The sequence below is a fragment of the Pan troglodytes genome, chromosome 2 (assembly GCF_028858775.2).
Source record: "Pan troglodytes isolate AG18354 chromosome 2, NHGRI_mPanTro3-v2.0_pri, whole genome shotgun sequence".
NCBI classification, from domain to species: domain Eukaryota; kingdom Metazoa; phylum Chordata; class Mammalia; order Primates; family Hominidae; genus Pan; species Pan troglodytes.
Window position 1 is genome coordinate 17,921,247 of NC_086015.1, and position 72,089 is coordinate 17,993,335.

At 42.4% G+C, this 72,089-nt stretch overlaps 2 pseudogenes; both read left to right on the forward strand.

Annotated features, from left to right (window-relative positions):
- On the forward strand, positions 6,480–7,379 carry PANTROV1R-PS208 (vomeronasal 1 receptor panTroV1R-ps208 pseudogene; annotated as a pseudogene).
- LOC471078 (FYVE, RhoGEF and PH domain-containing protein 5-like) lies at positions 12,302–26,141 on the forward strand (annotated as a pseudogene).
- The last annotated feature ends 45,948 nt before the right edge of the window (positions 26,142–72,089 follow it).

Sequence of the window (72,089 nt, forward strand, 5' to 3'; positions counted from 1 at the left end):
TTACCAAAAGCTTTTCCTGTGTCTATTGAGATGATCATATGATTTTTGTTTATAATTTTGTATATGTGGTAAATCACATTTATTGATTTGCATATGTTGAACCAACCTTGCATCCCACGAATAAAGCCTACTTCATCATAGTGAATCAACTTTGTGATGTGGTCTTGGATTCAGTTTGCTAATATTTTGTTGAAGATTTTTGCATCTATGTTCATCAGGGATATTGGCCTGAAGTTTTCTTTTTTCTTTCTGTCTCTGCTAGATTTTGGTGTCAGGATGATGCTGGCTTTGTAGAATGAGTTAAGAGGTCCCTTCTCTGTGATTTTTTGGGATAGTTTTAGTAAAATTGGTTCCAGTTCTTCTGAGAGATCTTTTTAAAGACCTAAATAAATAGTGAAGTATCCCATGTTCATATATAGAAAGGTGTCATATTTCTGGAATTGCATTTCTCCCATATCAGTTTAAACATTCATTGCAAACCCAATCATAATCTCAGCAGAATTTTCTATAGAATTTGATAACCTTAATATAAAATGTATTGGAAATGCAAATGATTTCATTATACAAACAATCCTGAAGAAGAATCAATCTGGAGGACTTAAACCACCTTACTTCCAGTCTTGTTACACAGTGGCTCTAATTGCAACAGTGTGGTATTGTCAGGACAGACACATATATTAATGGAATCAAATAGATACCAAAGAAATATACCCCTGTGTGTACAGTCAATTGACTTCTGACAAAGGTACTAACGAATCCCATGAAAAGGAAAGTTTTTCAACAAATGATGTTGAAATAACAGGATCGATATGAGAAAAATGAACCTTGACTAGCACCTCACAGTATACACAAAGTTTAACTCAAGACAATTAATAAATTTAATGGCAGAAGCTAAGAATATAAAGATTTTAGCAGAAAATATAGGAGGATATCTTTACAATTTGCATAGGCAGAGATTTCTTAAGACAGTGGTACCAACATTTTTGGCACCAGGGACCAGATGCGTGGAAGAGTTTTTCCAAGAACAGTGGTATGGGGGATGCAGGGATGGTTTGGGGATGATTCAAGCGCATTACATTTATTGTGCACTTTATTTCAATTACTATTACTTACTATGATGACTAATATTGAGTGTCAACTTGATTGGATTGAAGGATGCAAACTGTTGTTCCTGGGTATGTCTGTGAGGGTGTTGCCAAAGGAGATTAACATTTAAGTCAGCGGACTGGGAGAGGCAGACCCACCCTCAATCTGGGTGAGCACCATTAATCAGCTGCCAGTGCGGCTAGGATAAAAGCAGGCAGAGGAACATGGAGGGACTAAACTGGTTAAGTCTTCTGGCCTTCATCTTTCTCCTGTGCTGGATGCTTTCTGCCCTCAAACATCAGACTCCAAATTCTTCAGCTTTTGGACTCTTGGACTTACACCAGTGGTTTGCCACAGGCTCTCGGGCCTTCAGCCACAGACCGAAGGCTGCATTATCGGCTTCCCTACTTTTGAGGTTTTGGGACTTGGACTAACTTCCTGGCTCCTCAGCTTGCACATAGCCTATTGTGGGACTTCATCTTGTGATCATGTCAGTCATTCTAATAAACTCCCCTTCATATATTCACCTATCCTATTAGTTCTGTCCTTTTAGAGAACTCTGACTAATACACATATTCACCATAATGTAGAATCATTGGGAACCCTGAGCTTGTTTTCCTGCAATGGTCCCATCTAGGGGTGATGGGAGACAATGACAGATTATCAGGCATTAGATTCTCATAAGGAGCACACAGCCTACATTCCTTTCCTGTGTAGTTCACAATAGGGTTCGCGTTCCTCTGAGAATCTAATGCCACCGCTGATCTGACAGAAGGCAGAGCTCAGCTTTGCTGGCTCACCTGCCACTCACCTCTGGCTGTGTGGCCTGGTTCCTAACAGGCCACAAACCATGACCCAGGGGTTGGGAACCCCTGTCTTAAGACACAAAAGCAATAGCCATAACAGAAAAAAAAAAAAAAGAGAAATTAGGTTTTATAAAAACCACATTTAATCATCAAAAGTCACAATTAAAAGTATTAATAAGAGGCATATGCTGAGAGAAAATATTCAGAAAGGATTCACCTGCTTTAGACTTGTATCTACATTGTAAAAAGAACCTCTTAAACTCAACTATAAAAAGATATACCCGGGCATGGTGGCTAACGCCTCTAATCCCAGCACTTTGGTAGGCTGAAGCGGGTGGATCATTTGAGGTCAGGAGTTCAAGACCAGCCTGGCCAACATGGTGAAACCCTGTCTCTACTAAAAATACAAAAATTAGCTGGGCATGGTGGCACCCCCTTATAATCCCACCTACTTGGGAGGCCGAGGCAGGGGAATTGCCTGAACCTGGGAGGAAGAGGTTGCAGTGAGCAGAGATCGCACCACTGCACTCCAGCCTGGGTGACAGAGCAAGACTCTGTCTCAGGAAAAAAAAAGAAAGAAAGAACAACATGCCCTAATTTAGACTGACACTATTGATTTTCTGATGACAAATCTGTGAAAATATGTGACTGAACCAATTATGCAATGTTATGTACCTCACATTTATAAATAAGTAGATAGCTGTATTAATCATGTGAAATATTCCACAACTAGCTCTTAACAAATTTCTTAGTAGAATTTTAACACTTGGACCCCATAACTGGGAAAATATCCTTGCTGACTTAAAGAAGACATGAAAGGTTGAACTCCTATGGAGAACCACCTTTTATGGTAGAAGTGGAGCGACGTCTTCTAATTATATCTGAAGAAAAATTATTCTAATCTATTTAAATTATGAATATATTTACCACTATTTTCATGTGCCTAAGAATGAAGAGAGAAGAAATTTTGGAATGTGGTCCTGCTAATAATTGATGACTCTACTCACTTAGACTAGGTTTTTCTGGCATGAGTTCCAACTATATAAATATCTTCAGGGATTCAGAGAAAAAGTTTTAAATTCCATCAATGTCCTAAGAACAGAGATTGTTGAAAGTCTACTATTTTGGCATTCATTTCTCATTGGTCTTTTAGGCATGAACAAATCTGAAAATTTATTAAAATAACGGCATTCTCTCAATCACATGTATGAGGAATTATATAATAATAAAAATAATGGTTGCAATTTCAGTGGAGATTATTATTTGTCAGGAACTATCTATATTTGATACGTTTACTTAATTTTTTTTGCACGCATACCATGATATGGTTTGGCTCTGTGTCCCTACCCAAATCTCAGCTTGAATTGTAGTTGCCATAATCCCCACGTGTCATGGGAGTGACCTGGTGGGAGGTAATTTAATCATGGGGGCAGTTACCTAATGCTGTTCTCAAGATAGTGAGTGAGTCATCATGAGATTTGATGGTTTTATAAGGGGCTTTTAGCCTTTTTGCTCAGCACTTCTCTTTGCTGCCACCATGTGAAGAAGGACGTGTTTACTTCCTCTTCTGCCATTATTGTTAAGTTTCCTGAGGTCTCCCCAGCCCTGTGGAACTGTGAGTCAATTAAACCTCTTTCCTTTATAAATTACCCAGTCTTGGGCAGTTCTTTATAGCAGTGTGAGAATGGACTAACACAGTAAATCTGTACCAGGTAGTGGAGTGCTGCTGTAAAGATACCCAAAAATGTAGAAGCAACTTTGGAAATGGATAACAGGCAGAGGCTGGAACAGTTTGGAGGGCTCAGAAGAAGACAGGAAGATGTGGGAAAGTTTGGAACTTCCTAGAGACTTACTGAATGGCTGTGACCAAAATGTTGATAGTGACATAGACAATGAAGTCCAGGCTGAAGTGGTCTCAGATGGAGATGAGGAACTCGTTGGGAACTGGAGTAAAGGTGACTCTTGCTACATTTTAGCAAAGAGACTGGCAGCATTTTGCCCCTGTTCTAGAGATCTGTGGAAGTTTGAATGTGAAAGAGATGATTTAGGACATCTGGTGGAAGAATTTTCAAAGCAGCAAAGTGTTTGAGAGGTGACTTGGTGCTGTTAAAAGCATTCACTTTTATGTATTCACAAAGATATGGTTTGGAATTGGAACTTATATTTAAAAGGGAAGCAGAGCATAAAAGTTTGGAAAATTTGTAGCCAGATGATACAATATAAAAGAAAAACCCATTTTCTGAGGAGAAATTCAAGCCAGCTGCAAAAATTCTCTTAAGTAATGTGGAGTGAAATGTTAATTGCCAAGACAATGGGGAAAATGCCTCCAGTGCATGTCAGAGGTCTTCACAGCAGCCCCTCCCATCACAGACCCAGAAGCCTAGCCGGAAATAATGGCTTCATGGGCCTGGCCCAGGGCTTGCTGCTTTGTGCAGTCTCAGGAGTTGGTGCCCGGCATCCCAGCCATGGCTAAAAGGGGTCAACACACAGCTCAGGCCATTGCTTCAGAGGGTGCAAGCCCCAAGCTTTGGTGGCTTACACATGGTGTTGGGACTGCACATGCACATAAGTCTAGAATTGAGGTTTCAGAACCTCCATGTAGATTTCAGGGGATGTACGGAAATGCCTGGATGTCAAGTCAGAAGTTTGCTGCAGGGGTGGAGCCCACATGGAGAACCTCTGCTAGGGCAATGGGAAAGGAAAATGTGGGGTTGGAGCCCCCAGACAGAGTCCCCACTGGGGCACTGCCTTGTGGAGCTGTGAGAAGAGGGCCACCATCCTCCAGACCCCAGAATGGTAGATCCACTAACAGCTTGTGCTATGCACCTGGAAAAGCTGCAGACACTCAACACCAGCCCGTGAAAGCAGCTGGGAGGGGAGCTTTACCCTGCAAAGCTACAGGAGTTGAGCTGCCCAAGGCCATGGGAGCCTATCTCTTACATCAGCATGCCCTGGATATGAGACATGGAGTCAAAGGAGATCATTTCAGAGCTTTAAGATTTGGCTGCCCTGCTGGATTTCAGACTTACTTGGGGCCTTGGCCCTTTGGTTTTGGCCAATGTCTCCCATTTGGAATGGGTGTATTTACCCAATTCCTGTACCTGCATTGTATCTAGAAAGTAACTAACTTGCTTTTGATTTTAAAGGCTCATAGGTGGAAGGGACTTGCCTCATCTCAGATGAGACTTTGGACTTGGACTTTTGGGTTAATGCTAGAATGAGTTAAGACTTGCTGGGACTGTTGGAAGGGCATGATTGTGTTTTGAAATGTGAGGACATGAGATTTTGGAGGGGCCAGGGGCAGAATGATATGAGTTGGCTCTGTGTCCCCACCCAAATCTCACCTTGAATTGTAGTTCCCATAATCCCCATGTGTCATGGGAGGGACCCAGTTGGAGGTAATTTAATCATGGGGGCAGTTACCCACACGCTGTTCTTGAGATAGTGAGTGAATTCTTATGAGATCTGATGGTTTTATAAGGGGCTTTTCACCCTTTTGCTCAGCACTTCTCCTTGATGCCGCTGTGTGAAAAAGGAAGTGTTTGCTTCTCTTTCTGACATGACTGTAAGTTTTCTGAGGCATCCCTAGCCCTGCAGAACTGTGAGTCAATTAAACCTCTTTCTTTTATAAATTACCCAGTCTCAGGCAGTTCTTTATAGCAGTATGAGAACAGACTAATACATAACATCTCTAGAAGTCAGTAACATGGTCCTTTGTATTTATAGGTGAGATAATCAGGGTTTAGATGTATAGGTGACAATTGTAGATCACACATTTAGTAAATGTCAGTTTGGGGTTTTAGTTCAAGGCATTTGACTTCAGAGTCCACACTTACCAACATCTAATCTCTTATGATTAAGAGTATTTAATCATACTCAGATACTCAGGAGGCTGATGTGGAATGATTACCTGAGCCCAGAAGGAGAAGGTTGCAGGTTGCGATGAGACTTGATCACATACAACACTGCACTCTAGCCTGGGCAACAGAGTTAGTGAGACCCTGTCTCAAAGAAAAAAAAAAAAAGTATTTGCCTGGCAATAAAGAAACCAAAATAAAGATAGCACTGAGATAATATAACTGTATACATGGCTATACCATTGATACTCATTGTATGAGGGGGTCTCATTTCCATGTCTGTGAAATTCTCCTGAATTGAATTCAGCAAAAATAGTAGAGCTCTTACTGTGTACTGTACCTGGAACTTTACCAGGTTTCTGCAAATACAAATGGAAACAACTCATTGCTCCTGCCTATGAAGAAGTAGAACTATGGTAAAAATAAGAAAATGGCTTCCCAATAATAGGGAGTTACACTATGGAAGTAATGTGGAAGCCCAGCAATGGGAATCATAGTCCAGCCATGATGGCATAGTCATGGGAGAAGAGACAGGGTGGGGATGGCTTCCAGGAGGGTGTGAAGAGGGGGTCCAGTACTGAAGGGGGAAAAGTTGGATCAGGATTAATTCATGTATTTTGATGATGGCAATAATGTTGGTTGAGATTGAAAGAAGTGGTAATATTTGTAATAAAGAATTTTTCTTGCTTTTCTTCTTAGACATTCACTATGTGCTTATTTTCCCCATAAGATGAATAAAAACAACAAACTTTCCAGTTTCATAGCCATAAGAAATGCTGCTTTCTCTTAAGTCGGCATTGGGATCTCTGCCAATGCCATGCTCCTTCTCTTCCACATCCTCACGTACCTTCTCAAGCACAGGACCAAGCCCGCTGACCTGATCGTTGGTCATGTGGCTCTAATCCATATCATATTGCTGCTACCCACAGAGTTCATAGCTACAGATATTTTTGGGTCTCAGGATTCAGGGGATGACATCAAACATAAGTCAGTTATCTACAGGTACAGGTTGATGAGAGGCCTCTCCATTTCCACCACCTGCCTGCTGAGTATCCTCCCGGCCATCACCTGCAGCCCCAAAAGCTCCTGTTTGGCAGTGTTCAAAGATTCTCACATCACCAACCACGTTGCTTTCTCTTCCTATGGGTCTTCCACATATCCATTAGTGACAGCTTCTTAGTCTCCACTCTTCCCATCAAAAATCTGGCCTCAAATAGCCTTACATTTGTGACTCAATCCTGCTCTGCTGGGATCCTGAGTTGCTTCCTTGAGCAGACAATTTTCACACTGATGACATTTCAGGATGTCTCCCTTGCAGGGCTCACGGCCCCCCTCCAGTGGATACATGGTGATTCTCTTGTCCAGGCATAACAGGCAGTCCCACCATTTTCACAGCACCAACCTTTCTCCAAAAGCACCCCCAGAAAAAATGGCCACGCAGACCATTCTTCTGCTCGTGAGTTGCTTTGTGATTGTGTATGTTTTGGACTGTGTTGTTGCCTCCTGCTCAGGACTGGTGTGGAACAGTGATCCAGTCCGTCATCGAGTCCAGATGCTGGTGGACAATGGCTATGCCACCATCAGTCCTTCAGTGCTAGTCAGTACTGAAAAATGAATGATCAAAGTCTGAACATCCATGTGGGAGAAGGACAATAAATCCCTAATTATTCAGTAATGCATAATGTCTCTTAAGATGAGCATATCCTTTTTAAAATGATTAATCCCATCATAGGGGATATGCTTTCTAGGTTCATTTAATCATATGGGGTTATGCTTTTTCTGTTAAGCCTATTTACTTTGAAACATGTTACTAAGAAGTATACAATAGACAATTTCACCCTATAACTACTGAGATAACACAAGGATCTAATTCAAACCATATACATAAAACTGGAGCTTTGAGTTTCAAACTCCAAATGACAAAACAGAGATGAGTGAGTGTCTGAAGATGGACCTTGGAGCCATGAAGATGCAGGGAGCTGGGATAATAAAAAGGCACAGGGAGGCTTTGGGGTGGCTGTGGTTTCTGCCTCACATGTGGTCCACATGCTGATATTTATCAATGTGTGTGCTTTTAGTATGTATACTTTAATTTTGTCACTTATAAACCAACAAAGCTGTTAATAAAATAGAAAGTCTGAATAGAAATACAACAAATAAAGAGATGCGTTTGGTAATCAAAAAACTTCCCACAAAGAAAACCCCAAATCAGAAGGATTCATCACTGATAAACTGTGTCAAATATTTAATGAAGAATTAACACCAATGCTTCACAGAGTCTCCATCCTCCTCTGCCCTCCACAACAACAAATGACTACCTCTCCCCATGACTCAGATCTCTCCAGGGTTCACAGGGCAAAGTCCCCCAGAAAAAAACACCTTTCAGAGTCCCAAGACCCTGTCACTCTGCACTAAATCCCACCAGCGCCCACGGCCAGAAGGAAAACTTTCAAAATATGAGTTAGAATATCATTAAAAAGTCAGAAAACAACAGATGCTGGGGATGATGTGGAGAAATAGGAAAGCTTTTACACTGTTAATGGGAGTGTAAACTAGTTCAACCATTGTGGAAGACAGTGTGGCAATTCCTCGAGGATCTAGAACCAGAAACACCATTTGACCCAGCAATCCCATTACTGGGTATATACCCAAAGGATTATAAATCATTCTACTATAAAGACAACGCACACATATGTTTATTTTGGCACTATTCACAATAGCAAAGACTTGGAACCAACCCAGATGCTCATCAATGATAGAATGGATAAAGAAAATGTGGCACATATGGAATACTACGCAGCCATAAAAAAGGATGAGTTCATGTCCTTTGCAGGGACACGGATAAAACTGGAAACCATCATTCTCAGCAAACTAACACAAGAGCAGAAAACCAAACACTGCAGGTTCTCGCTCATAAGTGGGAGTTAAACAATGAGAACACATGTACACAGGAAGAGGAACATCATACACCAGGGCCTGTTGTGGGGTGGGGGGGTTAGGGGAGGGAGAGCAGTAGGAGAAATACCTAATGTAGGTGACAGGTTCATGGGTGCAGCAAACCACCATGGCACGTGTGTACCTATGTAACAAACCTGCACATTCTGCACATGTACCACAGAACTTAAAAGTGTAATTTAAAAATAAATTAATTTTTTTAAAAAAGAATCTGTCCCTCACCTGCTTTACCTCCTCTACGGCTCTGCATTGTTAGGAGAATAAAATCCGAAGTCCTTGTACTGTCCGTCCCTCTGAGTTCACCTCAACGTTGCCCTTCATCCAATGTGTATAACATCTCAGCCTTGCCTTTCTCTTGGAATGGTGGTGAGACTGGGGGATGTCCTTTGGGAGATGTGACTCCCCTTGTTGCCTGTATAGTGCCACACCCAGAGGGGTTGGTGAAGAGGCTCTCAACCAGGCCTGCCCTCAGAAGGGTTAATGTGGCCTCTTCATCCCTTGGTTGCCATGGGGATAGTTCTTGTCCTTCAGGAAGCAGGGAGAGCAGTTCCCTATTTTGAAGAAGGCTTGAGGGGTTTTCCTCCAATCCACGTGCCCAGAGAGGGGCAGGAAGCCTAGGGCCAGCTGCCCCTGCTGCTGGGTGTGTGACAGAGCTGTGCCCACACCCCGCCAGCCAGGAGGGGCTGTTTTGAAATGCAGCCTTGGGAAAAAGCCAAACAAGCCAGGGCAAGGAAAAAAAATGGCTGCCTGGAAGAAGAAGGTGGCCACTTCCTCCATAGACCTTGAATCCCACCCAGTGATAAAAATCCCACCCAGTGATAAAAACTCTGAGCTGACCCTGCCCAGCCTCCATATGTCATGAGATGTATGGAAAGGGTGGAGCACAGAACAGGTGCTCCCCAGGCATCCACTGTCAGCATTTATTACTGTCATTGCTATGACTGCCTGTTATTAGTGCCACTACCTGCCTCCTCACCTGGCTGATGCACTGGATGTCCAGGTTCCTTTGATCCCAACTTCTGGGATCAAAGCTGGGCATGGGCACAGCTCTGTCACATACCCAGCAGGCTTTGTGGTGGACACCTGGCTGGTCCTTGGATGGTGATGGTCCCCTTGACCCCCAATTCCAACACTCCTGCTGGGTTTTCACCACAAGGTTGCTCGCAGCTGCTGGCCTTCTGATCATCCAAAGTAGATAGAGGGCAGGATGGAAAGAGCAAAAAGAAAGGGGGAGAGAGGGAAAGCCTGCTCAGATGTTAACACTGCTGGCATCTGCCTTAGAAGTTCCTGTCCTCCACCTTCCAGGCTCCTCCAGAAAAGTGCAGAGAGGCTCTTGCCCCCAAAAGGCAAAGCCATGGACTGCAAGCATTCACAGAATAGTAAATGGGTGAATGGGATGTGAGTCCTGGCTGGGCTATAAGGGCAAGTCACTTCCCCTCTCTAGGCCTCGGGTTTTTCCATCTGTGAAATGGGTATATAATAACTCCTTTATACAATTCTTGGGATGAATATATATGTTAAAGGCTCAAGAAAGTAGCGATGATGGTCATCACCCCCACACATCATGTCTTTTGTGGGTATTTACAGTTACTCCCCCTGAATTCAGTCAGTGGCTGTGGCTCAGTCCCATAAATACAACTATCAGTATTGGCAGTGGGTGTTTGTAAAGCCAACAGTCTCTCCCATCCATTTTCTCTTATTAGGCACAGCAAACAAAGGAATAAGCATTTCAACTTCACAGCCCATCACTCCACACTATTGTATGGCTTCAGCTACACAAGCTCAGACCTGTCATTTTCCCAGCTGGCCTTGGTGCTATGATCTTTTTAAGTAGACTTTGCTTAGCATCAAAGCCCAAATTCAACAGTAGTGGAAAGGACTTAGCAAGCCTTGTCCCTGTTGTCCTCCCTTCTCCTTTGCAAGGGCCGACAGCGAAGAGTAACACTGGTGGTGAATTGAATTATCTGAGTCTCCCTCACCTGCTCCCACCCTGGGGGCTCTAGGATATTTTGCTTTTATTGCTAATCTCAGAAACAAGCTCAAGTTTTAAAAACATGCTTTCTTTTTCCATCAAACATTGGAGCAATTTATCTACTCACTCATTTGTACCCACATTTAAACACAGATATACCTGCTCCATGACCTCCGTCACCTCCTTTGACTCCATTACCTACACTACCTCCATCAACTCAATCCTTTCCACCACCTCCCTTGACTCCATCACCTATACTACCTCCATCAACTTAATCCACTCCATCGCTTGTCCCACCTCCATCACTCGACTGCCTCTATCACCTCCACCACCTCCCTCAACTCCACCATCTCTACCACCTCCATCACCTCCCTTGGCTCTGTCATCTATACCACCTCCATCAACTCAATCCACTCCATCACCTGTTCCATGTCCACCATCTCCTTCGCCTCTTCCAGTTCCACCATGTCTACATCATCTATCAATTCTACCACTTCCAGTTCTTCCACCGAATATATTATGTCCTCCAGCTGCACCACAACTTCCACAACTACGTCAATTACCCTTTCGACCTCCACCACCACCACCTCGACCTCTCCACCACCACTAGTTTCTACTACCACCTCTGCCTCCTTCACCTCCAACACCACCTCCACCACCTGTTTCTGCTACTGCCACCTTCGCCACCTCTACCACCTCCACCATCACCTCCATCTCCATCCCTGCCACACCTCCATGCATGGACCCATAAAATATATCAAGAGCCTGTCTAAGTAACACCAAATTCAGCCACAGATTTTCTATTCGAGTCACAAGTATTTCTCCACAAAAGACTGGAGGATTAAGGGATCTGTGGTGGCTTAGAAATGGAAAGGTCTTTGAAAGGATCAAATTCAGTTCCTAATTTTACAGCTGGAGAAATCAGATCTGCCTCCAGCACCACCTCTGCCAAGCCAAAGCCCTGGACACTCCTCCAGCAGGCCAGGCCTTCTCCCACCTCGGTGAAGTCTTTGCCCCAGCAATTCCTCCTACTGGGAAGGCCTCTCCTCTGGTTGAACCCTCCGCACTGGGGTCGTCCTCTGAGCTCCCACAGGCGCCTGTGTGTTCCCATCCCAGCACGAGCCTCAGGGTAGCAGAACTATCTGCCCGTGTCTGTGTGGACAAGCAGACTGGGAACTCCTGGGAGGTGGAGGCTTGGTCTGAGTCATCTATGTCGCCGAGCACCAGGCAGGTACCTGTGAGGGGCTACGCGGTGTGTACTGAGTGGATCAGGAAAGGCTCCTCATTAACTGGGTCTCCCTTACCAATGTCACCTCCTCAGGGAGGCCTTCCTTGACCACCCATTCTCTATTCCAGTGGTTCTCAAACCTGGAGGGTTTGATAAAACATGGGGTTTCTGATTCAGGGAGGCTAGGGAGGGCCCCAAGAATGCGTGGCGCCCTCTGAGAGCCACCGCTCAGCTCCATTGCCCTGGTTTCCCTCCCTCACTTTGAAATGGTGTCTCCAGCGACTTCCTCCCGTCTAAGCTCCATGAGGGCAAGAATTTGGGGCTGTCTTGTTCTGTGCTCAGCGCAGAGGCTGGCGCGGCACTGAACGAATGTCCAGAGTTAAAAATAAAGGGATAGATGGTCCGCTGGGTGAAGGAGCCAGGAACATCCCAGAAGCCCAACTCGCTTGAGTTCTGGTCCCTCAAACCTCACGAGCCTCCTTCCGTGCCCATGGCCACGGCCCCTTTAAATGTGCGCAGGGACGCCCCGACCCTCGGCTTCCTGGATCCCTGACCCAGCAGGAAAACAAAAACAAAAACAAAATCTTTCCTCTTGTGGAGCGGAGGAAATGTCTAGGAGAGAACGGAGGTGCGGCTGCGGCGCAGGCAGAGGCGCAGGCGAAGGCGCGGCGGCCAGAGCGCAGGGTTCCGGCGCGGAGCCCTGAGTCCGGAGCGGAAGCGAAGCCGCGCGCTGCCCCGGGCGCCGCCCACGCGACTTCCGGCGGCGCCGAGGCACGCGCGCCATAAGTTGGAGCTCCCGGGGCGCCCGGGACGAGCTTCTCAGGATTCCCCGACCTTCCCGTGCTGCTCGGCCTTGGCCGAAGCATGCGCGGCTCCGGGGTCCCCTCGCCGAGAATCGGGGTCCCCCCCACCGTCCAAATCGCCCCGCCTCAGGGACCCGCCTCAGCCTTGGCGAGGCCGCGCCCTGGCCGTGTGAGCCCGTATCCCACTCTCACGGCGGTCCTCAGAGTGAGGGTCCCTTCCACAACGGAGAAAGACGTCCCTTTCGCAAAAGCGACTTGGTCGGGTCCCCAAACCCTTGCCCTCCACTCCCAGACGTCACAGACAGGCCTCGCTCCCTTCTCAGGGGCCCCACCTGACTGAGGCTTGGCTGGACACAATCCTGAAGCATGCAGATTCCAGACATGACCCCCAGCAGAAACACACATCACTGTTTCAAACCTTTGGTGTGTCATTCGTGAAGGGATGAGATGGCAGCTATTCAGTCATAGTACTCCAAGGGTCCCTGGCTCTACCCTCCAGTTATTCTAACTCAACGGTGAGTTCTCAGCAGAGGCTGTCTTCTCTTGACCCTAGGAGACCCTGCCGTCTGCAGTGCTAGGCGTGTAGCTAGTGAGTACCCAATGGAGTAGCTGTAGAAGGGGGGATGTAAGCTCCATGAGGGCAGCAGGGAGGGTGACAGCAAGTTCAGCCTTTTCCCATGGTTGCTGGGTCATAGAAAGTGTTTATCAGTAGCTGCTGGATGAATGAATGCACTGACCTGGACACTTCATTTGAGGATCACAGGATTTCATTTGGTTGATTTTCGTTAGTTGGGCTGCGTGTAGAAGAAAGGTCTGTTCACTTTGTTTACAGAATGAATCATTAGTGGAAAATCAAGGGGTTTTAAAGATTCTGGTGGAGGGCATAAGCCTAAGACAAAGCACGGGAGGTGGGCTTCACATGGACGGACGGAACCATCTGCAGCGTCCCCTGCAAGTGGTGTGTAGGAGACTCCGAATGGAAATAAAGTTAATCGTACTTTTTCTCCTTTTCTTTATTTTTGTCCTCTAGATTTGCCAAAACCACCTGTCGCTCCCAAGCCAAAGACTACCAGTCCACTGACGCCAGTGACCGCGCCCAAATTCCCTTCCTCAGCCAGGCTCGAGAGTCTTCACAGTCCAAACTCCATGTTCACGGGTCTGAAGCCCCCCCATTGCCCCCAAGCCCAGGCTGACTGCCCCAAACAAGTGGAGAGCCAGTGTGTACCTGAATGACAGCTTGAACAAATGCAGCAACGGACGGCTGCTCTGTGTAGACAGGGGGTTTGATGAGGGGCCCTGGTCCGTCCCAAAGTGCTCTGAGTCAGAGACCGACGAGGATTACATCGTGGTCCTCAGGGCTCCGCTGAGGGAGGACAAACCCAAGGACGGGGGCAGTGTGGGGAATGCAGCCCTGGTGTCTCCCGAGGCCTCTGCAGAAGAGGAAGAGGAGCGTGAGGAGGGAGGCGAGGCATGTGGCCTGGAGAGGACAGGAGCTGGTAAGGACTCGGCGGCTATTGCTGCCCCAGCTGCAGTATTGCTGAGCAGGGAGGGTGAAGAAGGCACAGACCTCACTCCTGAGGACCAAGGAGAGGGCTGCGGATGAGCCAGGGACAGAAGAGCAGGTGTCCAGAAGTGAGGAGGAAGAGAAGCTGGTGCAGCCACACAGGGACTGCAGCCTGGACAACGGCAGGCCTTGGGCTGGAGAGGTGGTCTTCCAGAGCGACCTCCTCCTGCCTCACATCCATGGAGAGGACCACAAGCTCCCCAACAACCCTGGGGAGGCAGAGGAGGATGATGAGGAAGGCTGTGCCAGGACAGACCCAGCGGGGCACATGAGGGCTCGGATCCTGACAGGCCTACTGAGGACATGGGAGAGGATGCTGAGGAAGCCAGCGAGGAGCCCCCTGAGAAGGAGGAGCTGGCTGGGGTCCAGGAGGCAGAGATGGCCATGAACAGCCCTGAGGTTCTTGAGGAGGGATGTGAAGAGGCCACAGGTGTCATAGGTGGGGAGCAGGTTGACCTTGGTGAACTACCTGACCATGAGGAGAAAAGCAACCAGAAAGTGGCAGCTGCCACCCTGGAGGACTGCACACAGGATGAGCCTGCTGAGGAGAGCTGCCAGATCGTCCTTTTCCAGAACAACTGCATGGACAACTTTGTGACTTCCCTCAGAGGAAGCCCCTATGAGTTCTTCCCAACCAAGAGCACCTCTTTTTGCAGGGAGAGCTGTTCTCCTTTTTCTGAGTCAGTGAAAAGCTTAGAATCAGAGCAGGCACCAAAGTTGGGGCTGTGTGCGGAGGAGGACCCCGTGGTTGGGGCTTTGTGTGGCCAGCATGGACCCCTGCAAGATGGAGCGGCGGAGGGTCCCACAGCCCCTGATGTGGTGGTCCTGCCGAAGGCGGAGGAGGAGGAAGTGGGGGAGGAGGAGAAGGAGGAGGTCATTGTGGATGACACACTGGCCAACCCCTATGTGATGGGAGTGGGCCTGCCAGGAAGAGGAGGGGAGGAGGAGGAGGAGGAGGTCGTGGATGACACGCTGGCCAGCCTCTATGTGATGGGAGTGGGCCTGCTGGGAGGAGGAGGAGGCTGTGGATGACACACTGGCCAACCCCTATGTGATGGGAGTGGGACTGCCAGGAGGAGGAGGAGAGGAGGAGAAGGAGGAGGAGGCCATGGATGACATGCTGGCCAGCCTCTATGTGATGGGAGTGAGCCTCCCGTGAGGAGGAGGGGGAAGAGGAGGAGGATGTTGATGACACACTGGCCAACCCCTATGTGATGGGAGTGGGCCTGCCGGTCTGGCAGCCCCTCGAGAAGGAGGGCAGGCTGCATTGGATGCCCTGGGTGGTTATGGCTCAGAAGAAGAAATGAACTGTGAAGGAGAGGGCAGCCTGGTCTCCGTGGACAGGAAGAACATCGACACAAGGGCCTGGCCCCACTCTGGGAAGGTGGCCAGAAACCGTCCCAGAAACTGCCCCCAAAGAAACCAGATCTGAGGCAGGTTCCTCAGCCCCTGGCATCGGAGGTGCCGCAGAGGAGGCAGGAAAGAGCTGTTGTCACTGAAGGGAGGCCCCTGGAAGCCAGCAGGGCCTTGCCAGCAAAGCCCAGGGCCTTCACTTTATACCCTCGGTCGTTCTCCGTGGAAGGCCAAGAGATTCCTGTTTCCATCTCTGTGTACTGGGAGCCAGAAGGGTCGGGGTTAGGTGACCACAGGATAAAGAGGAAAGAGGAACATCTCTCTGTCGTGTCTGGGAGTTTCTCCCAGAGAAACCACCTTCCATCCAGCGGCATCTCCACGCCTTCTTCCATGGTCGACATCCCACCTCCTTTCGACCTGGCCTGCATCACCAAGAAGCCCATCACAAAGAGCTCTCCCTCACTCCTGATCCACAGCGACTCCCTGGACAAGTACAAGAAGAAGAAGTCATCCTTTAAGCGGTTCCTGGCACTGACGTTTAACAAGATGGAGAGGCCAGGCGCGGTGGCTCATGCCCGTCATCCCAGCACTTTGGGAAGCTGAGGCGAGCAGATCACCGAAGGTCAGGAGTTCGAGAGCAGCCTGGTCAACATAGTGAAACCCCGTCTCTACTAAAAATACAAAAATTAGCCAGGCATGGTGCTGTGCACCTGTAATCCCAGCTACTTGGGAGGCTGAAACAGGAGAATTGCTTGAACCTGGGAGGCAGAGGTTGCAGTGAGCCGAGATTGTGCCATTGCACTCCAGCCTGGGCAACAAGAGTGAGACTCCATCTCAAAAAAAAAAAAAGAAGACGGAGAGTAAATTGCATGTGAAGCTGTCTTCCTCCAGGTCCCTCTTCAGAATCCAGCTGCCACAGGCCTTCCAGGAAAGTCAACCAGAGAAGCCTCAATAACTCCCCTCAGCTTAAGTCTCAAACTGGGAAGCTCCAGGCTTCTGAATACCCCTCATCCCACATCTTTTATAGAGATGGCAAGAGGAAAGGTGTCTCCTTCAGCAGGATGGTGTCCAGGGTGGAGTCTTTCAAAGACCGCCCCTGACCGCCCTTTCTGCCCTTGCCACTGGCCAAGCCACTATCTATCTCCTTCCCCAGCGCTGACCATTCAGACTATGAGAACATTCCAACCATGAACTCGGACTATGAGAATATCCAGATTCTGCCCTGGAGGCCTGCAGGGCTGGTGTGTTCAGGAAGCTGTTTGAAGATCAGAGCAGAGCCCTGTCCACAGCAAACTAAAATGATGGCTATGTGGACATGAGCAGCTTCAACACCTTTAAGAACAATCAGCAGAGCACAGACCAGGACGCAGAAAGGTACCTGACATTCTATTTCCTTTCTTTTTGGTAGCTGTAACTATTCAAAAGGCAGCGTGGGTGTGGGGGACAGATGGACTTGCTTTCCAGCCTCAGGCTCTGTTTCCCACTAGCTGCACTGACTTGGGGTGAGTGGCTTTACATCTCTGAGCCCTAGTTACTTCATCCATGAAATAAGACTCATGCTACCTCACAGCAGATATTTAAGAATATCAGAGTAGATATTCTATGTGAAAGCAGTGTATAAAATGCAAAATATGGTACACGTAAGAGCATTTTTTTTTTTTTTTGAGACAGAGTCTCACTCTGTCGCCCAGGCTGGAGTGCAGCGGCACCATGTCAGCTCACTGCAAACTCCGTCTCCTGGGTTCAAGCAATTCTTCTGCCTCAGCCTCCCGAGTAGCTTGGATTACAGGCACCCACCATCATGCCCAGCTAATTTTTATATTTTTAGTAGAGACGGGGTTTCACCATGTTGGCCAGGCTGGTCTCGAACTCCTGACCTCAGGTGATCCGCCCACCTCAGCCTCCTAAAGACAGCATTTTTATTTACATTATTTGGGGGACAGTTGTATCTCCTAGGTCGATGGCTTTGTGACTCCCCTCTGAGAGTGTCACCAAGAGAGAAAGTTTTGGAATCTTGCCAAACTAAATCTCTCTTTTTTTTTTTTTTTTTGAGATGGAGTCTCACTCTGATGCCCAGGCTGGAGTGCAGTGGAGTGATATTGGCTCCCTGCAACCTCTGCCACCCGGGTTCAAGTGATTCTCCTGCCTCAGCCTCCCAAGTAGTGGGGATTACAGGTGTCTGCCATCGCACCCGGCTAATTTTTGTATTTTTTTTTAGTAGAGACAGGGTTTCAACACGTTGGCCAGGCTGGTCTTGAACTCCTGACCTCATGATCTACCTGCCTCGGCCTCCCAAAGTGCTGAGATTACAGGCATAAGCCACCATGCCTGGCCCCAAACTAAATATCTTTCACCATCAGGAAAATAGCCTAAATTGAGATTGATACTTTTTATTGAGTAAATATACACTGTATTCAATAAGGAACTAGAAAAGAAATTTTATTTGAATTGTTTAAGGAGCTAATGGTGTGGCTCACACCTGAAATCCCATCACTTTGGGAGGCTGAGGCAGGTGGATCACTTGAGTTCAGGAGTTCGAGACTAGCCTGGCCAACATGGTGAAACCCTGTCTCTACTAAAAATGTAAAAATTAGCCAGGTGTGGTGGCAGGCACCTGTAATCCCAGCTACTCAGGAGGCTGAGGCATGAGAATCGCTTGAACTCTGGAGGTGGAGTTTGCAGTGAGCCGAGACTGCGCCACTGCCCTCCAGCCTGGGTGACAGAGCAAAACTCAGTTTCAAAAAAAAAAAAAAAAAGAGCTAATGGTGCTGTTACAGGAAAGGGGTCCCAATCCAGACCCCAAGAGACGGTTCTTGGATCTTAAGCAAGAAAGAATTTACGGTGAGTCTCTACAGTGCCAAGTAAAAGCAACTTTATTAAGAAACTAAAGTAGTGAAAGCACAGCTACTCCATAGAAAGAGTAGGGCATTCCTGAAAGCAGAGGAATGTGTCCACCGTAGGTACAATGCTTGTGTGTGTGTGTGTGTGTGTGTATACACAAGCATTGTATATATTTTATATATACATATAAAATATATATACATAAAAAAAATTTTATCCTATATATATGATTAAAAAGATTCTCGGGAGATGTGCTCTGCTACAAGGGTTTGTGATAAAGGATTAATTCTCTTAACTAGTATATTTTGCAAGAATTAATATTATTTTTAAAGCAAAATTAGGAATGCCTTTGTTCTCCAGATATCAGAATATCTGGACTCTCCCAAGTCTGGTCTGTTTAGTAAACGTTATTAATTTGTTCCCTTAGCTGTAAACATCTGGAGGCTAGGAATGTCTAACCTTTTGGGAACGCAGTCCAGCAAGTCTCAGCCTCATTTTCCTAGGCCTCACTCGAAATGGAGTTGCTCTGGTTTGAACGCCTCTGACATATCTCCCCCCTCCCTTTACAAAAGGACCCTTAATCCTGGGGGTTGCAGAGGGATGAAGATCTGTCTTCTGTAACTTTTTCAGGCTGAATAGGGGCGATGATATTCCTGCCTAAATTAGGGTCTCTTGCATTCAGGGTAGGGAGAAGCTCAGTTAAAGAGCGTTGGTATGGTTAATGTTGTTTGTAACTCCCGAGTTCCGACAAAAGGTGATGTCTGGAAGATTAATAAGTGTTTAAGAAAGCATTGAGTGAGCTTGTCTTGCATTTCTACACAAAGAGTACAACTGCAATATATTCCACAACAGCAAAGCAAAATAGGTAAAATTATTCCAAGTAAACTAAACAGGGGCAGGAATATCATCGCCCCTATTCAGCCTGGGTCCTGGCCCAAGAACTGGGCAGTTGTTGGAACCAAGCTGATAAAGGGTTGACTGATAGCGCATTCATGGCAGAGATATGAGTGTCTAAAGCTTTTTTTTTTTTTTTTCTTGAGATGGAGTCTCCCTCTGTCACCGAGGCTGGAGTTCAGTGGCGCGATCTCTGCTCACTACAAGCTCCGCCTCCCGGGTTCACGCCATTCTCCTGCCTCAGCCTCCCAAGTAGCTGGGACTACAGGCTCCCGCCACCATACCCGGCTAATTTTTTGTATTTTTAGTAGAGACGGGGTTTCACCGTGTTAGCCAGGATGGTCTCAATCTCCTGACCTCGTGATCCACCCGCCTCGGCCTCCCAAAGTGCTGGGATTATAGGCGTGAGCCACCGCATCCGGCCGTCTAAAGCCTTTATAGTCTGGGTAATATTATGCGAATAGTCTGGAACATACACACAACATTCGGTTTTGATTAAAGCACAAGTTCCCTCCTTGGGCTGCTGTTAAAATGTCCAAAGCCATATGGTTTTGTAAGACTACCTGCCTAATCGGAGAAGTTTCCTCAGGAGGGTAAGGGCCTGGGGTGTATTATTGAAAACTGCAGCCATGTGCTTCAGTAACAAGGCTTCAACTTGTAACTCGATACTGATTGTAGCTACCTGCGGGGAAAATACAGCCATTGAATAGAACCATTTTGTTGCCTATGGTGAGCTTTCACAATTTCCCAGTTAGATGGGAGAGAGTCCAATTTGGTGAGATTAGATCTCCGGAGGTAAGGATGACCACATGTACGTACACCTTTTATTCCAGTTACAAGGTAAGTATGGCCAGCCATGAGTTCTGCAAGCCCATTACCAACCCAAGGAGAAGGGTAGGCACTTACTTTTGGTAAGTTATCTTGCCATCCCATCCACGTTTGGTCTGTTAAAAGAAGGGTCTGATTACATTGTTGAGGTGACAGCCATCCCACATTATGGTTCCAGTTTGGTGGTGACTGTTGTGCCTTTTAAAACATAGAGGTGCTTTGCCTGATACCTGCACTCAAACAGCTGTCATTTGCCCAAGTTCATTATGTATAGCATAACCTAAAGTTGGGGTGGAGTTTAGCTGTTTTTTAATTAGATTAAAAAGGTGCTGTTTTGTTTCTTCGTAGGAGTGGAAGGGGCTAAGTCCCGTGTGGCTATGATACATGGGAAAAGAGGGGCTATGTTTATAATGTTTCGTTTTCCAATCATAATAAAATCCCCATAAACTTAGGTTGGCCAGTTGAATATGCCAGGGCCACCCGGAAGTGGAGAAAAGGAGCAATTTTCCACATACCCGACAGTTTGATTTTGTAGAGAGGCCAAAGTCTGTGCCCACTCAGTAAATAAAATACTCTCTGTGTGATTCCAACTTATACCCAAAAGTAGAATGCCAATCCATATCTTTATGTTACCCATCTCTTGTATTTTTTTTGAACAGGAGTTGGAGGTCACTGATTGGCTTACAGGAATAAACGTGATTAGTCTTTCATGTTCCGTCGGCCTGTGGGACTTTTTATAAGAGACAGGTTTAATTTGAGATAGGTGGACCCCGCTGTTTATTTTCAGAAGTTTAACTGCAGTTGGGGTACTTAGGATAACTTGATAAGGTCCCTTACATTTTGGGAAAACTTGGTCTGCTGGGGATCTTTTCTTTCATGTTTTCAATAGGACCCAATCTCCTGGCTGGTTGTAACAAAATTCTCTTTCTTAGTGAAGGAAGGGAGTCTTTGATTTCCATATTTAAGGAGTGCTTTTTGCACTTATCCTAAGTTGATTACATAATTTTGTAGCTTGAAAGTATTTATGTTTATTAGGAGGTCTGTAGTTAAGAAAGGCCTTTCATACATTATTTTAAAAGGGCTGAGCTGCAGATTTCCCTTTGGGGTCACTTGAACTCGTAATAAGGCTACAGGTAATAAATACAGCCAGGTTTCTGATGTTTCTTGTCATAGTTTAGCAAGAGTTCTTTATATTTTTACCTTTCCATAAGTTATTGGGGCACAGGTGGTATTTGATTACGTAAGTTCTTTGGTGGTGATTTGTGAGATTTTGGTGCACCCATCACCCGAGCAGTATACACTGCACCATATTTGTAATCTTTTATCCCCCGCCCCCTCCCACTCTTCCCCTCAAGTCTCCAAAGTCCATTGTATCATTCTTATGCCTTTGCATCCTCATAGCTTAGCTCCCACAAATCGGTGAGAACATATGATGTTTGGTTTTCCATTCCTGAGTTACTTCACTTAGCATAATAGTCTCTAGTCTCATCCAGGTCACTGCAAATGCTGTCAATTCATTTCTTTTTATGGCTGCATAGTATTCCATCATATGTATATAAAAAATAAACTGTGATATATATATAATAAACTGTGATATATATATATCACAGTTTGGTAATATGGTATTATTTGATATATACTATATATATAAACTGTGATATATATAATAAACTGTGATATGTATATATCATAGTTTGGTAATATGGTGTTATTTGGTATATATATTATATATAATGAACTGTGATATATATCACAGTTTGGTAATATGGTATTATTTGGTATATATTTGGTGTGTGTGTGTATATATATATATACCTACATATACACACACACACATACATATATATACCAAATATATATATATCACAGTTTCTTTATCCACTCATTGATTGATGGGCATTTGGGTTGGTTCCACAATTTTGCAATGGTAAATTATGCTGCTATAAACATGTGTCTGCAAGTATCTTTTTTGAATAATGACTTCTTTTACTCTGGGTAGATACCTAGTAGTGGGATTGTTGGATCAAATGGTAGTTCTACTTAAGGAATCTCCACACTGTTTTCCATGGCAGCTGTACTAATTTACATTCCCACCAGCAGTGTAGAAGTGTTCCCTTTTCACTGTATCCACACCAACTTCTAATTTTTTTTTTGTGGTGGGTTGTGGGGGGGTTGTTATGGCCATTCTTGCAGGAGTAAGGTGGTATCACATTGTGGTTTTGATTTGCATTTCCTTGATCATTAGTGATGTTGAACATTTCTTCATATATTTGTTGGCCATTTGTATATCTTCTTTTGAGAATTGTCTATTCATATCCTTAGCCCACTTTTTGATGGGATTGTTTGGTTTTTCTTACTGATTTGTTTGAGTTCCTTGTAGATTCCAGATATTAGTTCTTTGTTGGATGTATAGATTGTGAAGATTTTCTCCCACACCGTGGGTTGTCTGTTTACTCTGCTGACTGTTCCTTTTGCCATGCAAAAGCTGTTTAGTTTAATTAGGTCCCAGCTATTTATCTTTGTTTTTATTGCATTTGCTTTTGGGTTCTTGGTCATGAAATCCTTACCTAAGCCAATGTCCAGAAAGCTTTTTCCAATGTTATCTTCTAGAATTTTTATAGTTTCAGGTCTTAGGTTTAAGTCCTTAATTTATCTTGAGTTGATTTTTTGTATAAGGTGAGAGATGAGGATCCAGTTTTGGTCTCCTACACGTGGCTAGCCAATTATCCCAGCACCATTTGTGGAAAAGGATGCCCTTTCCCCACTTCATGATTTTGTTTGCTTTGTTGAAGATCAGTTGGCTGTAAGTATTTGGGTTTATTTCTGGGTTCTCTATTCTGTTCCATTGACCTATGTGCCTATTTTTATAACAGTACCATGCTGTTTTGGTGACTATGGCTTTGTAGTATAGCTTGAAATCAGGTAATGTGATGCCCCCAGATTTGTTCTTTTTACTTAGTCTTGCTTTGGCTATGCAGGCTCTTTTTTGGTTCCTTATGAATTTTAGAATTGTTTTTTTCTAACCCTGTGAAGAATGATGGTGGTATTTTGATGGGGATTGCGTTAAATTTGTGGATTGCTTTTGGCAGTACGGTCATTTTCTCAACATTGATTCTACCCATCCACCAGCATGGGATATGTTTCCATTTGTTTGTGTCGTCTGTGATTTCTTTCAGCAGTGTTTTGCAGTTTTCCTTATAGAGGTCTTTCGACTCCTTTGTTAGGTATATTCTGAAGTATTTTATGTATTTATTTATTTTTGCAGCTACTGTAAAAGGGATTGAGTTCTTGATTTGATTCTCCACTTGGTTGCTGTTGGTGTATAGAAGAGCTACTGATTTGTGTACATTAATCTTGTATCTGGAAACTTTGCTGGATTCTTTTATCAGTTCTAGGAGCTTTCTGGAGGAATCCTTAGGGTTTTTAAGGTAAACAATCATATCATCCATAAACAGTGACAGTTTGACTTCCTTTTTGCCTATTTGAATGCCCTTTATTTCTTTCTCTGGTCTGATTGGTCTGGCTAGGACTTCCAGTACTGTAAAGAAGAGTGGTGAGAGTGGGCATCCTTGTCTTTTCCCATTCTCAGAGGGAATGCTTTCAACTTTTCTGTGTTCAGTATTATGTTGTCTGTGGGTTTGTCATAGATGGCTTTTATTACATTAAGGTATGTCCCTTGTATGCTGATTTTGCTGAGAGTTTTAATCATAAAGGGATGCTGGATTTTGTTGAATGCTTTTTCTGTATCGATTGAGATGATCATGTGATTTTTGTTTTTAATTCTGTTCATGTGCTGTATTACATTTACTGACTTGCATATGTTAAACCATCACTGCATCCCTGGTATGAAACCCACTTGATCATGGTAAATTATCTTTTTGATATGTTGTTGGATTTAGTTAGCTAGTATTTTAGCATCGATGTTCATCAAGGATATCGGTCTGTAGTTTCCTTTCTTGGTTGTGTCCTTTCCTGGTTTTGGTATTAGGGTGATACTGGCTTCATAGAATGAATTAGGGAGGGTTCCTTCTTTCTCTATGTTGTGGAATAGTGTCAAAAAGATTGGTACCAATTCTTCTTTGAATGTCTGATAGAATTCTGCTGTGAATCCTTCTGGTCCTGGACCTTTTTTGTTGGTAATTTTTAAATTACCATTTCAATCTCACTGCTTGTTGTTGGTCTGTTCAGGGTATCTAATTCTTCCTGATTTAAGCTAGGAGGGTTGTATTTTTCCAGGAAGTTATCCATCTCTTCTAGGTTTTCTAGTTTATGTGCATAAAGGTGTTCATAGTAGCCTTGAATGATCTTTTGTATTTCAGTGGTGTCAGCTGTAATATTTCCTGTTTCATTTCTTAGGTTATTTGGATTTTATCTCTTCTTTCCTTAGTTAATCTTACTAATGGTCTATCAATTTTATTTATCTTTTCAAAGAACCAGCTTTCTGTTTCATTTATCTTTTGTACTTTTTTTGTTCCAATTTTATTTAGTTCTGCTCTGATCTTGGTTATTTCCTTTCTTCTGCTGGGTTTGGGTTTGGTTTGTTCTAGTTTCTCTATTTACTTGAGGTGTGACTTTAGATTGTCTGTGCTCTTTTAGACTTTTTGATGTAGGCATTTAGGGCTATGAACTTTCCTCTTAGCACCACCTTAGCTGTATCCCAGAGGTTTTGATAGGGTGTGTCATTATTGTCATTCAGTTTGAAGAATTTTTAAATTTCCATCTTGATTTCGTTTTTGGCCCAATGCTCATTCAGGAGCAGGTTATTTAATTTCCATATATTTGCATGGTTTTGAAGGTTCCTTTTGGAGTTGATTTCCAGGTTTTTTCCACTGTAGTCTGAGAGAGTGCTTGATACAATTTCAATTTTCTTAAATTTATTAAGGCTCATTTTATGGCCTATCACATGGTCTGTCTTGGAGAAAGTTTCGTGTGCTGTTGACTAGAATGTGTATTATGCTGTTGTTGGATGAAATGTTCTGTATATTTGTTAAGTCCATTTGTTCTAAGGTATAGTTTAAATCCATTGTTTCTTTGTTGCCTTTCTCTCTTGATGACCTGTCTAGTGCTGTCAGTGGAGTATTTTAAAGTCCCCTACTATTATTGTGTTGCTGTCTATCTAATTTCTTAGGTCTATTAGTAATTGTTTTATAAATTTGGGAGCTCCAGTGTTAGGTGCATATATGTTTATGATTGTGATATTTTCCTGTTGGACAAGGCCTTTTACCATTATCTAATGCCCCTCTTTGTCTCTTTTAACCACTGTTGCTTTACAGTTTGTTTTGTCTGATGTAAGAATAGCTACCCCTGCTCGCTTTTGGTATCCATTTGCATTAAATGCCTTTTTCCACGCTTGTACTTTAAGTTTATGTGAGTCCTTGTGTGTTGGGTGAGTCTCCTGAAGGCAGTAGATAGTTGGTTGGTGAGTTCTTATCCATTCTGTGGTTCTGTATCTTTTAAGTGGAGCATTTTGATATTTACATTCAAATGTATTGAATGAAATATTGAAATGTGAGGTACCATTGCATTCATCTTGCTCTTTGTTGCCTGTGTAATTTGTTTTTGTTGTTGTAGTTTTGTTTTGTTTTTGTTTTTTAACTTGTATTTTTGTTTTATAGGTCCTGTGTGATTTATGCTTTAAAAAGGTTCTCTTTTGATGTGTTTTCAGGATTTGTTTCAAGATTTAGAGTTCCTTTTAGCAGTTCTTGTAGTGGAGGTTTGGTAATGGCAAATTCTCTTAGCATTTGTTTGTCGGAAAGTGACTGTATTTTTCCTTCATATATGATGCTTAGTTTTGCTGGATACAAAATTCTTGGCTGGTAATTGTTTTGTTTGACGAGACTGAAGATAGGGCCCCAATCCCTTCTAGCTTGTAGGCTTTCTGCTGATAAATCTGCTGTTAACCTGATAGGTTTTCCTTTATGGGCTACCTGGTGCTTCTGTCTCACATCTCTTAAGGTTCTCTCCTTCGTCTTAACTTTGGGTAACCTGATGGCAATGTGCCTAGGTGAAGATCTTTTTGCTATGAATTTCCTGGGTTTTTTTTGTGCTTCTTATATTTGCAAGTCTAGGTCTCTAGCAAGGCCAGGGAAGTTTTCCTCGATTATTCCCCCAAATATGTTTTCCAAGCTTTTAGAATTGTCTTCTTCCTCTGGAACACCAATTATTCTTAGGTTTGGTCATTTAACATAATCACAGACTTCTTGGAGGCTTTGTTCATATTTTCTTATTCTTTTTTCTTTGTCTTTGTTGGATTGGGTTAATTTGAAGACCTTGTCTTCCAGCTGTGAATTTCTTTCTTCTACTTGTTCAATTCTATTGCTGAGACTTTCCAGAGCATTTCACATTATAAAAGTGTGTCCAAAATTTCCTTACTTTTTGATTGTTATTTCTTTAAGCTATCTATTTCCTTGAATATTTTTCCCTTCACTTCTTGTATCATTTTTAGGATTTCCTCACATTGGGCTTTGCTTTTCTCTGGTGTCTCCCTGATTAGCTTAATAACTAACCTCCTGAATTCTTTTTCAGGTAAATCAGGGATTTCCTCTCGGTTTGGGTCCATTGCTGGTGAACTAGTGTGATTTCTGGGGGGTGTTGAGCCTTATTTTGTCATATTACCAGGGTTGGTTTTCTGGTTCCTTCTCATTTGAGTAGGCTCTGTTAGAGGGAAGGTCTAGGTCTGAAGACTGTTGTTCAGACTTTTTTGTCCCATGCAGTATTCCCTTGATGTAGTAGTCTCCCCCTTTTTCTGTGGATGTGGCTTCCTGTGAGCTGAACTGCAGTGATTGTTATCTCTCTTCTGGGTCTAGCCACCCAGCAAGTCTACCCAGCTCTGGGCTGGTACTGGGGGTTGTCTACAAAGAGTCATGTGATGTGAACCATCTATGGGGCTCTCAGCCATGGATACTAGTGCCTGTTCTGGTGGAGGTTGCAGAGGATACAGTGGACTCCATGAGGGTCCTTAGCGTTGGTGGTTTAATGCTCTATTTTTGTGCTGGTTGGCCTCCTACCAGGAGGTGCTGCTTTCCTTAAATGACCTTTATCTTCTGCTACTACAGTGGATAGGGAAGGACCATCAGGTGTGGGTGGGGGTAGGAGTGTCTGAGTTCACACTGTCCTTGGGCAGGTCTTGCTATGGCTGCTGTGGGGGATGGAAGTGAGATTCCCAGGTCACTGGAGTTGTGTACCTAGGAAGATTATGGCTACCTCTGCTGAGTCATGCAGGTTGTCAGGGAAGTGGGGGAAAGCCAGCAGTGACAGGCCTCACACAGCTCCCAAGCAAACAGAAGGGCCAGTCTCACTCCCACCGTGTGTCCCCCAACAGCCCGGAGTCTGTTTCCAAGCAGAGGGCCAAACAGGCTTGAAAACTTACCAGAGGCTTTCCACCTCCCAGCTGAGAGAGAAAGGGGTTTTAGTTCTTTCCCGTGCCTGTGAAGTCTGCCAGGTTCGCACCCTCCCCCGAGTTCTTGCCAGGAGGCTTCTTGCCCCGTTCAAATTGTTACAAAGCTCAGCTAGAGAATTCCTTCTCCCTGCGGAGTTTTACCGCCTGCCCCTCTGGCTACCCTTCTGCGGGATCCCTGTGGTGTCAGGCAGGAATGGGCTGTTTGGGGACCCAGTGAGCTCCCAGGACCGTTCTGCTGCTTCCTCTACCTCTGTATTTTGCTCGGCTTTCTAACTTGACTCAGCTGCAGGTAAAGTCGGAAAGTTCTCCCACAAACAGAACTTCAGCTTCTCCAGTGGGGGCGTGTGTTTGGGAGAGGAGAGTCTCCCTTTCCCACTTCTGTAGTTGGGGCACTCACAGTATTTGGGGGGTCTCCCAGGTCCTGCAGGAGCACTGCTTCCTTCAGAGGGACTATGGGTCCTCTCAGGATTGCTGGTTTGTTCTTGCAGTGGATCTGGAGCTAAAATTCACAATGCAAGCCTGCATGCTGCTCTGTCCAGAGCTGCTATTTAGTCCTCAAGAGTTCCCTTTAGAGTTTGATTAGCTCTTTCTACTTTCCCTGAAGACTGTGGCCTCCACTCCAAGTGACGGCAGTATTGAATTTCTAAGGCTGAAAATATGTTTTGGGTAATTGTTGCTGTGAAAGATGGACCATTATCACTCTGTAAGCTCTTAGGCAGCCCAAGTCTAGGAATTATTTCCTTTAGTAGGAGTATAGAAACCTCAATTGACTTTTCAGACTGCATAGGAAAAGCCTCGATCCCACTGGTAAAAGTGTCAACAAATACTAATAAATATTTAAACCCTTTACATGGGGGCATTTGAGTATAATTTATTTGCCAGTCTTTACCAGCGTATGTTGCCCTATGCTGAACAGGCCTTACTAGAGGAGGAGATAAAGATTAGTTATTTGGGTTATTCTGGGCACAGAGTTCACAGGCCTGAGTTACCTGCTTTACTATTTTAAGTAAGCTTTTTCCTATAAAAAGCTGAGACATGAATTGAAACAGGGCATCTCTTCCCAAATGAGTAAAGTCATGCAAATGCTTAACTGTTTTCCACTGATTAGCACCTGGTATTAACAGTTTGTTGTTATTGATAGGCCAACCAAAAGGATCTTAAATTAAACCCTGACCTTTAGCCCATTGTCATTCCTCTTTGGTGTATGAGTTCTGTCATTACCGTGGCTGAGGGCACTAACATGCTGACAAGTTCAGCTGGCTCCTTTAACACTGCTGCCTTAGCAGCTGCATCTGCAAAAGAGTTTCCCTTAGCCGCACTGGAGTCCCCTTTTTGATGTCCTCTGCAATGGATTACAGCTACTTTCTTGGGCAGCAAAACAGCATTCAATAGATTCAGAATTTTTTAATGATATTTTATAGGGGAACCGTTAGCAGTTAGGAGTCCCCGTTCCTTCCAGATAGCAGCATGAACATGAAGTACCAGAAAGGCATACTTAGAATCAGTGTGTTAATTCTTAAGTCCTTTCCCAATTGCAGGGCTCTAATAAGAGCTATTAATTCTGCATTTTGAGCTGAGGTAGAAGCTGGTAAGGCCCGAGATTCAGTTACCTCATGTTGACTGACAACAGCATACCCAGCTTTCCTGTTTCCCTGGTGCACAAAGCTACTTCTATCTGTAAACCATTCTGCCTCAGGATTATCTAGAGGCTCATCTTTTAAATCCAGATGGCTGGAGTATACTTGCTCCATAACTTGTATACAAGAATGATCTAGGGTAGGTGGATTCAAATAGGTAGGTGGATTCAAAGTTTGACATACTTTAAGTGTTATATTAGGAGCACCTAGCAACAAAGCCTGATATTTTAATAAATGTCCCCCTGTCATCCACTGGTGTCCTTTAGCTTTTACACTCCTTGTACTTAGCGTGGGGCTAAAACATCCAGATGTTGTCCTAAAACCAGTTTATTGGCTTTATCTACTAAAAGAGCAGTTGCTACCACTTCCCTGAGGCATCCAGGCCATCCCAAAGGGAGATGGTTTAATTGCTTGGAAAAATATGCCACTGGTCAGGGAATATCTCCTAACTTCTGTACAAGGACACCTAGGGTGGTTCCTTGTTTTTCACCCACATAAAGGAAAAATGGCTTAACAAGATTAGGGATTCCTGGGCTGGAGCTGATTCCAGTTTCTCCTTAAGAGCATTAAAAGCCTGTTTACAGTTATTATCCTGTTCAAAAGGATTTACATCTGCTCCTTTTAGAGCCTCATATAAAGGCTTGGCTATATGCCCAAATCCAGGCACCCATAAACGGCAGAATTCTCTCATCCCTAGGAAAGCCCACAGCTGCTTTTTAGTTTGGGGTTCTGGAATGTCCAAGGTAGCTTCCCTTTGTTCTGGCGCTATTGCCCAGGTGCCAGGGGTTAGGACATATCCTAAGCGTTTAACCTCTTGAGTTGAAATCTGGGCTTTATGCGTCTAAACCTTATATCCATTAGCTCCCAGAAAATTTAGCAACATGGTGATATTTTCATTTGAGTTTCTTTTGGTTGGGCTAGAAATCAGCAGATTATCTACATATTGAATAATACTGCCCTTATTTAATTGTAACATCTTTAATTCTCTAGCCAGTGCATTTCCAAATGGATGAGGGCTGTCCCTAAACCCCTAAGGAAGAACTGTTCAAGTTAATTGAAAAACTAAATGACTATCAGAATCAGTCCACTTAATGAATTGTGAATCAGGGTGTACTGGAATGCAAAAAAAAAAAAAAAAAAAAGGCATTCTTAAGATCTAAGATCGTAAACCAATTGGCATCCCCAAGGACCTCGGCTAATGGCAAGTAGGGATTGGGCACTATATTATGTATGGGAATGACAGCCTCATTGACAATTTGAAGATCTTGAACAAATTTATAGTCTCTATTTGGCTTTGGCTTTTTAACTGGTAAGACTGGCATACTACAAGGAGACTCACAGGGCCTTAGCAACCCAAATTGCAAAAACTTAGCTATTAATGGTTGGACCCCTCTTTGTGCCTCTGGCTTTAAGGGGTATTGTCTCTTCCAGGGGTATGGGCTTAAGTTGGATGTAAACTGGGGAAACATTTAACATTTTGCCTGTAATCTTAGTGTCCCATACTATAGGATCTACTTGGGAGATTACTTCAATAGGTAAAGTAGATAAGTCCCCTATTGACTTTCCTCCCTTATCACAGGAAAGGAGGAGGAGTAGTTCCTCACCTGCCTTGTGATTTCCAAAAGATACCACTGTCTGCAGCTGAGTCAACAAATCCCCTCCCAACAAAGGGGTGGGGCACTCAGGCCTGATAAGAAAGGCATGTGAGAAAACCAAAGTCTCTGAAGAACAGCTTAAAGGATAGGTCAAATGGCATCTATGGGCTTGTCCATCTACCCTGTGACCATACAGTTTTTGGGTGACAGAGGCCCATTATAATGGGCGAAAACAGAGTAAGCAGTCCAGAAGGAAGTTAATATTCTTACCTGCCACATCAAGGGTTACTGAGGCTTCTCCAGAGATATGGCTAGTTGTCTGATGGAAACTGTGGCAAAAGGCCTTGGGCCCCCATCACTCTTGGGTTTGTCTGGCTAATTGGCCATTATTGGTTCAGGTGCCAATGGCTCCCTCTTCCAATGACCACTTTTCTTACAGGGTGCACACTGATTTATGCACAAGGCACAGTGACTCAGACATCCAGCTTTGGCCTTCCCACCTTTCAGCTTCCCTTGTTCAGGCCAAAGGCCAGGAGGGCAACCCCATCAGCTCCAGCCCAGGAATCCCTAATCTGCAGCTTAAGGCTGCAGCCAAGAGCTGCACCTTGGGGGAGGTCCATCTTGTTCTTTCTGCTTCCTCTGCTCTGTCCCTGTTATTAAAAACTAAAAATTCCAAATCCAGAAGCTGTTCCATAGGAGTTTGGGGACCTGTAGCTGCTTTTTATAGTTTCCTACAGATATCAGGGGCAGACTGGGTTATAAAATGTACTCCCAAAAGGGTTTGTCCTTCCTTTGGGGCAGAATCAGTGTTAGTATATTTCCTGATTGCCTCAACTAAATTCTTTTGAAACAAAGCTGGATTCTCATCTTTACCCTGAGAAACTTCCTTAACCTTTGCATAGTTAACAGGCTTTTTCATATATTTCTTCATCCCTTCCAACAAACAAGTGACCATATGAGCTTTCCTTCCCAAGTCTTCACTGGCCCTTTGATACTTCCACTCTGGATCTTGATCTGGAACTGCTCTACATCCTGCCATATATATTATGGTTTGGGTTGTGAGCCAATGCCTTATCTGCATGAGCCCTAGCTGTCCCCAAAACACATTGTTTCTCTTCCACTATATAACACAGAAACAACAAAACATGAAGATCCTGCCAAGTTAAACCATAGGCTGAAGTTAATTTCTCAAACTCATCTATGAATTGTCCTGGATCTTCAGAGAAAAGACCAAACTTCTCTTTGCATAGAGCCAAATCAGATATAGAAAAGGGAACATGTACTCTCACAGTGCCTTCTTCCCCATTTGCCACCTCTTTAAGTGGACAAAGGTTTCCTGTTGGAGGTTGATATGAGGCTCCACTATGAGTGGTACTTGCTGGGCTAAGTTCTTCAGGGAGTGGTGGGTACAGAGTGGGACTAGACGGGAAAGAAGGAGGGGATGAAGGGTTCTCAATAGAGCTTTCAGGTGGACTAGAGGTAGAAATGACTGACGCATCTGAACCTTCATAGCTGACAGAAGGAGGTTCTGGTCCACCCAAAAATGCCCAATGAACCAGGCGAGGTTTGCATCAAAGGATCATCTAGTATGTCTAATTCTTTTTCTTCCTTTCTTCTCATCAAACATGATGCACATTATCCAAATAACAAATAAATTTATAACCGAGCCATGAATCTTAGATAAACCACAACATGGACTCCAACACAAAAAATGTTGAATAAGGCAAGGAAATGAGGAGGATTTAGATGGGAATAACCAGAACAAGCAGATTCTGGGCAATAGCAGAGGAGCAAAGCCAGTTTGCCCGAATCCAATAAAGGAAAGAAGTGTTTTGTTTTGTTTTTTTAGTGTGCAAAATGAAACAAAACAGCAAGGAGAAAAGTCCCCTGATTTTTCTATGCTAGTGCTTCTTGATCACACTTAGTTGGCATAGCAGCAACAAAACATAACCACATTTGCCAGGCATGGTCACTCACACATGTAATCCCAGCTCTTTGGGAGGCCAAGGTGGGTGGGTCACTTGAGGCCAGGGATTTGAGACCAGCCTGGCCAACATGGCAAAACCCCGTCTCTACTAAAATACAAAACTTAGCCAGGTGTGGCGGTGGGTACCTGTAATCCCAGCTACTTGGGAGGCTGAGGTAGGAGAATTGCTTGAACCTGGGAGTTGGAGGTTGAGTGAGCCGTGCCACTGCACTCCAGCCTGGGCAAAAAAGTAAGGCTTCATCTCAAAAACAAAACAAAACAAAACAAAAAGCATCTATCTAATCTTATTGCTCATAGCTATTAAATACCAAATCTCAATCAGCAATTTTAGAGACAGAGTGTTTAATGCTTTTTGTGCCCTTCTGTGGTCAAGAGAAATATGTTACAGGAAAGAGGTCTCAATCCAGACCCCAAGAGAGGGTTCTTGGATCTCAAGCAAGAAAGAATTCAAGGCAAGTCTGCAGTGTAAAGTAAAAGTAAGTTTATTAAGAAAGTAAAGTAATGAAAGTACAGCTACTTCATGGATAGAGTAGAGTGTTCCTGAATATAAGAGGAGAAATGCGTCCACCCTAGGTACAATGCTTGTATATATATATATAGGATTAAAAAAAGATTTTCAGGAGATGTGCTCTGCTACAAGGGTTTGTGATAAAGGATTAATTTTCTTAATTACTATATTTTGCAAGAATTATTATTATTATTATTATTTTCTTTTTTGAGACAGAGTCTTGCACTGTCACCCAGGCTGGAGTGCAGTGGCGCCATCTCGGCTCACTGCAAGCTCTGCCTCCCAGGTTCACGCCATTCTCCTGCCTCAGCCTCCCAAGTAGCTGGGACTACAGGCGCCCACCACCGCACCCGGCTAATTTTTTGTATTTTTAGTAGAGATGGGGTTTCACCGTGTTAGCCAGGATGGTCTTGATCACCTGACCTTGTGATCTGTCCGCCTCGACCTCCCAAAGTGCTGGGATTACAGGCGTGAAGAATTAATATTATTTTTAAAGCAAAATAATTTTTAAAGCAAAATTAGGAATGCTTTTGTTCTCCAGATATCAGAATATCTGGAAACTCCCAAGTCTGGGTCTGTTTAGTAAACATTATTAATTTGTTCCCTTAACTATAAACATCTAGAGGCTAGGAATGTCTAACTTTTTGGGAATGCAGCACAGCAAGTATCAGCCTCATTTTCCTAACCCTCACTCGAAATGGAGTTGCTCCAGTTTGAATGCCTCTGACAGTGCCCTGAGCTAAATTTCTGAATGGAAGTCTTTAAGAGCTACATCCAAGCTGGTTTTTAAAAAATTGATTCACGTTGGAAGTGAGAGCAAAACACTGAAGTGTTTTGAACAACAGTGGGGGTGTTCTGACCCCACCTTCCCAAGACTGACTGAACGCCCCTCATTGATCATCCCAAGTGGATAATTGCCAAATCTTACCATTCCTCATGGAATTGTGGACACAACTTAAAGGTGATGTAGTTCACCCTGAACCATCTACACTGTTTGGGGGCACCTGATCTGAATTAATGAAAAAACAAATGGTTGTGATTTTAAAAGAACCCTTATGATTCTCTTCCTTCATGTGCAGAAACTTAAACCAGTCCTACACAGCTGTTGCTGCTAGGAATTCCTAGGGGACGCGCAGTCTTGCCTAGATAAGGATGATTTGCAATTAGCATTAGCTGTTGTTGGAGTAGAGCTGCTAGAAGTGTTTGCATGGATAATTCTCTTGAGTATTTTGCATGGTTCGCCATCCTAGCTCCATCTTCTCCTTACCCCGAGTCTGGGTGAGGCGATTAATTTATTAGTTCTTTCTAGGATGAAAAGATTTGTTTGTCAGAGCAAAGGTAAACACCTGCACGGCCCGAGGGACCGAGTTTAATTTGGAGAATGTGGACTTGTGTGAGCTGCAAGAGGGGTAGAGAGGCAGAGCTGACAAGTGTATTGCATTAATAACTATCCGCAGGAGTGGCCAACACCTGGCCCCAGCTGAGTGCCTCCTAGCACTGAGGAAAGCAGAACCAAGCTTTGCAACAATGAACTCTCCTTGCTGGAAGAGACCGCCCACCTCTAACAGGTGCTTACCCAGTGTACTTGAAATCCTCCAGCCACAGGGAACCCATCACTCCCAGAGCTGCCTCAACGGGTGCTGGGTACTCTGATCATGAGGAAGAGTTTCTTTCTGACTGAGGCATATACTGTTCCCCTCTAATACCCCTCCCCAACTCATGGGTCTTCTCTCTCAAGCCAGGTGAGGGAGCTTATTTCATCTTTTGTATGACAGCCCTTCACAAATTGAAATCTGCTTCTGTTGAATCACAGAATTTTATAGCTAGAGGAAACTTCAGACACAAGTCCTGTTACAGAAGAGGAAACTGGCACAGAGAGGAAATGGTGCTTGCATAAGGTCTCTGGGTAAGTTACTGGAGAAATCAGTGTGCAAACCCAGACTTCTTGACTTCTGGATCAGGAATTTGTAGTGAATTATGTGAGGGGATACCAGGTCTGGTTGTGCAGGCTGCGCATTGTACAATCACAAGAGCAAGTCCTTCACTTTTTGGTCTACGTATGGTGCCACCTGGGGTGTGCAGTGCACAGGCTGCTTGGCTATATGTGAAGGACCTGTTGCCTTGGTCTGTACTTTTTTTAAAAAATTTTTATTTCAATAGCTTTTGAGGTACAAGTGGTTTTTGTTTTTTGGGGTTTTTTTTGTTACATTGGTGAATTATATAGTGGTGAATTCTGAGATTTGAGTGCACTGGACACTTGGCTAGTGTACATTGTACCTAATGTGTAATTTTTTATTCCCAGCCTCTCTCCCTCCCTTCCTCCCTTCCTCCCTCCCTCCCTGCCCTTCCTCCCTCCCTCCCTGCCCTTCCTCCCTCCCACTCCTTCCTCCCTCCCTCCCGCTCCTTCCTCCCTCCCTCCCGCTCCTTCCTCCCTCCCTCCCGCTCCTTCCTCCCTCCCTCCTTCCCCTTCCTCCCTTCCTCCCCTCTCCCTCCCCTTCCTCCCTCCCTCCCTTCCCCTTCCTCCCTCCCTCCCTTCCCCTTCCTCCCTCCCTCCCCTTCCCCCTCCCCTTCCTCTCCTTCCTCCTTCCCTCCCCTTCCTCCCCTTCCTCCTTCCCTCTCCTTCCTCCCCTTCCTCCTTCCCTCCCCTTCCTCCCTCCCTCCCCTTCCTCCCCTTCCTCCTTCCCTCCCCTTCCTCCCTCCCTCCCCTTCCTCCCCTTCCTCCTTCCCTCCCCTTCCTCCCTCCCTCCCCTTCCTCCCCTTCCTCCTTCCCTCCCTCCCCCTTCCTCCCTCCCTCCCCTTCCTCCTTCCCTCCCTCCCCCTTCCACCCTCCCTTCCCTTCCTCCCTTCCTCCCTCCCTCCCCTTCCTCCCCTTCCTTCCCTTCCTCCCTCCCTCCCTCCCCTTCCTCCCTCCCTCCCTCCCCTTCCTCCCTCCTTCCTTGCCCTTCCTCCCTCCCTCAGTCCCTGCCCTTCCTCCCTCCCTCAGTCCCTGCCCTTCCTCCCTCCCTCAGTCCCTGCCCTCCCTCCCTCCCTCACTCCCTGCCCTTCCTCCCTCCCTCACTCCCTGCCCTTCCTCCCTCCGTCCCTCACTCCCTCCCTCCCTGCCCTTCCTCCCTCCCTCTCTCCCTCCCTCTCTCCCTGCCCTCCCTGCCCTCCCTGCCCTTCCTCCCTCCCTCCCTCCCTGCCCTTCCTCCCTTCCTCCCTCCCTGCCCTTCCTCCCTCCCTCCCTTCCTGCCCTTCCTCCCTTCCTGCCCTTCTTCCCTCCCTCCCTCCCTGCCCTTCTTCCCTCCCTCCCTCCCTGCCCTTCCTCCCTCCCTCCCTGTCCTTCCTCCCTCCCTCCCTCCCTGTCCTTCCTCCCTCCCTCCCTCCCTGCCCTTCCTCCCTCCCTCCCTGCCCTTCCTCCCTTCCTCCCTGCCCTCACTCCCTCCCTCCCTGCCCTTCCTCCCTCCCTCCCTGCCCTCCCTCCCACCCTGCCCTTTGTCCCTCCCTCCTACCCTGCCCTTTGTCCCTCCCTCCCTCCCTGCCTCCCACCCTGCCCTTCCTCCCTTCCTCCCACCCTGCTCTTCCTCCCTTCCTCCCACCCTGCCTTTCCTCCCTTCCTCCCTTCCTCCCTCCCTGCCTTCCTCCCTCCCTCCCTCCCTGCCCTTCCTCCCTCCCTCCCTGCCCTTCCTCCCTCCCTCCCACCCTGCCCTTCCTCCCTCCCTCCCACCCTGCCCTTCCTCCCTCCCTCCCACCCTGCCCTTCCTCCCTCCCTCCCACCCTGCCCTTCCTCCCTCCCTCCCTGCCGTCCCTCCCTGCCCTTCCTCCCTCCCTCACTGCCCTTCCTCCCTCCCTGCCCTTCCTCCCTCCCTCCCTGCCCTGCCCTTCCTCCCTCCCTCCCCTGCCTTCCTCCCTCCCTCCCTCCCTTCCTCCCTCCCTCTCTGCCCTTCCTCCCTCCCTCCCTGCCCTTCCTCCCTCCCTCCCTGCCCTCCATCCCTTCCTCCCTCCCACCCTGCCCTCCATGCCTCTCTCCCTCCCACCCTGCCCTCCGTCCCTCTCTCCCTCCCACCCTGCCCTCCGTCCCTCTCTCCCTGCCCTCCCACTCTGCCCTCCCTCCCTCCCACCCCTCCTTTGCTCCCTCCCTCCCACCCCTCCTTCCCTCCCTCCCTCCCACCCCTCCTTCCCTCCCTCCCACCCCGTCCTCCCTCCCTCCCTTCCTGCCCACCCTGCTGAGTCTCTGAAGTCCATTATATCACTCTGTGTGCCTTTATGTACTCATAGCTTATAAGTGAGAACAGATGGTTTTTGGTTTTCCAATCCTGAGTTACATCACTTTGCATAATTGCCTCCACCTCCATCCAGGTTGCTGCAAAAGACATTACTTCATTCCTTTTTATAGCTAAGGTAGTACTCCATGGTGTATAGTTATCACATTTTCTTTATTCACTCATTAGTTGATGGGCACTTAGGTTGGCTTCACATCTTTGCAATTGTGAATTGTGCTGCTGTAAACATATATGTGTGCAAGTGTCTTTTTCATATAATGATCTTTTTTCCTTTAAGTTAGATACCCAGTAGTGGGATTGCAGGATTGAATGATAGAGTTACTTTTTAGTTATTTAAGGAATCTTCATATTGTTTTCCATAGAGATTGTACTAATTTACATTCCCACCAGCAGTGTATAAGCATTCCCTTTTTACCACACCCATGCCAGCATCTATTGTTTTATAACTTTTTAATAATGGCCATTCTAACAGGAGTAAGGTGGTATCTCATTATGGTTTTAATTTGCATTTCCCTGATGATTAGTACTGTTGAGCATTTTTTTCATATGTTTGTTGGCTATTGTATATCTTCTTTTTAGAAATGTGTATTCATGTCCTTTGCCCACTGTTTGATGAGATTTTTTTCTTGTTTGAGTTCCTTGTAGATTCTGGATACTAGTTCTTTGTCAGATGCCTAGTTTGCAAATATTTTTTCACATTCTGTGGGTTGTCTTTTTACTCTATTTCTTTTGTTGAGCGGAAGATTTTTAGTTTAATTAGGTCCCTTTTTTGTTTTTGTTGCATTTGCTTTTGGGGTCTTAGTCATGAATTCTTTCTTTGCCTAGGTCGATGCCTAGAAGAGTTTCTGCAATGCTGTCTTCTAGAATTTTTATCGTTTCAGGTCTTATATTTACATCTTTCATCCATCTGGAGTTGATTTTTGTATAAGGTAAGAGATAGGGATCCATTTTCATTCTTCTATATGTGGCTATCCAGTTTTCCCAGCCCCATTTATTAAACAGGGTGTCCATTTCCCAATTTATGTTTTTATATGCTTTGTCAAAGATCAGTTGGCTGTACATGTTTGGGTTTTTGTTTTTAATTTAAGTTCTAGGGTACATGTGCACAATGTGCAGATTTGTTACATATGTATACATGTGCCATGTTGGTGTGCTACACCCATTAACTCATCATTTACATTAGGTATATCTCCTAATGCTATCCCTCCCCACTCCCCCCGCCCCATGACAGGCCCCGGTGTGTGATGTTCCCCACCCTGTGTCCAAGTGTTCTCATTGTTCAATTCCAACCTATGAGTGAGAACATGCGGTGTTTGGTTTTTTGTCCTTGCGATAGTTTGCTGAGAATGATGGTTTCCAGCTTCATCCATGTCCCTACAAAGGACATGAACTCATCATTTTTTATGGCTGCATAGTATTCCATGGTATATATATGCCACATTTTCTTAATCCAGTCTATCATTGATGGACATTTGGGTTGGTTCCAAGTCTTTGCTATTGTGAATAGTGCCACAATAAACATACGTGTGCATGTGTCTTTAGAGCAGCATGATTTATAATCCTTTGGGTACATACCCAGTAATGGGATGGCTGGGTCAAATGGTATTTCTAGTTCTAGATCCTTGAGGAATCACCACACTGTCTTCCACAATGGTTGAACCAGTTTACAGTCCCACCAACAGTGTAAAAGTGTTCCTATTTCTCCACATCCTCTCCAGCATCTGTTGTTTCCTGACTTTTTAATGATCGCCATTCTAACTGTTGTGAGATGGTATCTCATTGTGGTTTTGATTTGCATTTCTCTGATGGCCAGTGATGATGAGCATTTTTTCATGTGTCTGTTGGCTGCATAAATGTCTTCTTTTGAGAAGTGTCTGTTCATATCCTTTGCCCACTTTTTGATGGGGTTGTTTTTTTTTTATTATAAATTTGTTTAAGTTCTTTGTAGATTCTGGATATTAGCCCTTTGTCAGATGAGTAGAATGCAAAAATTTTCTCCCATTCTGTAGGTTGCCTGTTCACTCTGATGGTAGTTTCTTTTGCTGTGTAGAAGCTCTTTAGTTTAATTATATCCCATTTGTCAATTTTGGCTTTTGTTGCCATTGCTTTTGGTGTTTTAGACATGAAGTCCTTGCCCATGCCTATGTCCTGAATGGTATTGCCTAGGTTTTCTTCTAGGGTTTTTATGGTTTTAGGTCTAACATGTAAGTCTTTAATCCATCTTGAATTAATTTTTGTATAAGGTGTAAGGAAGGGATCCAGTTTCAGCTTTCTACATATGGCTAGTCAGTTTTCCCAGCACCATTTATTAAATAGGGAATCCTTTCCCCATTGCTTGTTTTTGTCAGGTTTGTCAAAGATCAGGTGGTTGTAGATATGCAGCATTATTTATGAGGGCTCTGTTCTGTTCCATTGGTCTATATCTCTGTTTTGGTACCAGTACCATGCTGTTTTGGTTACTGTAGCCTTGTAGTATAGTTTGAAGTCAGGTAGCGTGATGCCTCCAGCTTTGTTCTTTTGGCTTAGGATTGACTTGGCAATGTGGGCTCTTTTTTGGTTCCATATGAACTTTAAAGTAGTTTTTTCCAATTCTGTGAAGAAAGTCATTGGTAGCTTAATGGGGATGGCACTGAATCTATAAATTACCTTGGGCAGTATGGCCATTTTCACGATATTGATTCTTCCTACCCAAGAGCATGGAATGTTCTTCCATTTGTTTGTATCCTCTTTTATTTCATTGAGCAGTGGTTTGTATTTCTCCTTGAAGGGGTCCTTCATGTCCCTTGTAAGTTGGATTCCTAGGTATTTTATTCCCTTTATAGTAATTGTGAATGGGAGTTCACTCATGATTTGGCTCTCTGTTTGTCTGTTATTGGTGTATAAGAATGCTTGTGATTTTTGTACATTGATTTTGTATCCTGAGACTTTGCTGAAGTTGCCTATCAGCTTAAGGAGATTTTGGGCTGAGGCAATGGGGTTTTCCACATATACAGTCATGTGATCTGCAAACAGGGACAATTTGACTTCCTCTTTTCCTAACTGAATACCCTTTATTTCCTTCTCCTGACTAATTGCCCTGGCCAGAACTCCCAACACTATGTTGAATAGGAGTGGTGAGAGAGGGCATCCCTGTCTTGTGCCAGTTTTCAAAGGGAATGCTTCCAGTTTTTGCCCATTCAGTATGATATTGGCTGTGGGTTTGTCATAAATAGCTCTTATTATTTTGAGGTACATCCCATCAATACCTAATTTATTGAGAGTTTTTAGCATGAAGGGTTGTTGAATTTTGTCAAAGGGCTTTTCTGCATCTATTGAGATAATCATGTGGTTTTCGTCTTTGGTTCTGTTTATATGCTGGATTACGTTTATTGATTTGTATATGTTGAACCAGCTTTGCATCCCAGGGATGAAGCCCACTTGATCATGGTGGATAGGCTTTTTGATGTGCTGCTGGATTCGGTTTGCCAGTATTTTATTGAGGATTTTTGCATCGATGTTCATCAGGGATATTGGTCTAAAATTCTCTTTTTTGGTTGTGTCTCTGCCAGGCTTTGGTATCAGGATGATGCTGGCCTCATAAAATGAGTTAGGGAGGATTCCCTCTTTTTCTATTGATTGGAATAGTTTCAGAAGGAATGGTACCAGCTCCTCCTTGTACCTCTGACAGAATTCGACTGTGAATCCGTCTGGTCCTGGACTTTTTTTGGTTGGTAGGCTATTAGTTATTGCTTCAATTTCAGAGCCTGTTATTGGTCTATTCAAGGATTCAGCTTCTTCCTGGTTTAGTCTTGGGAGTGTGTGTGTTTCCAGGAATTTATCCATTTCTTCTAGATTTTCTAGTTTATTTGCATAGAGGTGTTTATAGTATTCTCTGATGGTAGTTTGTATTTCTGTGGGATCAGTGGTGATATCCCCTTTATCATTTTTTATTGCGTCTATTTGATTCTTCTCTCTTTTCTTCTTTATTAGTCTTGCTAGCAGTCTATCAATTTTGTTGATCTTGTCAAACAACCAGCTCCTGGATTCATTGATATTTTTGAAGGGTTTTTTGTGTGTCTATCTCCTTCAGTTCTGCTCTGATCTTAGTTATTTCTTGCCTTCTGCTAGCTTTTGAATGTGTTTGCTCTGGCTTCTCTAGTTCTTTTAATTGTGATGTTAGGGTGTCAATTTTAGATCTGTTCTGCTTTCTCTTGTGGGCATTTAGTGCTATAAATTTCCCTCTACACACTGCTTTAAATGTGTCCCAGAGATTCTGGTGTGTTGTGTCTTTGTTCTCATTGGTTTCAAAGAACCATCTTTATTTCTGCCTTCATTTCGTTATATACCCAGTAGTCATTCAGGAGCAGGTTGTTCAGTTTCTATGGAGTTGAGCGGTTTTGAGTGAGTTTCTTAATCCTTATTTTTGGGTTCTCTATTCTGTTCCATTGGTCTATGTGCCTACTTTCTTTTGTTTTGTTTTTTGTTTTTGAGGTGGAGTTTCGCTTTTGTTGCCCAGGCTGGAATGCAATGGCATGATCTTGGCTCACCGCAATCTCCACCTCCCAGGTTCAAGCGATTCTCCTGCCTCAGCCTCCAGAGTAGCTGGGATTACAGTCATGTGCCACTGGGCCTGGCTAACTTTGTATTTTTAGTACAGACAGGGTTTCTCCATATTGGTCAGGCTGGTTGCGAATGCCTGACCTCAGGTGATCCACCCACCTCAGCCTCCCAAAGTGCTGGAATTACAGGCATGAGCCACTGCACCCAGCCTATGTGCCTGCATTCATATGAGTACCATGCTGTTTTGGTGACTACAGCCTTGTAGTATAATTTGAAGTTCAGTAATGTGATGCCTCCAGATTTGTTCTTTTTGCTTAGGATTGCTTTGGGTATTTCGGATTTTTTTTGGTTCCTTAAATTTTAGGATTGTTTTTTCTAATTCTGTGAAAAATAATGTTGGTATTTTGCTGAGAATTGTATTGAATCTGTAGATTGCTTTGGGGAGGTATCATTTTCACAATATTGATTCTTCCAATCCATGAACCATGGGATGTGTTTCCATTTGTTTGTGTCATCTATGATGTCTTTCAGCAGTGTTTTGTAGTTTGTAGAGATCTTTCACTTCCTTGTTAAGTATATTCCTAAATATTATAATTTTTTTTTGCTGCTGTTGTAAAAGGAATTGAGTTCTTGATTTGATTCTCAGCTTGGTCATTGTTGGTGTATAGCAGTGTTACTAATTTGTGTACATTGATTTTGTAACCCGAGACTTTACTGAATTCCTTCATCAAATCTAGGAGTCTTTTGGAGGAGTCTTTAGGATTTTCTAGGTATACAGTTATGTCATCTGCAAACACAGATATTTTGACTTTCTCTTTTCCAATTTGGATGCCCTTTATTTCTTTCTCTTGTCTGATTGTTCTGGCTAGGACTTCCAGAACTATGTTGGATAGTAGTGGTGAAAGTGGGCATTCTTGTCTTGTTCCTGTTCTCAGTGATGCTTTCAACTTTTCCCCATTCAGTATGATGTTGTCTATGATAGGTCTGTCATATATGGCTTTTATTATTTGGAGGTAAGTCTCTTCTATGCTTAGTTTGTTGAGAGTTTTTTTAATCATAAAGGGATGCTGGATTTTGTTGAATGCTTTTTCTGCATCTCTTGAGATGATCATATGGCTTTTGTTTTTAATTATGTTTATGTGATATCACATTTATTGACATGTATATGTTGAACCATCCCTGCATCCCTGGGATGAAACTCACTTGACTATGATGTATTATCTTTCTGATGTGCTGTTGGATTTGGTTAGCTGGTATTTTGTTAAGGATTATTGCATCTATGTTCATCAGGGACATTAGTCTGTAGTTTTCTTTTTTTGTCATGTCCTTTCCTGGTTTTGCTGTCAAAGTGATACTGGCTTCTTAGAATGGTTTAGGGCAGATTCCTTCTTTCTCAATTTTTTGGAATAGTTTCAGTAGGATTGGTACCAATCCTTCTTTGAGTGTCTGGTAGAATTCAGCTTTGAATCCATCAGGTCCTGGTCTTTATTTTTTGGCAATTTTTAAATTACTATTTCAGTTTCACTTTTTGTTATTGGTCTGTTCAGAGTTTCTGTTTCTTCCTGATTTAATCTAGGAGGGTTTTGCGTTTCCAGGAATTTCCTCTAGGTTTTCTAGTTTGTGTGCATAAAGGTGTTCATAGCAGTCTCAAATGATCTTTTGTATTTCTGTGGTATATCGGTTGAGTATCTCAAGTTTCATTTCTAATTGAGCTTATTTGTATTTTCTTGGTTAATTTAGTTAATGGTCTATCAATTTTGTCTATCTTTTCAGAGAACCAGCCTTTTGTTTCATTGATATTTTGTATTTTGTGTTTAAATTTGTTCAAACTAAATTCAAGCAAAACCAGCCTTGTGTTTCATTGATATTTTGTTTTTGTTTGAATTTCATTTCATTATTCTCTAATCTTTATTTCTTTGCCATTGCTAGCTTTAGGGTTAGTGTGTTCTTGTTTCTCTAGTTCCTTAAGATGTGACATTAGATTGTCAATTTGTGCTCTTTTGGACTTTTTGATGTAAGAATTTAGCACTATAAACTTTCCTCTTAACACTGCTTTTACTGTTTCTGAGAGGTTTTGATAACGTGTCATTATCATTCAATTCAAAGGATTTTAAAATTTTCATCTTGATTTCAGTGTTAACCCAGAAATCATTCAGGAGCAGATTATTTAATTTCCATGTATTTGTATAGTTTTGAGGGCTCTTTTTTGGAATTGATTTCTAGATTTATTCCACTGTGGTCTAAGGAGATACTTGACATTACTTTGATCTTAAAAAATTTATTGAGACACGTTTGATAGTCTATTGTTAGAAATTAATTTTTGGTGCCACAAAAGAAATAGCACTTGAACATGAATTTTCTCAGCCAGGCAATTTTACTTCTATAGAAGTGTGTGTCTCTCAGATGGAGCAATGGCGAGAGCACACCTGAACAAGGGAGGGGAAGGGGTTCTTATCCCTGACACAGGTAGCCCCTACTGTATCATTCCCCTATTGGCTAGAGTTGGACCGCATTGTCTAAGCTAATTCCAATTGGCTATTTTAAAGAAAGCAGGGGTATAAACCAGAGTGGTGGGGTGAGCAGTTTCAGCGGGAAGGACAGTTATGGAACAGGTGACTAAAAGTGACTCAGGTCAGAGCAGGTGACCAGGGGTGACTCAGGATGGAGCAGGTGACCAGGGGAACAGATGTGAACTACTGATAGAACTGGTGGAAAAGGTTGTTTACTGAAACTAGGAGCAAGGAGATGAGGAGAACAAGGAAGTTCAACTTTAAAATGGAGAACAAAGAACTGAACATACTGATTCTTTGAAGAGAAAGTTAGAACTCACTGTATTTAACAATTTCCCCCCTCTTGAATTTTACAGTTCTTTCTCTTCAAACTTCCTTAACATGTCTTGGCTTAGTTGTTCTGCTTGATTCTCTAAATGAAGAAGCTTCTCTGAATAAGGTAGAGGAGAGTTAAGGGAGGTTTTAGTAAGTGCTGTCTCTATGAGTCTTTGCACCAGCCCACGGGTGCATGGTATGACACAACACCTGACAAGAATGAGTACACCTACTATGGCTGCGAGAGAAGTTAAGAATTGTGGCTGTGATTCCTTTCCATTTACCAAACCATTTTCCTAGCCATCCTGTGAAGGGGTCATTTACTCCTGAGCTTTTGGCTAACTCACTGGACAGAGCAGTTGGACCTTGCAATGCCTTTGTTATACTTCCATCAGGGGTGGTATTGTTTGGGATGAAGGTACAACATTGAGTTTTAATCATGATGCAAACTCCTCCTCTTTCTGCTAATATCATGTCTAAGGCTGTTCTATTTTCCCAAGCCATCTGGCTAGTAGCCCCTAATTGCTCAGCTATTCCTTTAGCAGTACCTCTAGTGTAGTTAATAAACTGCTGTTGGTTATAATAAATGTAATTTATCCAATCTACTTTTTTATTTTCACCCACCAAAATACTGACTCAAATCCTGTAGTTGTTTGATCTTGAGCTTTAACTTTATCTGGTTAAAGCTCATGGGACTCCAATTGCATCTAAATAAACACGAGAGTCGAAAGACCCATAAGGGGCTTCCCTTGTTTTACGATGTTGTATTTTCCCTCTCTCTAGTTGATGAAATGCCAGGGTGAAAGGAACAGCCAATTGTACTACAGCACAAGTGTCACTCCAGTTACCTGGCAGAGTGTCCAGTAAAGGTTGACCACTACCACCATACATCTGCTCGGGGATGAAAAAGGGCTGATTGATCAGTAAGCTCTTGAAAATTCTTAAGCTCACTGCATCCCTTCAGGTCTCCAAGGAACACTAAGTTTCCTCCTTGTCGTGAGAGACATGAAGCGAACTTAGTGTCGGGAGACAGAGACTGGATGGCCCTCAGGCTGACCTGCAGGGTGTCGAACTTCGGGATATAGCAGAGAGAGAGAGCTTGGCACGACTTGTTACCCCAGGCTGTGGAATCCTGGAAAAGAGCTACCATACGGCCCATGCCTGGTCGACTGGAGGACCATCCTGGTGGAAATGGGACAACCTGGGCCTCTGGCCTGCTGTGCGCACAAGCATAATGTTTGCTTTTGTTTAAAGTGCGGATGGAATATTTGATCCATTCCAACCAGGCATTCGTATCTTGTTATCCTGTCTCAATTGCCAAAGTTTGTTTTACATCTTTAACTTCTACAATAGCTACCTTGGTCTTGTCATTAGATGGGGGAGGAACAACCGTTGCGTTGTGAGAGGTTTTGGAAGAAGGCTTAGGGGAAGGTGTAGGTGGTGGCGGATCAATGAAACGTGTTTCAAAGGATCCGATAGAGTCTGTTCCTGAAACCTCAGCCCCCATAAAACCGGCTTAAAGAAGGGAACTGGCTTAGAGAAGGGGAAGAACTTTGAGGGTTTGGGATAATAACCTGTATTGGATTGCACTGGTTTAGCTGACAGTTAGGGGAAGCTGTTCCTTTAGTAAAATGACTTTATGATTTTAGGAAATTACAACTACTGGTTGGGGCAGTCCATCCTTGCTCTTTAGTGGTCCACAGAATGTTGGACCAACTATGGCATAAAAGCTCTGGATTGGGGGTGGGGGGAAAGACTCCCAGTTGACACTGGGGTCTTCATTGAAATCTTCCTAGACTAAATGATCCCAATTCACTAATATCCAGTCTGAGGAGCACCTGGAAGGACAGAGGTACTTTTCTGAAGTGGAGAGCTATCTTTGACTTGGCCAGTCTCCACAGGGTATAACAAGGCAAGCATCAAATGTAATAGTTTGAGGCAAAATTGACTTGGTTACGTTAATAGCTAGGTGGTCAGTAATAGAGTGAGGAAATAAGGAGTAATGGAATAGATGAAAGAGAGTTAAATTTTTCTTAGCTTTAGTTTGGTAGGGGTTTCCCCTGGGACTATGGCCCATGACTCCAGGGTGGGGCAGCATTTTCTTGACTCAGGTGTGATGGGTCCATCCTCTCTCTGCTGTCCAGTCTGCAGTTTTTGTAGTTAGGAGCACTAGGCTAGGTCCTTCCCAGGCCAGCTCCAGCTTCTCCTCTTTCCAGCTTTTGATGAGGACGTGATCCCCAGGTTGATGTTTGATGCACTGGGAACTCCAGGGGTGGTGCCTGTGCTAAGAGAACTTTAGTTTTAAGAGAAGAGAAAGAAGAAGACAGGCCAAGTGTATAATTTTTAAGAAATTGATCTTTTGTTTCAGAGGTAGGATTGTCAGCAGTGGAGTGTAAATAAGGCAATCCGTAGAGCATCTCATAAGGAGAAAGACCAATATCTTTCCACAGGGCAGTTCAGATTCTCAGCAGGGCAATAGGAAGGCTCTTGGTCCATGGTAACCAAGTCTCCAGTACCAATTTTGTTAAGTGGTTCTTTAAAGTCTGATTTATTCTTTCTACTCTCCCTGATGAAGGTGGGTGCCAGGGAGTATGGTATTCCCATCTAATGTCTAATGTTTGGGACAGCTTTTTAATGATGTATGCAGTGAAATGAGTTCCATTGCCTGAGTCAATATTTTCTATTAGTTCAAACCTGGGCACTATATTTTCAGTCGGGGCTTTGGCTACATTGTTGGCTGTTGCATTTGAAAAGGGGATAGCTTTGACCCAGTGAGTGAGGTGATCTACTATCACTAGTAAGTATTTTAGACGACCTATTGGAGGCATTTCTGTGTAATCAACTTGGATACTTTGGAATGGCCTTAAGCCTGGACTCTTTCCCCCAAGGGGTAATCTTTTATAGTTTATTAGGTTCTTTTTTATCATACTGAGTAACTGTCTGTACCTGTTTGGCCAGGATATAAATTCCTATGCACCCATAAACTCTGAGAACTGCATCACACATGCCCTGGGGCCCCCAATAGGTCCCTCGATGTAGTTGGGACAAGATTTTCCTCATAAGGCGTTTGGATAACATTTCTGTCTGGTCTGGCAATATCTGTTTTCCTTCTGAATTCTTTAGCACCTATTTTTATTAGTTTTTAGACCAAAGAAAGCCAAACATCATTTTATATTTGACAATGCTTCCTGTATGATTTTATACCAGATAAGCTAAATTTCACCTTTATATCAGTGTGCTATTAATGTTAAACTCAATTTTAATAAAACCTGTAGACATATTTATCCAATTTTAATGTCTAACCATAAGGTAAGATTTTTATACACTCTTTTTAACCCTTTATAATTTTTGTTAAAGAACAGGTTAGTGCTTTAAGAAAAACCCATTGTGCTTTTATTTTAATGTCCAATTTACAGCAAAACTGGATGATACCCCTTTAACTTTAGCCAATATGTTCATACACAGAATTTCCTTTACAATTAATGTTTCAAAACTTGCATAAACCTTCAAAGCATTTTTTAACTTTTTAATGTCGGTAAAAATCCACATTCTTATGCCTCCTAGTAATACTCTTACCAAAAGTATATTTTACTTTCCTTATACATCTTGCACATAAACTGTTTCTTCAATAGTTTTACATTCAGGAGGCCTACTTACTTTTAAATTATACAACATTTCTTGCGTAGATTCCCTTTTATAACATTTTTTATGACTTTTACAGACAATCTTTGACATGCCTCAACTTTCTGACTTGTAAACATCCCTTTCAACAACCAGTTAATTTACTTTAGGACAAGAATTTACCATATAAGACTCTTTTTACGTAAATTCTCCTTTTTTTAATGTCAAAGATGATAATCGTTCTTTCCCAAAGCAAACTTCCTTCATGTATGTGGACTAGACTGCCTAAGGCCACAAGATTAGAAGTTGCGATAATACATGCTGTACCATTAACTTTTAGCCAACTTTACTTTTGTTGAAAATCTTTTTCTTTTATTATTATTATACTTTAAGTTTTAGGGTACATGTGCACAATGTGCAGGTTAGTTACATATGTATACATGTCCCATGCTGGTGTGCTGCACCCATTAACTCGTCATTTAGCATTAGGTATATCTCCTAATGCTATCCCTCCCCCCTCCCCCCACCCCACAACAGTCCCCAGAGTGTGATGTTCCCCTTCCTGTGTCCATGTGTTCTCATTGTTCAGTTCCCACCTATGAGTGAGAACATGTGGTGTTTGGTTTTTTGTCCTTGCGATAGTTTACTGAGAATGATGATTTCCAATTTCATCCATGTCCCTACAAAGGACATGAACTCATCTTTTTTATGGCTGCATAGTATTCCATGGTGTATATGTGCCACATTTTCTTAATCCAGTCTATCATTGTTGGACATTTGGGTTGGTTCCAAGTCTGTGCTATTGTGAATAGTGCCACAGTAAACATACATGTGCATGTGTCTTTATAGCAGCATGATTTATAGTCCTTTGGGTATATACCCAGTAATGGGATGGCTGGGTCAAATGGTATTTCTAGTTCTAGATCCCTGAGGAATCGCCACACTGACTTCCACAATGTTTGAACTAGTTTACAGTCCCACCAACAGTGTAAAAGTGTTCCTATTTCTCCACATCCTCTCCAGCACCTGTTGTTTCCTGACTTTTTAATGATTGCCATTCTAACTGTTGTGAGATGGTATCTCATTGTGGTTTTGATTTGCATTTCTCTGATAGCCAGTGATGATGAGCATTTTTTCATGTGTCTTTTGGCTGCATAAATGTCTTCTTTTGAGAAGTGTCTGTTTATATCCTTTGCCCACTTTTTCTTGTAAATTTGTTTGAGTTCATTGTAGATTCTGGATATTAGCCCTTTGTCAGATGAGTAGGTTGCCAAAATTTTCTCCCATTTTGTAGGTTGCCTGTTCACTCTGATGGTGGTTTCTTTTGTTGTGCAAAAGCTCTTTAGTTTAATTAGATCCCCTTAAGCTGATAAGCAACTTCAGCAAAGTCTCAGGATACAAAATCAATGTACAAAAATCACAAGCATTCTTATACACCAATAACAGACAAACAGAGAGCCAAATCATGAGTGAACTCCCATTCACAATTGCTTCAAAGAGAATAAAATACTTAGGAATCCAACTTACAAGGGATGTGAAGGACCTCTTCAAGGAGAAATACAAACCACTGTTCAATGAAATAAAAGAGGATACAAACAAATGGAAGAACATTCCATGCTCTTGGGTAGGAAGAATCAATATCGTGAAAATGGCCATACTGCCCAAGGTAATTTATAGATTCAATGCCATCCCCATCAAGCTACCAATGACTTTCTTCACAGAATTGGAAAAAACTACTTTAAAGTTCATATGGAACCAAAAAAGAGCCCACATTGCCAAGTCAATCCTAAGCCAAAAGAACAAAGCTGGAGGCATCACGCTACCTGACTTCAAACTATACTACAAGGCTACAGTAACCAAAACAGCATGGTACTGGTACCAAAACAGAGATATAGATCAATGGAACAGAACAGAGCCCTCAGAAATAACGCCGCATATCTACAACTATCTGATCTTTGACAAATCTGACAAAAACAAGCAATGGGGAAAGGATTCCCTATTTAATAAATGGTGCTGGGAAAAGTGACTATCCATATGTAGAAAGCTGAAACTGGATCCCTTCCTTACACCTTATACAAAAATTAATTCAAGATGGATTAAAGACTTAAACGTTAGACCTAAAACCATAAAAACCCTAGAAGAAAACCTAGGCATTACCATTCAGGACATAGGCATGGGCAAGGACTTCATGTCTAAAACACCAAAAGCAATGGCAACAAAAGCCAAAATTGACAAATGGGATCTAATTAAACTAAAGAAAATCTTGTAAGTTTGGGATTTTAATATGTGCTAGGTGTAGAGCCTAGGACCTAGAAAGAAGTGCAGATAAAGTCTGGCTTATTCTAGCATTTAACTCCATGTGTCCTAGGTTTTACCTGGCTGCAAAGCAGGCCAGTTGTACAGCTAAGAAATGGTAGCCTGTTTGGCTATCTGGTCTGCTAGGTTATTTCCTCAATTTCAAAAGAAAGGCTTTTCTGGTATCCAGGGATATGGACAATAACTATTTCTTCTGGCAACTGAAGGTTGTTTAATACTTGGGTGATTAATTCCTTGTGGACCAGGTCTTGGCCTTTGCTATTATATTAATAAGACCTGAGGTGTTCAGTCCAAATTTTTCCAAATGTATGAGCCACTCCACAGGTGTACTTAGAATCAGTATAGATGGTTCCTTCCTGGTTCTGTAAGTACTTTAAGGCTTGGTTGAATACAAACAGCTCACACGTTTGAGCAGACCAATTATTAGGCAATTTTCCTGACTATTTCTACAAGAGTTTCTCTATCAATTACTGAATATCCATTGTGTCATTTTCCCTCAATCACCTGGGAGGAGCCATCTATAAATAAGTGTCCTTCTGTCCTGAAGGGAGTTTCTCCTAGGACTGGTCAGACCTTTGTATGATAATCAATTAAATGTAAACATGTATGATCGCTCTCTAGATTTGGATCCCCTGTTAGGAAACCTGCTGGGTTAAGCAAATTATCAGTGGTTAATGTTAAATCATCTTTTTCTAACAGAATAGCCTCATACTTTAAGATTCTTGAGTCAGTAAGCTACCTTTTTGCTTTCTGACTTAGGATAGTTCTGACCTGGTGAGGTGTGCTCACAATGAAGTTTCCTCCAAAAGTTATTTTTCTACTTTCTTCTGTTAGCAAAGCAGTTGCCACTACAGATTGAACGCATTTGGGCTATCCGCGGGTTACTGGCTTAAGGATTTTTGATAGGAAGGCTTAGGGTTGCCAGTGGCCACCATGCTCTTGGGTAAGTACTTCTAAGGCTATGCCCTTGTTTACACTGATGGAATGGCTGCTTAAGGAGGGTAAACCTAGGACAGGGGCAGTTACTAATAGATGTTTTAACCTTTCCAGGTGGAAATTTGGATTTCTGGTAATTGCCAAATGAGGGGGTTTGGCCCGTCTTGCATGAGCTTTTTGTATAAAGGTTTTGTTTTTAGGGCATAAGAGTCTATCCATAGATGACAGTATCTGACCCTAAAATTTTCTAAGTTTTTGTTTAGTCTCTGGCAGAGGCAAGGATATGATGCCTTTAATCCATTCAAGCTCAATTTTCCATTTACCTTTGCTAATTAAATGACTTGTTCTAATATTTGACTAAATAAATTTGGAGACTTCATAAATCCTTGGGATAAGACTGTCCATTGGTATTGCTGTTTTCAACTGGAGTGAGGGTCTTCTCACTCAAAGACAAATAGGTCCTGGCTGTCCTCTACTAACGGACAAGCCCAGAGGCATCTTTTAAATCTATTACTGTAAACCACTGGTGACCGTATGAGATCCTACTGATAATAGCATAAGGATTGGGAACAATAGGGTGTGTAGTTTGGACTATCTGATTAATAGCTCTAAGGTCTTGCACTAACTGGTATGACCCATCTGGCTTCTTTACAGGCAGTATTGGAGTGTTATAGGGAGACATACAGGGTTTAAGAAGCCCATCACAAAGAAGATCTTCAATTATAGGTTTTAAATTTACCCTGGCTTCTAAAGGAATAGAGTATTGCGTTCGCTTTACTACTTCCCCAGGGGTTTTTAATTTAACATGAATCAGAGGAATCTGTAACTTTGCTCTATTCCTGTCTCTTGACCATATATCGGGATGAATGTGTTCTTCATCTGCGGTGGTGAGCAAGTTTAGGGAGGGGAGAAATTTCCTATGATTGATTTGGAGGCCTAAGCCTAATTCTAGCATTGAATCTCTTCCTAATAGATTTGTCCCTGTGTCCGGAATTGACAGAAATTTATACTAGCTGATCGGTTTTTATATTTTACTCCTGTCTCCTCTAAGACTTTTGTTTTAAACCCTTCTCCTTTTACTCCTGATATAAAAAGGTCTTCTTGTGAACAAGTTACACTGGATGGAAGATAACAAACTGAGGAGTGAGCTGCTTCTGTGTTGATTAAAAAGGTGATAAGCTTAAGTTTAGGTCCCACTTCTAAATTTATTAAGGGCTTTTGGTGGGACTTAAGATAAAAAAAAAAAAGAGCCCCTGACTTCCTTAGTCGTCTTCAAAAGCTTTAAATGGGATACTTTTTCTTTCTTTTCCCATTCAGGACATTGTCTTTTAAAGTGGCCTAATTTTCCACATTTGAAACATTCGTTCTGTCCCTTTTTTTTTTTCTACCCTTGAGTCTCCTGGCTTTACTCTTTCGTACCCTTTATATTACCTGGAGAGTGGGGGTTTAGGTTCTTTATAGGTTCTGGCCCCCTGGGTACTTTGTTATATGGTGGAGAGCAGAATTTTTGCTTTCTGCTTTTGTGTTTCCTTCATCTCTTTTTACATATACTTTTTGGGCTTCTCTTAGAAGCTCTTCCATAGGTCTGTCTTTCCAGTTCTCTATCTCTTGTAATTTCTTGTTAATATCTGGCCAACTATTAGTTACAAAATGAAGCTTTAACATCCCTCATTTGAGGGGGGTCTTCTAATTCTAGACCTACATATTTCCTCATTTGCTCTTTGAGTCTTTCTAGGAATTTTATAGGTCTTTCATCTTTTCCTTGTTGTATATTGAAAGCTTTTGTAATGCTTTGGATGCGGGGCGCAGACTCTCAAATTCTTTCAATTATCATTTCTCTAAGGTTTTTTTTTCTTCTAATATTTTAACATTAGGCCTAGGGGACTATTAGGCGGAGTATTATTGTTGTTAGCTTTATCCTTTTTATCCCTTATCTTACTTGGGGTGTTTCCCATATTGGGTCCTGGTTAGGCTCAATCTCTCGTATTACAGATGGCTTACCTATCCTTCTCTGGGGGCTTGCTAGGGCTATTAGACTCAATCTCTCATATTAGAGATGTCTTGCCTATCCTTAAGCCCCAACTGCTGGAGGCTCCATGCATTCACACACACTTTCAACCCCCAGAATATCCTGACGACCAAGGAAATACTTTGTCGCCCCTGCAGTGTTTCTTACCTTGGTCTGTGCAGAGAATTACCTGGTCACTGTGGTATGTGAGGATCCTTTCCCCCAGGTTGCCAGCCGGTTTCTTTCTGCATTGCTGAGAGTCTGAGTTTATTCATCACACCGGGTGGGTCTCAATTCCTTACCCCCGAGGCCACTGCAATGAGGCAGCAGGGCATGTCTCCTCATGGGAGAGGTCTAGACCCTCCCCAGAGGAGAATGAGAATCCCAGATGGGCCTCCAAATTTACTAGAAATAAATTTTTGGTGCTGCAAAAGAAATAGCACTCAAACACGAATTTTCTCAGCAAGGCAATTTTACTTCTATACAAGGGTGCATCTCTCAGATGGAACAATGGCGAGAGCACACCTGAACAAGGGAGGGGGAGGGGTTTTTATCTCTGATACAAGTAACCCCTACTGCTGTGTCATTCCCCTATTGGCTAGGGTTGGACCACACAGTCTAAGCTAATTCTGATTGGCTATTTTAAAGAGAGCAGGGGTATGAAACAGAATGGCGGGGTGAGCAGTTTTGGTGGGAAGGACAGTTATGGAACAGGTGACTAAAGGTGACTCAGGTCAAAGCAGGTGACAGGGGTGACTCAGGTTAGAGTAGGTAACCAGGGGTGACTCAGCATGGAGCAGGTGATCAGGGGAACAGATGTGAACTACTGATTAGAACGGTGAAAAAGTTGTTTACTGAAACTAGGGTCAAGGAGATGAGGAGAATGAGGAAGTTAAACTTTAAAATGGAGAACAAAGAACTGAACATACTGACATACTGATTCTTTGAAGAGAAATTTAGAACTCACTGTATTTAACACTATCTTGGAGAATGTTCCACATGCTGATGAGAAGAATGTATATTCCGCAGTTCTTTGGTAGAATGTTCTGTAAATATCTAAGTCCATTTATTCTAGTGTATCATTTAAGTCCATTGTTTCCTTGTTGACTTTGTCTCTGATTTGTCTAGTGCTATCAGTAGTACATTGAAGTCTCCCACTATTATTGTGTTGCTGTCTATCTCATTTTTTAGGTCTAGTAGTAATTGTCTTATGAATCTGGGAGCTCCAGTTAGGTGCATATAAATTTAGGATTGTAATATCTTCTTGGAGTGATCCTTTTATCATATGACTTTCTTTGTCTTTTTTTACTGTTGTTGCTTTGAAGTCTGTTTTGTCTGTTATAAGAATAGCTATGCCTGCTTGCTTTTGGTTTTTATTTGTGTGGAATATCTTTTTGTACCCTTTACCTTGAGTTTATATGAACCCTTTTGTGTGAGGTGAGTCTCTGGAAGACAGCAGATATTTGGTTTGTAATTTTTTAAAATCCATTCTGTATCTTTTTAAGTGGAACATTTAGGCCATTTACATTCAACATTAATGTTGAGATGTGAGATACTGTTCTCTTCATCATGTTAATTACTACCTATATTTTTTTCATTGTGTTATTGTTTTTAGGCCCTGTGAATTTTATGCTTTCAGAAAGTTCTATTCTGGTGCATATTGAGCTTTTGTTTCAAGGTTTGTAACTCTTTTTAGAATTTTTTATAGCGCTAGTTTGGTAGTGTCAAATTCCCTCAGCATTTGTTTGTCTGAAAATGACCTGTTTTCTCTTTCATTTATAAAACTTAGTTTTGCTGGATTCAAAATTCTTGGCTGACAGTTATCCTGTTTAAGGAGGCTGAAGATCAGACCCCAATCCCTTCCGGCTTGTAAGGTTTCTGCTGACAAGTCTGTTCTTAGTCTGACAGGGTTTCCTTTATAGGTTACCTGATGCTTTTATCTTACTGCTCTTATAATTCTTTCCTTCATTTTGACTTTAAATAGCTTGATTACTATATTCCTTGGTGAAGATCTTTTTGCAGTGAATTTCTCAGGTGTTCTTTGAGCTTCCTGGATGTGGGTGTCTAAATCTCTAGCCAGGCCAGGAAAGTTTTCCTCAATTTTTCCCTCAAGTAACTTTTCCAAACTTTCTGTTTTCTCCTCTCCCTCAGTAACACTGATTATTCTTAGGTTTGGCTTTTTTTTACATAATCCCATATTTCTTGGAGACTTTATTTATTTCTTTTGATTCTTTTTTCTTTATTTTTATCTGATTGGGTTAATTCAAAAGTCTTGTCTTCAAACACTGAAATTCTTTCTTCTGCTTGTTCTAGTCTATTGTTAAAACTTCCCATGACATTTTGTAATTCCCTAAATGTGTCTTTCATTTCCAGAAGTTGTGACTGGTTTTTCTTTATAATATCTATTTCTCTAGAACATTTTTCATTCATATCTTGAACTGCTTTTAAAATTTCTTTGATAGTTTCCACCTTTCTCTGGTACCTCCTTCAATAGCTTAATAATCAACCTTCTGGCCAGGCACAGTGGCTCACACCTGTAATCCCAGCACTTTGGGAGGCCAAGGCGGGCAGATCACGAGGTCAGGAGATCGAGACCATTGTGGCTAACATGGTGAAACCCCATCTCTACTAAAAATACAAAAAATTAGCTGGGCGTGGTGGCGGGCGCCTGTAGTCCCAGCTACTCAGGAGGCTGAGGCAGGAGAATGGCATGAACCTGGGAGGAGGAGCTTGCAGTGAGCCGAGATTGCACCACTGCACTCCAGCCTGGGTGACAGAGTGAGACTCTGTCTCAAAAAGAAAAAAAAAATCAACCTTCTGAATTCTTTATCTGGTATTTCAAAGATTTCATCTTGGTTTGGATCCATTGCTGGAAAGCTAGTGTGATCTTTTGGGGGTGTTATAGAACCCTGTTTTGTCTTATTACCAGAGTCACTTTTCTGGTTCCTTCTCATTGGGGTAGACTATTTCTTCCAATTATTCTTGAATTTATGTTTGATTTGACTGTTTCTTTTTTTTAACTTTTCCCCTTAAGGATGTGACTTTAATGCTTATAGTTAATTATAGCCTAATTCAGTTATTGGTGCTTTCAGGGGTGAAGACTTTGTAAGATTTCCTTGGTTATAGAGATTCTTTGCATGATGACTTTCTCATGCTGGTTGTAGTAGCAGTGTGCTTCATGTGTGAGCAAGTTCATTGTCTTCTATGGAGTTGGAATGGTAGAGGTCTCTTGAAGTTTGTCTCATTTCCCTGTGGCATGTACTTTTTAATTTATTTTCCTCTATTATTGTATCTACTTGTTTGATGGTCAGGCTTCAGGCCAGTAGGGGAAGTATCCCTGGGTAAGAACCCACTGTGGCTAAAGCAGGTGGGTAAGTGCAATACCCAATGGTGGGCAGATGTCCCAGTCTTGACAGAGGTGGCTGGAGGAGCTTTCAGCGAGTTGCATTGAGGTCTCATCAGGGGGAAGGGTTGGAGCCACCTCAGTTATTCTGCCAGGTCAGCATGAAAGTGATCCACCTCTCAGATACACTCCTGTCCCAGTGCTCCACATGATCGGGCTGCAGAGTTTAGCTAAACTACTCTCTATGCAGGATTCAAAAAATATTTGTTTAAAATTAATGTTTCTGGGTTAGTTCCTTGGAAATTACACTTAGGAAGTTTCAGATTACATTACTCACCCATAGAACAGAGACATTAGAAAAATGCCAAAGTAGGCACATCCACAGTTGACAGGATTTCAAACCTCAGAATAAAATGTGTAGAAGGTGATTATGCTTCCCAGCAAAAGGCAGGTTCTGGGAGTGCTCCCAGGTTGTACACTCAAATACAGAATGTTAAGCGGTAGTGTCCTGGCAGATTCTTGTGTACCACAGGACTCACATGTTTTAAAATGTTCATCATTCTTAGTGGTCAAAGGTCATACCAGGAAGAGTTAAGATAACTTTACTCAGAATTCTAGCCTGACTGAATCAGGGTGGTAGTGTTGACTGCTACCTTAAAGGAAATTCAAGGATTTATATAATAGGAAATGTTGCCATCTTCCCTACCTCCCCCAGATCAGATCCACCTGCACAGATAACTTAAGCAGAGACATATTCCAAATATTTAATATACCACACTTACAACTTAGAAGTACAGAAACTTGCTGTATGCATAGAAGTATAAGTAAAACTATATTCTCCACTATGGGGGTCTATTCTTTCTGAGAGAGTTTGTGGGTAAGTATATGGAGCAATACAAATGTGCTGTGATAACAGAAAAAGAACATTTTCTGTTCCTGTTTTCTTAGACTGAAATGACACATTAAAACCATAATAAATGGCAGAAAGAGTGGCTCAGATTCTACCAGAAAAAACCTAATCAAAGACTTTTCACGAGTTAACAATTCTCATAGATTTCCATCAACATTGTTGGGCATTATTCTGCATTCTGGATTATGTTGTGCATCACTTTTTTGCAAACTTCTAGATTCCTTTCTAAAGAATATGGAATTAAACATATCTGCTTAATGCCATGTGATAAAGCTGCTCATTTACCATTCCAGTATATTTTCTGAGGATGCTCCAGATACCGGAGTATCTGGAAAACAAGGGAGAGGGCAAACTTGTTCTGAAACAAAGAAAAACAAAAAGTTCATTTTAATGCCATTGACATTGGGAAGGACAAACCATTGTTTGTCTATTAACATGAGAGCTACAGGCACACAGGTATTGATACACTTTTAAAATGTGCATCGTCATAGACAGGGCTAGACAGAGCCAATCTGGGGTTGCACCTGTTCACTGCTACTTTGGCCCCTGAAAAGTTTTGTAGCAAATCATCTGGCCCTGTGTTTTCAGCACTGTTCTGATCTGAAGTCTTAGTCCTCTCAGTCCTTTGGGTCCAGCTGTTGGACCACCTCAGAGGCCTACTCTGCATTCATGTCCTGGCACATCTGACCCTGTTGTTTGATTCAAGACACACCTACCATGTTCTAATACTTAAATTATTGTATAGCTACTAAGTAATGTACACTAAATGCCATCACAGAGCCTAGTTACAGATTTTTAAGAAATGAAATGGGAAAATGGAAACAAACTATAAAAGCCAAAGTAAAACCCAGGCCCTGCATGGTACATTAGTACTTCCCCAAGGACACTGAATTGAACAAAATTTAGTAACTCTGGGTACACTGGAAAACCCTTTACAAATTAACCCAGACAGAAAAAAACATCAAGGCCTCTGCAGGTGTTTGGATATAGCCAGAGGGATGGTGTCTGCCGGGGGTGGAAGGTCTGTGGCTTGGATAAGCAGCATATCAAAGCCAGGTCTGGTAGGCAGGGAGCTGGCCCCATATCTACAGATCAGAATGGCAGCATCGTTGGACATGGGGTATTGTAAGAGGTGCCCAGACCAACCTTCTAGAAAAGTTATTAAAGTTTTCCAGTTGCCTTCTGAAATATATCTGTGTAGCTAAAATATTAAAGAAAATATTTTTAATGGTCTTCTAAAGAACCTCTAAATTTAATTAATTTGGACTGTAGAAGTTAGTAAAATTTTACATTTTAAAATCAATAATATCATTTTTTAAATCCTCCATGGTAGAATTCTTCTGGTTACTTTTTCTCTTTTAGGAACTCACTCTGCCCATTTGGCAGATCTGCCATCTAGCCAATCTGCTGGATAAGCAGCTACAGCTTTAAATCAGATTCCCCACTATCTAAGACTATCAACCTTGGATAGTCTTAGATACCAAACAATGGATACCAGGGATAAGAATCCCTGCCATTGCCTACCATTTACTTATATAATATAGTTTTTGAGATGTATATGAACTAAATTTGTCATCTACTACCTCGGAAACGTCTATGAGAAATGTAGCATATCTAGAGAGTTGTACGCCTGAAAGCTTTGTGAAGAGTGAATGAGGGCTGTCATTCCCGCAACAAATGCTTGCATTAAATGTGTGTGTGTGTATACATACATTCATATGCTACCATTCCGGTTAAAGGCAAAAGTAACAAATATCTTGGAGGCGTCTATTGGAGGCAGAAGATGAGAGACACCAGAGCTTTGTAATTATTCTCAGCTTAGACATTGTCAGAGGATTGCCAGCTAAGAGTCCCACTCATTTTTAGGTACAAAACTTTTTGTGGTTTTATTAGAAATTAATCATTTGATGGCATTGCTACAGCCAGAAATAAGAACAGATGAGAGCAGCAATCAGAATTTTCAGGCTGAAAGCACAGATCAGTGATTCTCTTTCAGTGGAGTTTTTCTGGGGGTTATTAGACTAAGCTCTGTGCTTCCTTTTTCTCTTCATACCGAGAGAAAACTTTTTCTTGTTCCAGGGACTGGCAGTGTTATGTCCTGGTTACATTTTCAACCATACAGATGACATTATGACTATCTAGAAAACAACACAATAACTGGTTTTTTAAAATGGAAAGTCTCTTCACAGTTGTTTTATCTATGGGATGCAATGGCTCTGCTTATCAGCTCACCATTATTTTTCCCTGCTGCTACACAGCATTGTAGACAGACCCCAAAGAACCAAATTAATTTATGAAGTGTGACTAACAGATGCTGTGCTTGAATCCCCCTCATTCTGAGAGGTCAGGCAAGGTCAGGAGATCACTATCCCCCAAACCATTAAATGTTATTTGGATGGAATAAATGATATGCTCTATGGGAGCTGAGCCTTCCAAATTCTCATAACTGCACAATTGACATAACTGTACAGGTCCCCTTTATTCACCTGCTGGACACTGAGCCTGCTTCCTGCTTCTGCTCCATGGATTGCTAGGTTAAACTCACAACACTGCTTAAGAGACCCTCTGTGAAAAAGAAAAAAGATAATAAAACAAAGGTAGGCAACATTAAGCTTCATCTGGAATTGGCTGCCAGATGTTTCATGCCTTCTAGGTTTGCTTCAATTTTCATGAGACACACATGAGCTCTTCTGGGTCTCGTGTACGGGCATGTATATTTTTATTAAAATATCCTTATGCTTTGTAGGAGGTTGGGGGGTCATTTTTTTCATGGAAGATATAAAAGAACCATGGGATGGGAACCAGAGGTACAGCACACACTCTTGCTACTGCCCAGCTGCATAACCTGGGGCAAATCTTCCAAGTTGAATCTACACAGCTACACAGTTCACCTGATTTTGGCAGCTAGCTCCTCAGTAAGAAAAATAATGCCCAGGATAATTAAAGCCTCTTGGAAATGAAGCTTCAGTTTCTTACCTATATGTCAATTTTAAAGAATTTTTAAAATTTATTTTATTTTTTATTTTTTTGAGACAGAGTTTCACTCTTTGGCCCAGGCTGGAGTGAAGTGGTGTGATCTCAGCTCACTGCAATCTCTACCCGCCTGGTTCAAGCGATTCTCCTGCCTCAGCCTCCCAAGTAGCTGGGATTACAGCCACCCGCCACCACACCCAGCTAATTTTTTGTGTTTTTCCTAGAGACGGGGTTTCACCATGTTGGCCAGGCTGGTCTTGAACTCCTGACCTCAGTTGATCCACCTGACTTGGCTTCCCAAAGTGGTAGGATTACAAGTGTGAGCCACCATGCCTGGCCTATTGTTATTTTTATAAAGTACAAACATACTAAGATAAAAACATTTATTGTCAGTGGTGATATCATCTGCCCACTAAATTATCATCTCACTTTGTAGGAGCTCTTTGTATATTTTAGATATTTTATTCACTACCTACATTACACATAACTTTCTGCAACTCTAGCATTGGTCTTATGATTTTGTTTATACTACATCTCTGTTTCAGTTTATAGTGTGATTTACAGTATGGTTTGCCAAACCAAATTTATTACCTGGGAAGACATATATTTTATTATCATAATCTATATATGCGTACATATAGATTTTTTGGTATTTACCCTGCATGTTGTTGTTTAAAATTTTGGGGTCTGTGGTTTGGTTTCAGACATCGATTTTGGGAAATTCTCAGTCATTATTGCTTCAAATGTTTCTCTGATCCTTTCTGTTATTCTTCTCTTTCTGGTTTTCTCATTAAGTGTATGTTACACCTTTTGTAGTTGTCTCACCATTCTTGGATATTCTGGGGGTTTTTTCATTTTTCTTTTTCTTTTTTTTTCTTTTTTTTTTTTTTTTTTGAGATAGAGTTATGCTGTGTCTCCCAGGCTGGAGTGAGGTGGCGCAAACTTGGCTCACTGCAACCTCCCTGTCCCAGGTTCAAGCAATTCTTCTGCCTCAGCCTCCAAAGTAGCTGGGATTACAGGCATGCACCAGCATGCCTGGCTAATTTTTTGCATTTTCAGTAGAGATGAGGTTTCGCCACGTTGCCCAGTCTGGACTCAAACTCCTGACCTCAAGTAACCCGCCCACCTTGGCTTCCCAAAGTGCTGGGATTACAGGTGTGAGCCACCACGCCCAGCCAAATTTTTTTTTTGGTAGAGATGGGGTCTCACTCTGTTGCCCAGGCTGGTATTGAACTCTTGGCCTCAAGTGATCCTCACACTTTGGCCTCCCAAAGTGCAGAAATTAACAAGTGTGAGCCACCATGCCTGGCCCATCATTGGTTTTTACTTTAGAAGTTTCTATTGAGATAAACTGAGGCTCCCTAATTCTTTCCTTTGTCATGTCCATTCTACTGAGTATCAAAGATATTCTTCAGCTCTTTTAAAAATTTTGTATTTTTAAATATTGTGGGTACATAGTATATATTTATGGGTACATAAGATGTTTTGATGCAGGTATGCATGCATAATAATCACATCATGGAAAATGGGGTACCCGTCCCTCAAGCATTTATCATTTGTGTTATAAACAATCATACTCATTTAGTTATTTTTATTTTATTTTACATTGATTGATTGATTGATTGAGACGGAGTTTTGCTCTTGTTGCCCAGGCTGGAGTGCAGTGGCACGATCTTGGCTCACCGCAACCTCCACCTCCTAGGTTCAAGTGATTTCTCCTGCCTCAGCCTCTCAAGTAGCTGGGGTTACAGGCATGTGCCCACCACACCCAGCTAATTTTGTATTTTTAGTAGAGACGGGGTTTCTCCATGTTGGTCAGGCTGGTCTTGAACTCCCAACCTCAGATGATCTGCCCGCAAAGTGTTGGGATTACAGGCATGAGCCATTGTGCCTGGCTTTATTTTATTTTATTTTTGAGATAGAGTCTCACTTTGTTGCCCAGGCTAGACTGCAGTGGTGCAATCCTGGCTTACTGCAACCTTCACCTCCCAGGTTCAAGCAATTCTCCTGCCTCAGCCTCCCGAGTAGCTGGGATTACAGGTGCCCGCCACCACGCTTGGCTAATTTTTGTATTTTTGTAGAGACAGGGTTTCACTATGTTGGCCAGGCTGGTGTTGAACTACTGATCTGCCTGCCTTGGCCTCCCAAAGTGCTGAGATTACAAGCATGAGCCACCATGCCTGGCCTCTTTTAGTTATTTTTAAATGTACAATTAAATTATTACTGACAGTAGTCACCCTGTTGTGCTATCAAATATTGGGCCTTATTCACTCTTTCTGTTAATAACTTTTTTGTACCAATTAACCATCCACATCTTCTCACGCACCCATTACCCTTCTCAGTCTCTGGTAACCGTGCTTCTACTCTCTGTCTCCATGAGTTCAATTGTTTTGATTTCTAGATCCCACAAATAAGTGAGAACATGTGATGTTTGTCTTTCTGTGCCTAGCTTATTTCACTTAACACAGTGACCTGACAGGATATCATTCTTGTTTATGGCTGAATAGTACTCCATTGTGTATAAGTACTACAGTTTCCTTTATCGATCATCTGTTGATGGACACTTAGGTTGCTTCCACATTTTGGCTACTGTAAACAGTTCTGCAACAAACATGGAAGTGCAGATATCCCTTCAGTATACTGAGTTCCTTTCTTTTGGGTGTATACTCAGCAGTGGGATTGCTGGATCATTTGGTAGCTCTATTTTTAGTTTTTTGAGGAACTTCCAAACTGTTCTCCATAGTGGTTCCACTAATTTACATTCTCACCAACAGTGTGCAAGGGTTCCCTTTACTTCACATCCTTGCCAGAATTTGTTATTGCCTGTCTTTTGCATATAAGCCATATAAGATGATATATTAGTGTAGTTTTGATTTACATTTCTCTGATGATAACTGATGTCAAGCACCTTTTTGTGGGCCAGTTTGCCATCTGTATTTCTTCTTTTGAGAAATGCCTATTCAAATCTCTTCCCCATTTTTAAATCAGATGATTTGATTTTTTTCTATAGAGTTGTTTGAGCTTCTTACATATTCTGGTTATTAACTCCTTGTCAAATGGATAGTTTACAAGTATTTTATCCCATTCCATGAGTTGTCTCTTCACTTTGTTGATTGTTTCCTTTGCTGTTTAGAAGCTTTTTTTACCTGATGTGATCTTATTTGTCCATTTTTACTTTGGTTGCCTGTGCTTGTGGGGTATTACTCAAGAAATTTTTGCCCAGACCATTGTCCTGGAGAGTCTCTGCAATATTTTTTGCAGCAGTTTTCTAGTTTGAGGTCTTAGATTTAAGTCTTTAATCCATTTTGATTAGATTTTTGTGAGCAATAGTGGTGTAGTTTCATTCATCTGCATATGGATATCCAGTTTTTCCAGCACCATTTATAGAAGGGACTCTCTTTTCCCCAACGTGTGTTCTTGGCACCTTTATTAAAAATGAATTTACTTTAGGCATATGAATTTGTTTATCAGTTCTCTAATCTATTCTAATGGTCTATGTGTCTGTTTCTACGTCAGTACCTTGCTGTTTTGTTTACCATAGCTCTGTAGTATAACTTGAAGTCAGTTAATGTGATTCCTGCAGTTTTGTTCTTTTTGTTCAGGATAGCTTTGGCTATTCTGGGTCTTTTGTGGTTCCAAATAAATTTTAGGATTGTTTATTCTATTACTGTGAAGAATGTAATTGACATCGCAATGGGAATTGCATTGAAACCTGTGGATTGCTTTGGGTAGTATGGACATTTTAACCATATTAATTCTTCCATCTGTGAATATGGAATATTATTCCATATTTTGGTGGGTCCTCTTCAATTTCTATCATTAGCATTTTATAGTTTTTCATTATAGAGAACTTTTACTTTCTTTAATTCCTAGGTATTTAATTGTATCTGTGGCCATTGTAAATGGGATTACTTTTTAATTTCTTTTTCAGATTGTTCACTGTTGGCATATAGAAATGCTACTGACTTTTGTATGTTGATTTTATATCATGCAAGTTTACTGAATTTGTTTATGAGTTCTAATAGGTTTTTTTATGGAGTTGTTTAGGTTTTTCCAAATATAAGATCATATCATCTGCAAACATTGATAATTTGACTTCTTCCTTTCTGGATGCCTTTTATTTCTTTCTCTTGTCTGATTGTTCTAGCTAGGATTTCCAGTACTGTATGCTGAATAACAGTGGTGACAGTGGGCATCCTTCTTGTGTTCCAGACCTTAGAGAAAAGGCTTTTGGTTTTTCCCCATTCATTATGATACATCAGTCTGTCATATATGGCTTTTATTATGTTGAGGTATGTTCCCTCTATATCCAGTTGTTTTTAGGGTTTTTATCAGGAAGGGATGTTGAATTTTATCAAGTGATTTTTCAGCATCAATTGAAATGATCATATGGTTTTTGTCCTTCATTCTGTTGATATGATAGGTCACACTGATTGATTTGCATATGTTGAACCATCCTTACATCCCAGGGATAAATCCCACTTGGCTATGATGAATAACATTTTTTTTTTTGAGACAGTCTCACCCTGTTGCCCAGGCTGGCGTGCAGTGTTACAATCTTGGGTCACTGCAACCTCTGCCTCTTGAATTTGAGTGATTCTCATGCCTCAGTCTCCCAAGTAGCTGGGGTTACAGGCCCATGCCACCATGCCCGGTTAGTTTTTGTAGTTTTAGGAGAGAAGGGGTTTCAACATGTTGGCCAGGCTGGTCTCAAACTCCCAGCCTCAAGTGATCCACCCGCCTCAGCCTCCCAAAGTGCTGGGATTACAGGCATGAGCCACCACGCCCAGCCTATGAAGAATATTTTAAATGTGTTGTTGAATTTGGTTTACAAGTATTTTGTTGAGAATTTTTGCATCAATATCCATCAGAAATATTGACTTGTAGTTTTCTTTTTTGATGTGTCTTTGTCTGGTTTTGGTATCAGAATAATACTGGCCTTATAGAATGAGTTTGGAAGTATTCCTTCCTCCTCTGTTTTTCTGAATAGTTTGAGTAGAAATGGTGTTAGTAGTCTTCTTTAAATGCTTGGTAGAATTCATCAGTGAAGCCATCAGGTCCTGAGCTTCTCATTGCTGGGAGACTTTTTATTATAGCTTTGGTCTTTTTACTTGTTACTGATGTGTTCAGGTTTTGGATTTCCTTATAGTTGAATCTTGGTAGATTATATGTGTCTAGGAATTTGTCCATTTCTTCTAAATTTTCCAGTTTATTGGCATATAGTTGCTCGTGGTGGCCACTAATGATTCTTTGACTTTCTGCAGTATTGGTTGTCATGTCTCCTTTTTCATCTCTGATTTCTGATTTTATTTATCTGGGTCGTATTTTTTTTTCTTAGTCTAACTAAAGGTTTTTCAATTTTGTTTAACTTTAAAAAAACAGCGTTTTGTTTCATTGATCTTTTGTATTTTCTTCATTTCAAAACCATTTATTTCTGCTCTGATCTTTATTTGTTTTATTCTACTAATTTTGGGTTTATTTTGCTCTTGCCTTTCTAGTTCTTTTCTTTATTTATATACTTTAAGTTCTTGGGTACATGTGCAGAACGTGCAGGTTTATCACATAGGTATACACATGCCATGGTGGTTTACTGCACCCATAAACCTGTCATCTACATTAGGTATTAATCCTAATGCTATCCCTTCCCCTGCCCCCCACCCCACCAACATGCCCTGGTGTGTGATGTTCCCCTCCCTGTGTCCATGTGTTCTCATTGTTCAACTCCCATTTATGAGTGAAAACGTGCAGTGTTTGGTTTTCTGTTCTTCTGTTAGTTTGCTGAGAATGATGGTTTCCAGCTTCATCCATGTCCCCACAAAGGACATGAACTCATCCTTTTTTATGGCTGCATAGTATTCCATGGTGTATATGTGCCACATTTCTTTATCCAGTCTATCTTTGAGGGCATTTGGGTTGGTTCCAAGTCTTTGCTATTCTGAGCAGTGCTGCAATAAACATACGTGTGCATGTGTCTTTATAGTAGAAGGATTTAAAATCCTTTGGGTATATACTCAGTAATGGAATTGCTGGGTCAAATGGTATTTCTGGTTCTAGATCCTTGAGGAATCGCCACACTGTCTTCCACAATGGTTGAACTAATTTACACTTCCACCAACAGTGTAAAAACGTGCCTATTTCTCCACATCCTCTCCAGCATCTGTTGTTTCCTGACTTTTTAATGATTGCCATTCTAACTGGCGTGAGATGGTATCTCATTGTGGTTTTGATTTGCATTTCTCTAATGACCAGTGATGATGGGCTTTTTTTCATATGTTTGCTGGCTGTATAAATGTCATCTTTTGCGAAGTGTCTGTTCATATCCGTCACCCACTTTTTGATGGGGTTGCTTGTTGTTTTCCTTGTAAATTGGTTTAAGTTTTTTGTAGATTCTGGATATTAGCCCTTTGTCAGATAGATAGATTGCAAAAATTTTCTTCCATTCTGTAGGTTTCCCGTTCACTCTGATGATAGTTTCTTTTGCTGTGCAGAAGCTCTTTAGTTTAATTAGATCCTATTTGTCAATTTCGGCTTTTGTTGCCATTGCCTTTGGTGTTTTAGTCATGAAGTCTTTGCCCATGCCTGTGTCCTGAATGGTACTGCCTAGGGTTTCTTCTAGAATTTTATGGTTTTAGGTCTTATGTTTAAGTCTTTAATCCATCTTGAGTTAATTTTTATGTAAGATATAAGGAAGAGGTCCAGTTTGTTTTCTACTTATGCCTAGCCAGTTTTTCCAACACCATTCATTAAATAGGGAATCCTTCCCCAGTTGCTTGTTTTTGTCAGGTTTGTCAAAGATCAGATGGTTGTAGATGTGTGGTGTTATTTCTGAGGCCTCTGTTCTGTTCCATTGATCTATATTTCTATTTTGGTACCAGTACCCTTGCTGTTTTGGTTACTGTAGCCTTGTAATATACTTTGAAGTCAGGTAGTGTGATGCCTCCAGCTTTGTTCTTTTTGCTTAGGATTGTCTTTGCTGTGGGGGCTCTTTTTTTGGTTCCGTATGAAATTTAAAGTGATTTTTTCTAATTCTGTGAAGAAAGTCAATCGTAGCTTGATGGGGATAGCAATGTATCTATAAATTACTTTGGGCAGTATGGCCATTTTCACAATATTCTTTCTATCCATGTGCATGGAATGTTTTTCCATTTGTTTGTGTCCTGTCTGATTTCCTTGAGCAGTGGTTTGTAGTTCTCCTTGAAGAAGTCCTTCACATCCCTTGTAAGTTGTATTCCTAGGTATTTAATTCTCTTTTTAGCAATTGTGAATGGGAGTTCACTCATGATTTGGCTCTCTGTTTGTGTGTTATTGGTGTATAGGAATGCTTATGATTTTTACACATAGATTTTGTATCCTGAGACTTTGCTGAAGTTGCTTATCAGCTTAAGGAGATTTGGGGCTGAGACATGGGGTTTTCTAAACATACAATGAGGTCATCTGCAAACAGACAATTTAACTTCCTCTCTTCCTATTTGAATACCCTTTATTTCCTTCTCTTGGCTGATTGCCCTGGCCAGAACTTCCAATACTATGTTGAGTAGGAGTGGTGAGAGAGGGCATCCCTGTCTTGTGCCAGTTTTCAAAGGGAATGTTTTCAGTTTTTGCCTATTCAGTATGATATTGGCTGTGAGTTTGTCATAAATAGCTCTTATTTTGAGATACATGCCATCAATATCTAGTTTATTGAGAGTTTTTAGCATGAAGGGGTGTATAATTTTGTTGAAGGCCTTTCTGCATCTATTGAGATAATCATGTGGTTTTTGTCATTAGTTCTGTTTATGTGATGGATTACGTTTATTGATTTGCATATGTTGAACCAGCCTTGCATCCCAGGGATGAAGCCAATTTGATCATGGTGGATAAGCTTTTTGATATGCTGCTGGATTCGGTTTGCCAGTATTTTATTGAGAATTTTTTCATCGATGTTCGTCAGGGATATTGGCCTGAAATTTTCTTTTTTTGTTGTGTCTCTGCCAGGTTTTGGTATCAGGATGATGCTGGCTTCATAAAATGAGTTAGGGAGGATTCCCTCTTTTTCTATTGCTTGGAATAGTTTCAGAAGGAATGGTACTAGCTCCTCTTTGTACCTCTGGTAGAATTCGTCTGTGAATCTGTCTGGTCCTGGACTTTTTTTGGTTGGTAGGCTATTAATTACTGCCTCAATTTCAGAACTTGTTATTGGTCTATTCAGGTATTTGACTTCTTTTTTTTTTTTTTTTTTTTTTTTTTTTTTTTTTTTTTTTTTTGAGACGGAGTCTCGCTGTGTCTCCCAGGTTGGAGTGCAGTGGCGCGATCTCGGCTCACTGCAAGCTCCGCCTCCCAGGTTCATGCCATTCTCCTGCCTCAGCCTCCCAAGTAGCTGGGACTACAGGCGCCCGCCAACACGCCCGGCTAATTTTTTGTATTTTTAGTAGAAACGGGGTTTCACCGTGTTAGCCAAGATGGTCTCGATCTCCTGACCTCGTGATCCGCCCGTCTCGGCCTCCCAAAGTGCTAGGATTACAGGCGTGAGCCACCGCGCCCGGCCCAGGTATTTGACTTCTTCCTGGTTTAGACTTGGTAGGTATGTGTCCAGGAATTTATCCATTTCTTCTACACTTTCTAGTTTATTTGTGTAGAGGTGTTTATAGTATTCTCTGACAGTAGTTTGTATTTCTGTGGGATCAGTGGTGATACCCCTTTATCATTTTTTATTGCGTCTATTTGATTCTTCTGTCTTCTTTATTCATCTGGCTAGCAGTCTATTTTGTTGATCTTTTCAAAAAACCAGCTCCTGGATTCATTGATTTTTTTAAGGGTTTTTTTTGTGTCTCTATTTCCTTCAGTTCTGCTCTGATCTTAGTTATTTCATGTCTTCTGCTAGCTTTTGATTTATTTGCTCTTGCTTCTCTAGTTCTTTTAATTGTGATGTTAGGGTGTCGATTTTAGATCTTTCCTGCTTTCTCTTGTGGGCATTTAGTGCTATGAATTTCCCTCTACACACTGCTTTAGTTGTGTCCCAGACATTCTGGTATGTTGTGTCTTTGTTCTCATTGGCTTCAAAGGACTTATTTATTTCTGCCTTAAATTTCGTTATTTACCCAGTAGTCATTCAGGAGCAGGTTGTTCAGTTTCCATGTAGTTGTGCAGTTTTGAGTGAGTTTCTTAATCCTGAGTTCTAATTTGATTGCACTGTGGTCTGAGAGACTGTTTGTTATGATTTCCATTCTTTTGCATTTGCTGGGGAGTGTTTTACTTCCAATTACATGGTCAATTTTAGAATAAGTGCAATGTGGTGCTGAGAAGAATATATATTCTGTTGATTTGTAGGGGAGAATTCTGTAGCTGTCTATTAGGTCTGCTTGGTGCAGAGCTGAGTTCAAGTCCTGAATATCCTTGTTAATTTTCTGTCTCATTGATCTGTCTAATATTGACAGTGGGGTGTTAAAGTCTCCCGCTATTATTGTGTGGGAATCTAAGTTTCTTTGTAGATCTGTAAGAACTTTATAAATCTGGATGTTCCTGTATTGGGTGCATATATGTTTAAGATAGTTAGCTCTTCTTGTTGCATTGATCACTTTACCATTATGTAATGCTGTTCCGTGTTTCTTTTGACCTTTGTTGGTTTAAAGTCTGTTTTATCAGAGACTAGGATTGCAACCCCTACTTTTTTTTGCTTTCCATTTGCTTGGTAAATATTCTTCCATTCCTTTATTTTGAGCCTGTGTGTGTCTTTGCACGTGAGCTGGGTCTCCTGAATACAGCACACTGATGGGGCTTGACTCTATCCAATTTGCCAGTCTGTGTCTTTTAATTGGGGCATTTAACCCATTTACATTTAAGGTTAATATTGTTTTGTGTGAATTTGATCCTGCCATTATGATGCTAACTGCTTATTTTGCTTGTTACTTGATGCAATTTCTTCATAGTGTCGATGGTCTTTACAGTTTGGCATGTTTTTGCAGTGGCTGGTATGGGTTTTTCCTTTCCATGTTTAGTGCTTCCTTTAGGAGCTCTTGTAAGGCAGGCCTGGTAGTGACAAAATCTCCTAGCATTTGGTTGTCTGTAATGGATTTTATTTCTCCTTCGCTTATGAAGCTTAGTTTGACTGGATATGAAATTCTGGGTTGAAAATTCTTTAAGAATATTGAATATAGGCCTTCACTCTCTTCTGGCTTGTAGAGTTTCTGCAAGAGATCCACTGTTAGTCTGATGGGATTCCCTTTATGGGTAACCCGACCTTTCTCTCTGGCTGCCCTTAAAAGTTTTTCCTTCATTTCAATCTTGGTGAATCTGACGATTATGTGTCTTGGGGTTGCTCTTCTGGAGGAGTATCTTTGTGGTGTTCTCTGTATTTACTGAATTTGAATGTTGACCTGTCTTGCTAGGTTGGGGAAGTTCTCCTGGATAATATCCTGAAGATTGTTTTCTTTTTTTTTATATATATACTTTTAAGTTTTAGGGTACATGTGCACAACGTGCAGGTTTGTTACATATGTATACGTGTGCCATGTTGGTGTGCTGCACCCATTAACTCGTCATTTATATTAGGTATATCTCTTTTTTTTTTTTTTTTTTTTTTTTTTTTTTTTTTTTTTTTTTTTTTTTTAGAGACGGAGTCTCGCTCTGTCACCCAGGCTGGAGTGCAGTGGCGCGATCTCGGCTCACTGCAAGCTCCGCCTCCTGGGTTCACGCCATTCTCCTGCCTCAGCCTCCCGAGTAGCTGGGACTACAGGCGCCCGCCACCACGCCCGGCTAATTTTTTGTATTTTTAGTAGAGACGGGGTTTCACCATGTTAGCCAGGATGGTCTCGATCTCCTGACCTCGTGATCCGCCCGCCTCGGCCTCCCAAAGTGCTGGGATTACAGGCGTGAGCCACCGCGCCCGGCCAGGTATATCTCTTAATGCTATCCTTCCGCGCTCCCCCCACCCCACAACAGACCCCGGTGTGTGATGTTCCCCTTCCTGTGTCCATGTGTTCTCATTGTTCAATTCCCACCTATGAGAACAGGCAGTGTTTGGTTTTTTGTCTTTGTGATAGTTTGCTGAGAATGATGGTTTCCAGC